The sequence below is a fragment of the Cetorhinus maximus genome, chromosome 34 (assembly GCF_964194155.1).
Source record: "Cetorhinus maximus chromosome 34, sCetMax3.hap1.1, whole genome shotgun sequence".
NCBI lineage: Eukaryota > Metazoa > Chordata > Chondrichthyes > Lamniformes > Cetorhinidae > Cetorhinus > Cetorhinus maximus.
In genome coordinates, this window is record NC_135912.1 from 4,788,472 (window position 1) to 4,854,476 (window position 66,005).

General features: G+C 46.5%; 2 protein-coding genes across 4 annotated transcripts in view; both read right to left on the bottom strand.

Moving 5' to 3' along the window:
• Positions 1 to 1,279: 1,279 nt before the first annotated feature.
• On the bottom strand, positions 1,280 to 29,620 carry LOC144671679 (polyunsaturated fatty acid 5-lipoxygenase-like). Of its 3 annotated transcripts, none has more exons than XM_078533691.1 (12): positions 29,611 to 29,620; positions 28,037 to 28,159; positions 22,160 to 22,266; positions 21,368 to 21,537; positions 14,063 to 14,206; positions 12,999 to 13,202; positions 8,336 to 8,422; positions 8,006 to 8,175; positions 6,607 to 6,728; positions 5,012 to 5,127; positions 3,143 to 3,313; positions 1,280 to 2,194 (listed from the first exon to the last, which is right to left on the bottom strand). In XM_078533691.1, the coding sequence occupies exons 2-12, from the start codon at positions 28,045 to 28,047 to the stop codon at positions 2,018 to 2,020; spliced, it is 1,479 nt and encodes a 492-aa protein (XP_078389817.1). In that variant the 5' UTR covers positions 28,048 to 28,159; positions 29,611 to 29,620; the 3' UTR covers positions 1,280 to 2,017. The 3 variants fall into 3 exon arrangements, with proteins under 3 accessions (XP_078389817.1, XP_078389818.1, XP_078389816.1); XM_078533692.1 differs by lacking the exon at positions 29,611 to 29,620 and adding an exon at positions 28,986 to 29,107 and having other exon boundaries at positions 5,012 to 5,112; XM_078533690.1 differs by lacking the exon at positions 29,611 to 29,620 and adding an exon at positions 28,986 to 29,107.
• A 34,888-nt stretch (positions 29,621 to 64,508) lies between these two features.
• LOC144671695 (chloride channel protein ClC-Kb-like) overlaps positions 64,509 to 66,005 on the bottom strand; it is a 49,693-nt gene continuing 48,196 nt past the window's right edge. The window contains exon 10 of the mRNA XM_078533711.1: positions 64,509 to 64,587. Coding sequence (XP_078389837.1) covers positions 64,509 to 64,587 — 79 coding nt within the window. The remainder of the gene's footprint in view (positions 64,588 to 66,005) is intronic.

The following is a 66,005-nucleotide window of genomic DNA, read 5'->3' on the forward strand; positions in this document are numbered from 1 at the left end:
CTTGTGGTTGGACTTGTTTTAACTTCCTCACTCCCTTTCACCTCTAGGTTTACAAACATTGCTGGAATGTTACTTGTGTCCTGTGTGATGGAACTGTGTGTGTGTGTGTGTGTGTGTGTCACCGCAAACGCAGGAGAGAACCAGTCTCTGATTGGAGGAGTAGAGCCTTGCAGCTCTTTCATTCAACTTACCCGTTGTTTGAAGAATGAGTCCACAGGCCAGATACAGAGGTTTCGGGTGTCGAGTTGTGGCCCACGGGCTAGAGGTTGGGCAAGCCGGCTAAAAAGGCATATTGCAACAGTGAGGTCATCCACGTTGAACTTAAGTTGAATCTGCCTCCACCACTCTCTCAGGCAGTGCATTCTGAATCCTAACCACTCACTGCGTGAAACCTTTTTTCCTCATGTCACCTTTGGTTCCTTTGCCAATCATGTTAAATCGGTGTCCTCTAGGTCTTGACCGTTCCACCATTGGGAACAGTTTCTCCCTATTTAATCGATCCATGTAACTGAATTCCCTGCAGTGTCAGAGGGTCAGCACTGAGGGAGTGCTGCACTGTTGGAGGGTCAGTACTGAGGGAGTGCGGCACTGTCGGAGGGTCAGTACTGAGGGAGTGCTGCACTGTCAGAGGGTCAGTACTGAGGGAGGGCTGCACTGTCGGAGGGTCAGTACTGAGGGAGTGCTGCACTGTCGGAGGATCAGTACTGAGGGAGTGCTTCACTGTCAGAGGGTCAGTACTGAGGGAGTGCTGCACTGTCAGAGGGTCAGTACTGAGGGAGGGCTGCACTGTCAGAGGGTCAGTACTGATGGAGGGCTGCACTGTTGGAAGGTCAGTACTGAGGGAGCGCTGCACTGTTGGAGGGTCAGTACTGAGGGAGGGCTGCACTGTCAGAGGGTCAGTACTGAGGGAGTGCTGCATCGTTGGAGGGTCAGTATTGAGGGAGTGCTGAATCGTTGGAGGGCCAGTACTGAGGGAGTGCTGCACTGTCAAAGGGTCAGTACTGAGGGAGGGCTGCACTGTCAGAGGGTCAGTACTGAGGGAGGGCTGCACTGTTGGAGGTGCCGTCCTTCGGATGAGACATTAAAACGAGGCCCCGGTCACTCTCTCAGGTGGACATAAATGATTCCAGTGGCTACTATTTTGAAGGAGAGGAGAGTAATTCTCCCTGGTGTCCTGGCCAATATTTATCCTCCCATTGACATCACAGTAAGAAGATTGTCATTACTGATAAACTGGAGACAAAGCAAGTCGGTGAAGTATGAAACTGGACACAAATCCTTTTCTTGATAGTTGGTTTATTCACAGGCTGCAGCATTCCATATGTCTGTCCCCTACCTATTCCCTGCAGTCTTCCTTTATAAGTGCTCTAGGTACTTAATGAAACAACACCCTACACCTCTGTATCTTAACATAAAAAATACACCATTAATAGTTAATAGCCCACACATCTAAGATAGTCATTAATAAACCTGATAGAGAATTCAAGAGAAACTTCTTAACTCCAAGCAATGCGAATATGGAACTCACCACCACAGGGAGTGGTTAACGTGAATGGCATAGATTCTTTTAAGGAAAAGTTAGGTAAACAAAAGCGAGAAAGGAATAGGAAGGTATGTTGATGGGGTTAGATGAAGAGGGGCATAAGGAAGGTCAAATGGAGATGGAGACCGACATAGAGCAGTTGGGCCAAATAGCCTTTCTCTGTGTCGTAAATACAAGGTAAGACTATGTTTGTTACCATCCCAGGTTTTCCAGATATACTGGAAGTGAAAATGTAGCTGCAGATTGTCCGACCCAAGCTTGAGGACACACAGAAACTATTATTACAACAGAATTACCCGAACATAGTGATTGAAAACACATTGAGCACTTCCAGCGAAAAAAATACTCAAAACTCCCGCCCCAACCCACCACCTTAGTAAATAATTATCCAATATCTCTAAAAGCCCTCAGGAAATCATCAGGGGCCTGGGAGGGATCCACTACACTTTTCTCAGAGCCAGGCCACTCTGCCCTTTAGATGGTGATGCTGTTCTCGATGTTCTCAGGACAGAGGTACTCGTATTTCAGATCCAGGCCCTTATTACGCTCCTGGATCGTGCGATCGATCGTCTTCAGTTCTTCCTGAAATTTCCGGATGGTTTCCTTCACCGTCTCTTCGGTGAAATATTCCTCGTAATCGCCAAGTTTTTTCTGCAGGGAAATGAATGGTTGGTATTCAATCAGATGTGGGCACGTCCAGTTATAAACTGGGGCATCTTCATGCTGTAGGACCCACACCCAAGGGGAATTGGAAACTCATTCCATTCAGGGTTCTCACATCCAGCAGACTGAGGTTATGTTCATCCCCACAATCTGACTGTTAACCCACTCTACCCGGTCTTGTCCCTGGGAACTGTCTGAACCTGAACCAGATTGTTCTCAAACTCTGCGTCATATCTGACCCACAAGGTGAGCTTCCGGTCACAAATCCGTGCTGTTCCTCCCCCCTTAACGTCGTCCAACTCTGGCCCTGTCTCAGCTCAACTGCTGCGGAAGTCCTCATAACATGCCTTTGTTGCCTCCGGACTCGACTATTCCAACGCACTCCGGGCTGTTCTTTCACATTCCCACCCTCGGTAAACTTGAGGTTGATCCAAAACTCTGCCGCCCATGCAGACTCGCACCAAGTCTTGTTCACCCAACAATCCTGTGTCGCTGACCTACATTGGCTACTGGTTAAATAAGGCCTCGATTTTAAAACTTTAATCCTTATTTTCACATCTCTCCATGGCCTCTGCCCCTCCCTACCTCAGGAATCTCCTCCAGCCCTACAACGCCCTGAGATCTCTGTATTCCTCCAATACTGGCCATCATGAGCATCACCAATTTTAATGGCTGCACTATTGAAGGCCATGTCTTCAGGTCCAAAAATCTGGAATTCCCTCCCTAAACCTCTCCGCCTCCCTCTCCTCCAAGACACTCCTTAAAACCCACCTCTTGGACCAAGCATTTGGTCATCTGCCCTAATAGCTTATTATGTGTCGCTGTGTCAAATGTTGTTTGTTAATTGTTGCTGTAAAGGACCTCGAGGTGTTATATCAATAAAGGCGCTACATAAATGCAGGTTGATGCTTCTGAGTCAATTGGTCAATTCCTTACCATTCCAGGCTGTGGAAGGCTAATGATCCAGGAAAATGCCATCTGAATGCAGGACTGGGTGACATCCAGGAGTGATTCCATGATGTGCTCCATCGTCACCGTCCCCTTGTTGGTTGGGGGAGGCTTCCGCATTGAGATAGGCGAGTTGGGGACCCAGGCACCCCAGTCATACTGGTTAACAAAGGAAGGAAAATCAAATTCAGTCAGGTAGAAAGACAGAAAGAACTTTCATTTACAGACCATCTTTCCCAATCTCAAAGAGCTTTGCAGCTTCTCTGATTGTCCAGGACTCTCTCCGGATTGGATGACTAATCTCCCAGGCACTGCTGCTCACATCACTGCATTTACTACAGGTGTTCAGGGCCTTACTGAGACCACATCTGGAGTAGTGTGTGCAGTTTTGGTCTCCTTATTCGTAGAAGGATATAATTGCGTTAGAAGCAATTTAGAGAAGGTTCACTGGACTCATTCCTGGGGTGAAGGGGTTTTCTAATGAAGAAAGATTGAACAGGTTGGGCCTACATCCATTGGGGTTCAGAAGAATGAGAGGTGATGTTATTGGAACATATAAGATCCTAAAGGGACTAGATATGGTGGATACCCAGAGGATGTTTCCGATTGTTGGGGAGACTAAAACTAGGGGACATGGTTTAAAAATAAGAGATCTCCCTTTTAAGACAGAGATGAGGAGAAGCTTTTTCTCCCAAAGGGTCATTGGTCATTGTGGAATTCTCTTCCCCAGAATGTAGTGGAGGCTGGATCTGTGAATTTATTCGAGGTAGAGTTAGACGGATTTTTGTTAGGCTAAGGGAGTCAAGGGTTATGAGGGGCAGACAGGAAAGTGGAGCTGAGACCACAACCAGATCAGCCATGATCTTGTTGAATGGTGGAGCAGGTTTGAAGGGTCAAATGGCCTCCCCCTCCTCCTGTGTTCCTATGTTCCCAGGGGGAAAGTCCCCCAGCTGCTCTGGTGGGATTTGAACTCATGTCTCCCAATCATTAGACCTGGTCAAAGGTCCCATAGGCTGTATTTGTGCATTTTCACAACTAAGCAGCAGCCCAGGAAGTAACTTGTAGGCCACTGGCAAGCAGTCCCCTTTAAGATAGCAACAAACAAATTCAAAGTACCACACACTGAACTCAAACGGCCGCGCACCTTGAAATTTATTTAGAGGGGACGCTGATCACTAGTCCAGTAACATTATCACTGCAGAGGTCTTGTGGTGCAGTGGGTAGTGTCCCTGCCTCTGAGCCAGAAACTCAGGGTTCATGACCTGCTTCAGGACTGGGCGACCATGGAAGGTGCGTTTATAATGTGGCCAAACAGGTTGATTATCAACCTGTAAATCCTTCCAATACACCAATGGCAGGCGGTAAGAGTGAGAGAGCCTCATGGTCAGTCAGGCAGAATGGGGCCCCTCAAGCCAGAGCCTGTGTTAACAGGCTAGTAACCTGTTCTAGGAAAAATTGGCCATGGAGATGGATGGAAACACGTGTTTTGTCTGACTCATCGACCACTAGGCATGGGAAAAGTTCTCTCAAACCCCATCTCTCTTGCTCTCTCTCTCTCTCTCCATCTCTTGTCCCTGCCTATCTCTCTCTCCATCGACTTGCATGTTGGAATGTTTGCCAGCATTAGTTTCGAGCTCTGTTGAGAGACTCTGCAGCTCAATGGACTGCCAGCACTTCATGTTGAGGCTCACACATGAGGCATGTCTGCTGACTGAGTGAGCTATGAAAGAGTACAGAGGACTGGGGAAATATAATTCACCCAAAAGGAATGATCAGGGCAAGAGAAACGACAGACGTAGAACCCGACAAACCAACAACAAAACTGCACAGAGCACCTGAGCGATCTGAAAGAGTTACCTGTCCATTATTCACGGCTGCATGCTGGGCACTGCAGGTGAAGATTACCATGGTGAGGAATTTGCAGAGTTCCACCCTCGTACTCAATGATGTTGGGAATCCTGAAAGATAGGCATCTTTGGGAAATAAAGCCAACAGGAGACCAAATCGAGGGAGCTTCATTCGGCAGTCGCCTGGGCTGTACGTGCACTGGGATGCTCAGAGGATGGGTGTTCCATTCACCGGGGTCACCATCACGTTTACGAGCACAAAAACAAGTCAAACTTCCCTTAACAACGCGAGAAAGAGCAGCAGTAGGCCACAGGCCTCAAGCCTGTCTCACCACTCAAAATGGCTGATCTACCTAAACTCTATTTGCCCGCCCTATCCCCACATGCCTTCATTCCCTTGGTGCCCAAAAACCTTGAATAAAGTCAATGCCTGTGCATCCACAGTTGTCCAGGTTACAGAATTACAAGAAGTCACAATGCTCTCAGTGAAGGAATTTCTTCTGATCTCAGTCCAAACTGGCTGACCCTCTTTGAAATCCACCCCTAAATCCTCAACAAGCTCAACAGGTTTTACACTGAAAAATGGTCAACACCAAATTAAATGGTAAAGAAACAAATTAATATTTGGGTAAAATACAGAATGAAACTTCCTCCACACTAGCCCATCAAACACTCCCAGGACAGATACAGCATGGGGTTAGATACAGAATAAAGCTCCCTCTACACTGTCCTCTTTAAATGCACCCAGGACAGGTACAGCATGGGGTTAGATACAGAGTAAAGCTCCCTCTACACTGTCCCCATTAAATGCACCCAGGACAGGTACAGCAAGGGGTTAGATACAGAGTAAAGCTCCCTCTACACTGTCCTCATTAAATGCACCCAGGACAGGTACAGCATGGGGTTAGATACAGAGTAAAGCTCCCTCTACACTGTCCTCATTAAATGCACCCAGGACAGGTACAGCATGGGGTTAGATACAGAGTAAAGCTCCCTCTACACTGTCCCCATTAAACGCTCTCACCCGGGGGAAGATCATCCATCATGGCTCCTGATGTGCTCCAATGATAATGGATCATTAAATTATGAGGGTTTCTGATAGAACAAGTAGGGAGAAATTATTTCATCTGGCAAGTGATAACCAGGGGCCAGAGATATAAAATAATTGACAAAATAAGCTGGAGGGAAAATGAGGAGAAATCTCCTCACGCAAAGTTATTAAGATCTTGAGCGCACGACCTGAAATGGCGGTGGAATCAGGAAGATAGGCAGTTGGATAAGTACTTGAAGAGGAAAAATTAGCAGGGTTATGTCATGGAGGCTGGGCTTTGAGGCTAAATCAGATAGCTCTTTCAAAGAGCCAGTACAGACATGATGGGTTGAATGGCCTCCTTCTGTGCTGCAAGATTCTATGGCCGGGATTTTCCGGCCCCATTGTGGCAGGTTGCCATGCGGCGCGGGCAGCGAGCCTTTCAAACCTCTGTTGATTTCGGCAGGACTCCGAGCTCCCACTGGCGGGAGAGGCTGGAAAATCACGCCCTATGATTTCATAGGGAGAAGAATAGATTCATTTTTTGGGTCACGAACCAGTTTTCATTCACTTACCAGAGTTTTTAAGGTCTTGTAATCCAACTGCAGTCAGGTCCTGAATCCAGGCCTGAAGCTCAGGATCGTTCTTTACTTGCTGGTCGTTCTCATAGTAGAAGGTCACAATGTTGGAGACAAACCTGAAGATCATATTAAGATGTGTTAATGATCAGTGATGAGTGCAAAACACGCAATGCATAGTCTTCAGAGTTTTGTTTAATTCCTTTGAGGGATGTGAGTATTCATAGAAAGCCCAGCCACTGGCTTTGGATCCCTAGTTTCCCCAAGAAGGTGGTGGACTGCCTTCTTGAGTCACCATAGAGTGATGGTGCTTTCACAGTGCTGTTAGGGAGTTCCAGGATTTTAATCCAGTGACCATGAATGAACGGCCAATACATGTCCCAATTCGAGATGGTATGCGAATTGGAGGGGGATTTGGAAGTTGCTGTGCATCTGCTGCCCTTGTCCTTCTGGGTGGTAGAGGTCACAGCTTTAGGAGGTCATAACACAGAAGCCTTTGTAAGTTGCTGCAGTGAATCCTGTGGGCAGTGGAGGGGTGGGTGTTTGTGATTCGGGGATGAGGTGCCAATCACTTGGGCTGCTTTGTCTTGGATGGTGAGTGCTGCTGCAGCCTCATCCATCCACGCAAGTGGAAAGTATTCCATCACAGGAATAGGAACATGAGAGCAGGAGGAGGCCATTCAGCCCCTCAAGGGCATTCCACAATTCAATTGGATCATCTTTGATCTGTATTGTGATTCCATTTACCCATCTTGATTCTACAACACATAATATCCTGGTCTAAAAAATGTCCAGCAATCACTGCTTTGAAATTTCCAATTGACCCCCAGTCTCGAGTGCATTTTTGGGGAGGGAGCTCCAGATTTTCACTATCATGTGTTGAGGAGTGCTTCATGATGGTCCTGAATGGCAGAGCTCGAATTTTAACAGTTTTCCCCCTTGTTGTGGACTTCCCATCCCTCCCCCGCCACACGCACTAAAGGAAACAGTGTCTCTCTATCCACCTGATCAAATGCTTTAATCCTTGTGAACACCTAAAATAGATCAGCCTGTACCTTCTATACTCAAGGAAGTGCAAAACAATTCAATGCAAATTATCCAGATAATTTAACCATTTTAGCCCCAGTATCATTCTGACAAATCTATGCTGCACCCACTCCAATATATCCTTCCTGAGGTATGGTGCAGTGCCTGGAATTGAATGCAAATATAGTTTAACCAGAGCTTTATACAGCCATAACCTAACTTCCAACCCTTTGTATGCCAATCCCTTGTGTGGTGAAATTACCATTCCATTCATCCTCTAATTCAGTCAGTGAGTATTGCTTATACACAGGGTCCCGAGAGCTTCAAACTCTCAAACGTCTCACTGGATGAACCCTAATTAATCATTTACCTGTGAATCGCTGACCATACCAACAAGCCATCATCCTTGTAATAGTAGCCCTTTATGCCTTTGACTCCATGGTGCTCCAGACGTTCTGGTAGACACAATGATTGGTAGGTCAAGGCTTGGAACTCTTTCTGAGAGAGCAAAAGGAGACCCTCAGCTCCAATACCAAAAGCCTTTGGAGTAAACGTAAGAGACTTGTTCAGAGATTGGATGGACACTGTACCGTAAGCATTTTAACATCCCAGCATTAATATTTCACACCTTAGCAAGCACAAAATATATTCTAAGTGCAATCAAGAAGACAGGATAGAGATGATGTAAAGCAAGACTCACTTTGGCGATAATTCCGTCTGAACTCATCAGATCCTTTCTGGCATTGGTGTTTACGTGCATCGTATATCTCACATGAGGGGCCAGAAGCTAAAACCCAAACATAGATCATTGAAATTGGAAGCAGGAAAAATGTGACTCATGTTGAAATATTAAACTGGAGATTACGGTGGGGTCTAAGGACACTCAGGATACGAGATGAATTGCTGCCATTTAAACCAATCAATTTTGTGCAGAATCTCAAAAGATCAAACTATTTTCCATTCACATCCCATCTTTCACCAGTTATGACGCTGTTTGAAGAAAAGCACAGCGCAACCCCCCCGTACCCCCCCCCACAAAATGCTGGTGGCAATTGACAATGTTAGAAATGCAGGTCCCTTTAAGAGTAAACCAGGACAAGTTTCAGAGTGAGCTGAGTGCAGGCGATGCTCACTGAAGCCTTTGCTTAAGAGTTGGGGGTTTCCCCAGTAGGGGGCTACTTCTGGAGTAGGATAAGATCCAGAAGGGAAGAGTGGAAACCGGCATTTGTACGGAACTGTAGTTTAACAATATAACAGTTGTGAATCACAGAACATCTTCTGCTGCCTGATTCAGTCAATGGATGCCACCTGTGAAACATGGTAGCAGAGGATTGACCTCGATCTCTTCAGGTGGGAAGATTAAGGAGACAGAGGGCAATCCCTGTTTCTGACAAAAGCAAAGCTCCCAGCGGCTTTTAAGGGGAAAAGGCTAGTCATGCTGTAGGGTCACAAGCTATGATTACCCAACAGTCTTTTCAGAGCTGGAACCATACAAACAATGGAAGACTGAGGTGGAGATGTGGACTTGGGTCACTTGTCTAGCCAAGAGGAAGCAAGGTATGGCTTTGGCCTTGTCTTTACCAGGAAGAAGTAAGATTAGAAATAAAGTATTTTCGGAACTTAAAGTAACTGACTTAGATACCGGAGAGGGATTGCTGTTTCTACTACAATTTGTGGACAGAATTTACAAAAAATAGATGACTTATTAGAAGCCTACGAGGCATGATCAATATTTGATGAATTTAAGAAGATGGACAATCAGTCCACAGAAGAATATGTCATGGATTTTGAGAGGTTATATAAAAGACTAAAGAAATTCGATCTAAAAATCCTGGAGACTGCACTTGCATTCAAATTATTAGGTCGTGCACAAATCTCACACATGGATAGGCTTTTGGTTTTGACGGGTGTTCAGTTTCATGGTGACGATTCTCTTTTTGAACAAATGACTTCTGCTCTCAAAAAAATTTTTGGAAATTCTGCAGTGGTACAGAGAATGGGGGACTCTTATGATTACTGACTCTCGAAATCGACGGGGGCCAAGTTGGAGGCGTTTGTACAAAGAAGGAATTGCTGGAAGGTGTTGTGAGGTGAGTCGCACTTCCAATAGATTTATGGATTGAGGCAAAGTGCAAGACTGAGGTGATAGCTGACAGCGAATGAATCCCAGAAATACACGGTGTTCCTGGTGTAACTCTAATTATCACTATGTAAGGAATTGTCCAAAAATCAGGAATCAAGTATTTGAAGCAACTCATGAAACAGACGGTTCTGATGAAGATGATAAGGATGAGCGGCAAGAAAATATTGTATTAGTGACCGAAAACTTAAAATGGTCCATGAGTATCTTGGTTGCCAATTCATTTAATTGTGCTGTTCTAGGTAGTGGCTGCACCTCAACAGTGTGTGGTGTCAATTGGCTAAACTGTTATTTGGAAACCCTTGACAAAGCAGATAGAGTCAAGGAACATGAAGGCGCTACCTGCTTTCGATTTGGGGACAATAATACATTAACGTCTTTAAAATTGCAGAAATGCGTCATTTCATCAGCACTGATTTGTTTCAGAGTGACATATCATTATTGCTGAGTGAGTCTTTGAAAAAAAGCAAAGATGCGGTTGGACATGGAGAATGACAAAGCATTTGTCTTTGGTTCAGTGGTGAAATTACAGTTCACTGGATCTGGGCATTATTGTATTCCAATGAGGAAACTGGGAGTTTGCCGTCAAGGAGTTCCAGAAGTATTGTTGACCCCTGGAGATAAGAGTCTGGCAAGCAAGAAGAAGAATTACCTGGAAATTGCTTAAACAATTTGCCCATCCTTCATCAAAAGTCAAAGCTACTGCTAAAGGATGCTGTAGTTGTAGATTAAGATATGAATCCCTTGTAGAATAGATCACATCTCCATGTGAAATACGTATTAAATATCAGAAGACACAACCGGGCATGGTGGTAAGTGTCCAATTAGCCTGGGAATTTAACAAAGTGGTAGCCATGGACCTGAAGGTACGGGACAAGGATCAGAGTATTTATCTCTTACATTTTGTAGTTATGGCAACCAGGTTCAGCGTATCTAGGGTAATAAAGAACAAGGACAATAGTGGATAAAGTCATGAAAAAGTTGATCGGCACAGGCCTTGGGTAACCAACAAAATTCCTAACGATAATGGAGGTGAATTTGCGAATGCCGGGTCTAGGGACCTGCGTGAGAACTTAAATATTGTGGTCATACACAGCTGCAGAAAGTCCATTCAGCAATGGCTTGTGCGAAAGAAACCATGGCATAATTGATGGAAATGTTACACAAAGTACTGGCGGTCAGCCAACCTGCAAGTTAGGAACAGCACTGGCATGGGCAGACATGCTTAAAATCCATTCCAGATTCCATACCAATTAGTATACAGCCGGAATCCAAAATTGCCTTCAATACTATATGATGCTCCTCCAGCACTAGAGGGAACGACTATTAGCTCTACTTTCTCCACCCACTTTAATGCGCTTCATACCACCAGAAAATAGTTTATCAAAGCTGAAGCATTAGGAGAGCATTACGACATCATATAAGACCATCTGGGGGAGATTTCTGTTCTGGTGACCTGATTTATTATAAGTGACAAATAGGTCGACAAAAGAGGCGAAACTAAGAGTTACAAAGCTGGAAAGAATTTTGGGTATATTCTGTTGACAATACAGGGCAACCTGCTCTGTCACACAGATGGATCTGTACAGAAAAGGTCCTACCAGCTGGGACCTATAATGCCAAGGCTAGGTTGATAGCCAGAGGTTGAGGAATGTTTGCAGGATAGAGAGATCAGCGTAGACTCTCCCACAATTGGAACGGTGATTTTGAAAATGCTTTGAGCCATGTTAACCACTTGTTCTTGGAAATGTAACTTCATAGATATCAAAGCTGCTTTCCTTCAAGATAACCTGCTCAAAAGGGAAGTATTCTTACAACCTCCGAAGGAAGCACCTGGAATAGAGGGGAAGCCCTGGAAATTGAGTAGATGTGTATATGGATTAAATGATGCCTCTCGGGTGTAGTATTTTTCGGTAAGGGCGGTTCTGTTAAACTTAAGGTGTTCGCAACTGAAGGCAGACCCAGCCATCTTCTACTGGCACTGTAGCGGTAAACATTCAGGCATCTTGGATGCGTGTGGATGATTTTTTGTTGTGGGGAGGGGAGGCACTAGTGATTTGAAGAAAATGTTATTCATCAAATTAGGAAGGAATTTAAAATTGACAGCCAGGCTTCTGGGGCTTTCAAATGTGTGGGTTGGGAGATTAGGCAGTGTAAGTCAGATGTAATTTTACCTCCTCAGTTGTCATGAAAATATAATCATTTTCAAAATAATATTGTGAATTATTGTGAAAGTGGCTTAATAGTGAGGTTTGGATTAGTTTCTGTGTATGTGGGGGTGGGTGGGGAGGGATTTAATTGAATTGGAGACAACTGGTCTGGAGGCTTTTGAGTTATCAAAAAGAACCTAGGTTTGAAATGCTAAATGTGTAAACATGGCTGAAGTTTTAGAATGTGAGACGTGAGGAAAATTTGAATTTATAGATAAATTAGAGTAGGATCCAGAAGGGAAAGAGTGGGAACTGGTACTTGTACCGAACTGTAGTTTAACAATAAAACAGTTATGAATCACAGAACATTCGCTGCTGCCTGATTCGGTTAATGGATATCCGCCTGTCAAACAGTGATAGTCAGATCCAGTTACGAATCTTTGGAATTCTCTTCCCCAGAGGGCTGTGGATGCTCAGTTGTTCAGTCTATTCAAGACTGAGATCAATAGTCTTTGGGGGCAACATGGAAATCAAGAGATGGCTGGAGAAGGCGGGAAAGTGGAGTTGTTGAGGCAGAAGATCAGCATGATTTTATTGAATGGCGGAGCAGGTTCGAGGGGCCACATGACCTTCTCCTGCCTCTTATATTCTTCTAACTGCATTACCATATAAATGTGCTTTGTAATGCGATGATTTTTAATTGTAATTGGTGCATTGATGAAATATAGAAAGAATCATGCACGCAATCTTCCCCTTGCCAGATTCCAGGTGATTACTGCTTCAGCTTGTTCAAAGCTGAAACCATCTAACACCTTTAACCAAAGGAACAAGGGACGATTTTAACCCTGCCGTCCATGGGAACGGGGAACTGGGCAGGCAGTTAAAATTGCTGATGTTCCAGAGGCTGTGATTTTAACCTGTTTCGCCCAGCAGTCGGAACGGGAACCTGCCGGAGAGCGGCGGGGACCCTCCTTGATGTTCACAGGCTGGGATCTGATGAGACATGGCCACGGCTACCGGCTGCAAATGCCCCAAGTTAAAATGGGAGCTACGTTCGGTCTGGTGTTTCGTACCTTGTAAATGGGATGCACGGACGGCAGCTGTCTGAGGGTGGCGACGCTGAATGACTCGGCGATCAGGTGAGTCTTCAGAAGGTGGGAGATCAGCTCAAAGTGCTGGGTATCTGAACTCCGCACCCAGATCTTAGCCAGCAGCCAGTCGAATTCAGAGTCCGAGGGAAGGAAAATGGGATTGTCTTCTCCTGGGGTTTGCTTCAGCTGGAAGGAACATTAATACAGAACATTATGAACCCCCATCTATCATGCAACAACAAGCTGCATTTATATAGCGCCTCCAATGTACTAAAACACCCCAAGGCGTTTCATAGGAGGGTTATCAATCAAAACGTGACGACAAACCATGTAGGGAGACATTAGGCAGATGCCCAAAAGCGGTAGGCTTAAAGGAGGGTCGAAAAAGAGGAGACAAAGGTGGAGAGGTTTAGGGAGGGAATTCCAGAGCTTGGGGGCGTAAGCTATGGTGGAGCAATTAAAATTGGGGTGGTGCATTAAGAGGCCAGAGTTGGAGGACCATAGATATCATAGTGATCTCAAAGGCTAGTAGGGCTGGAGGAGATTACAGAGATAAGGAGGGGCTGAGGCCATAGAGGGATTTGAAAACAAGGATGAGAATTTTGAAGTTGAGACAATGTAGGTCAGTGAGCACGGTGGGGGCGGGGGTGATGAGTGAATGGGGCTTGGATAGAGGTAGCCTGCAACATGCAAAGGAAGCATTCTGCCCTGCTAGGTATTTATTTTATATAAATAGGAAGCAGTTACATTCCTCTGAGGCTACATCGGATACCCTAAATGGAGCAATGTGCTTCTTACCCAACCCCAACTCACAAACTGCTCAAGGAAAATCAGCTTTAAATTGTCACAATGTTTGAGCCAGATATAAATTCACATGGATAGGATATACTACAGAAAGTAGAATCGGGAATGTACAAGAGGATTGAATTGGAGGAGCGCAGAGATCTTGGAGCATTGTAGGGCTGGAGGAAGTAACAGTGATAGGGAGGGGGGTGGCGGGGTGGAAGGACATGAACTAGGAACCAATGTGGGTTTACAGCCCCTACCTGGATAGCAATAGGCATCATCTGGTTCTGTTTGTTAAGGTGGAGCAGACAAATGGGTGCTGCCAGGTACTGCTGGACGCCTTTAATGACATTGGCAGGAATCCCATCCAACATCTCATAATTCACAATGAAGATGTTCCCATCCTGTAACAAACACGGAGAGAGGGAAACAACAGAAATAGTTCAATAGTCAGATATTGTCCGAATACCGTATCATTTATAACCACAGGATTCCAATGGTGTCTCTGTTAGCCTCATCATCTACCCACACAAATTTTGGATCATGATGCTAACCCATATCCTAACACGCATCAAGTCCCATTCACTTATGGTGCTGGGGTTCAGGACCTCTGCTCGGGGCTAGAGAGGAACTTGCAGTAGGAGGCGGAAGGATCCAGTTGTCATGGTCCACCTAGGTACCAATGACATAGGTGGAACTAGGAAAGAGTTTCTTCGTAGAGAGTGTGACGAGCTAGGCACTAAATTGAAAAGCAGGACCTCAAAGACAATAATCCCTGTATATAACCTCAGTTGCATGCAAATCGGCGCAGGGTACATAAAATTAGAGAAATGAATACGTGGCTCAAAGACTGGTGTGAGGGAAGTGGGTTCTGGTTTGTGGGGCACTGGCACCAGCGCTGGAGAAAGTGGGGGCTGTACCATTGAGACGGTCTACACCTGAACCGTGCTGGGATTGGAGTTCTTGCGAACTGCATAACTAGGGAAGTAGAGAGGGTTTTAAACTAAATTGTGGGGGCAAGAGATCAAATGTGGACAGATGTGGTATATCAAAGAGTAGAGACAAGGTAAGAGAGGAAAATAATAATATGAGAAATGAGGGTCAGAGAATGGCAGGAAGGGACAAAGAGAAACTAACCTAAGAATCAAGACTAGATGTCACAAAGATAACAAAGACTAAACTAATTTTCCGGCTGACATGCGGGTAGCGGAGCCCGCACGTCAGCGCTTAAAATGTTCATGTTTTACATGAAGTTTTAATTGCTGAAAGTGTTTAAAAATTGCCTGTGTGATTGTTAGCAGTTCTCATCCATTTCCAAGGGCTTCTTGTGTACTTTGAAACCAGTCTGCAGACAGTAATCTTTCTCGGGCCTGCAGCTTTCCGGAGGCCTCCATTTAGCCTGGGGGTATGGGTTCTGACCTCTCCACTGGAGGCAGCTCCCCTGAGGAAGAAGGGAGGGAGAGAATAAGGAGGAGGCCAGAACAGGACAATCAGCCTCCAGGGGAGCCACCTTTGGGAGGCCCAGACACAAGGGGTGCAGGGCCAAGAGGTTGTCCAAGGTGCAAGGGGCCACAGAAGACACCACTATCCTGCTGCCAGGGTATACAGGCGGCGAAGCAGCTACCTCAATATGACTGAGGCGCAGTGCCGAAGGAGGCTCCGACTCTCAAGGGAGACAGTCAACTATATCTGTCAGATGATTGGCCCTGAGATCTCCCCTAACTGTGTGGGTGGACACCCCATGCCGTGGCTCTGAAGCTCACAGTTGCCCTCCACTTCTATGCCTCTGGCTCCTTCCAGGGCTCGGTGGGTGATCTTTGCGGTGTCTCCCAATCAGCTGTCCACACTTGTGTCAAGCAGGTTACAGACGCTCTGTTCAGACGTGCATTGACCTTCATCCCCTTCCGCTGCGACCAGGCAAGTCAGGCACAGTGAACCAGAGGCTTCACAGCCATTGCTGGCTTCCCCAGCGTCCAGGATGCTATAGACTGTACACATGTGGCCATCAAGGCGCCAGCAGGTGAGCCCGGTGCCTTTGTCAACAGGAAGGGCTTCCACTCCATAAACGTGCAGATAGTGTGTGATCACAGGATGCAGATTTTACAAGTCTGTGCAATGTACCCAGGCAGCTCCCACTACTCCTACATCCTCAGACACTCCCAGGTGCCGGGGCTCTTCAGTGCTCCGGCTCGGCTGGGTGGTTGGCTGCTGGGCGACAAGGGCTATCCCCTCAGAAGTTGGCTCATGACGCCACTACGCTGTCCAAGAACAGAAGCTGAGCAGCGCTACAATAGGAGCCACGGCACCACAAGGGCTGTGGTGGAGAGAGCCATCGGTCTTCTCAAGATGCGCTTCCGTTGCCTGGACCACTCAGCGGGCACATTCCAGTACCCCCCAGATCGTGTCTCTCTGATCATGGTAGTCTGCCCTGCACAATTTTGCGCTGGAAAGGGGGGATGCAGTTGATGATGAAGACCATGACGCCCTGGATGAGGCTGCACATGATGAATCCAGCAGTGCCTCAGAGGATGAGGAAGTACAGGGCGATGATGAGGGGCAGAACACCGACCCGCTACTACACCAAGGAGGCAGGGATACCTGGGACAATTTAATCCAAAGAACCTTCAGGTAGTTCCACACACATGGATCAGCAAGAACAGCATTGCCTGGAACTTCCGCACGTGGCACTTAGGTGCCACATCTTCCACCTGTTCAGCTGCAACTAAGAGCTTAGTACAGAAACATCAATGTCCACTCAAACACTCATGATAAATATGTGAAAAAGAAAAATGCACCACAAACAAAAGACCCTCAGCCATGGTAACAAAAGTGGACTTTATTCTGTCTAAAAGAAAAGCAAACAACACTCCCTGCAATAAGAAAAATTTGGGTCCCTATTCTAAGGGCAACACAAGATCACCAGTGACATACCCGTTGAGTGCCTAAGGTGCCTTGTGCTTACATTTGCGGGCGCTATGTCTAGATGCCGCCCCATCGCTTGGAGTGGCTTGAGAGACAGCCTGCTGACTCTGCTGTGCTATTGGCCTCAATGACCTTGGCGGGCGTCCTCTGGCCGTGGAGCCTGTGATGGCTCCGCCTGGGAGGGAGTGGCCAGTTCCTGAACTGGCACCTCCCCAGTTGTCCCAGCTTCAACGGAAGAAACGTTGACTGGCAGAGGGAAGGAGGAGCTGCTGCCCTCATCTGGAGCATCCTGAGAGGAGCTCGCAGTGACGACAGGCAGCTGCTGCGCCAATGTGAGGTCCAAATCTACCTCCCTGCTCACCGCAGATGCATGGGCACCAAGTGCCGACGCTTGGTGTCCACAACATCTCCCACATTGGGAATGACCACCCGTGGCCAGTACCACCGTGAAGGCTTGCAGATCAGAGCATATCCCAATCATAAAATGTTCCATTCGATTGAAGCCCCTCTCTATGAGAGTCGCCAATCTCTCATTGGAGGAAGCCTGAAGCTGTGCCCTAAGGGCCAAACCTTCACGTGCACTCTGCCTAGACTCCTCCTTTGCAGACAGCAACTGAAGCATTCCCTCATGCAACCCTGCCAGATGCAAACGCACTTCCTGCCGTCTGTCCTGCAGCTGCTGCAATGGGAACAACTCCAGAGGCACATCATCAGTGCCGGACTCAGCATGTGCCTCGTCCCCTACAGCCCTCTGGCTGCTGGCACCATCGGCACTCTCTGCCCCTACCATCTCCTCCAGCGATTATGATGTGCCCTCTCCACTGTGACCCGGGACACTAGCCAACGGTAAAGTCCCCACCGAGGTGTATGTGTCTGCGTTGGTGCCTGGCTGGCTGAAATGATGTGCCGCAAGTTGCACGTGTTGGCCCTCAGGTGTGGAGGGGGGGCTGCGGTGTTGAGGTGTGGGTCACTCTGGTGGTGATGCTGAAATTAACAACAAGGACAGTGCATCAGTTAGCGTACATTCAGTTCAACCTTTCATCCCTTTCCCCACCAGCCTCATAAGTCGCTCACCCTTTACGACCCTAAGGAGATGAACATTGGTGAGGTTAAAAAGAGTCAAGAGGAGCCCCAACCATTAAACGTACATGCGGACAGGCTGGTCAGATGGCCTCAGGAATGCCACATGGCATGTTATGTACCATAGGAGTGGGGAGAGTGCAGAGGTACCTGACCTGGATGCATTCTGGCCTGGATAGTTGTGGGGCTGAGGAAACATCGCAAACAGTTGCGACATTTGCCGTCGATTGAGGAGATTGAGAGGTCACATGATTGGCCTTCATTCTGTTAGGAGGGGCATAGACTGGGTGGGCAGAAGGCAACATTTCCCCTTGGCGCAGGGATGAGTAACGTGGTGGCATTTATCTAAGCTGAGTGCCATGGGGTTCACAGCTGAGGTGCTGAGGACCTTTTGGACAAAGTAATGTGGGCGCACTGGCTGAAAGGGTGCTGGAGGTCCCAAACCCCCTAAGATGGAAGAACTCTTTGGCTGTGCAGCAGCGATCCAATGGCATGTTAGACCATGGTGATAGTGGTCACAAATGGGATAAGGTGACTTTGGAAGGTGGTGGAGATGCAATTCCTCAAGGGGACGAGGGTCCCTTCTGTATGACCCACACGTCAGAATGTCTCAGTCTGTGAATGAGCATTGTTTCAGCATTAACGATTGCAGCAACCATCAGTGGTTTGGATGGTGGGCAGACAGAGTGGATGGGACTGCGGACCTCAAATACCTGCCCGCTGGACCCCAGCCTCGCCGCCCCCGGACACCCTGGCCTCCTGCCTCCTGCCCAGCTTCATGACCTGCTCTTCAAAGGGTGTGAGGCACTGGAGGAGGGCGTGCCCTCTCGTACTTATTTTCTCCTTCTTAATCAATCCCTTGGTCCTCCTTTGCTGAATTCTAAACTGCTTCCAATCCTCAGGTCTGTTGTTTTTTCTGGCCAATTTGTATGACTCTTCGTTTGAATCTAATACTATCTCTAATTTCTCTTAAGCCATGGTTTGGCCACCTTTCCTGTTTTACTTTTGCACCAGACAGGAATAAACAATTGTTGCAGTTCACCCATCTGCTCTTTGAATGTTTGCTATTGACTATCCACTGTCATCTCTTTAAGTAACATTTCCCAATCCATCATAGCCAATTCGCGCCTCATGCCATCGTAGTTTTCTTGATTAAGATTCAGGACCCTAGTCTCAGAATCAACTACATCATACTCCATCTTGATGAAAAATTCTATCATATTATGGTCGCTCATCCCCTAGGGGCCTTGCACAAGTAGATTGCCAATTATTCCTTTCTCATTACACAATACCTAATCTAGGATGGCCTGTTCTCTAGTTAGTTCCTCAACGTATTGGTCCAGAAAACCATCCCGTATACACTCCAGGAATTCCTCCTCTACGGTATTGTTACTAATTTGATTTGCCCAATCTATATGCAGATTAAAGTCACCCATAATTACAGATGTTCCTTTATTGCATGCATCTCTAATTTCCTGTTTAATGCCATTCCCAACATCACCCCTACAATTTGGGGGTCTATATACAACGCCCACTAACGTTTTTTGCCCCTTAGTGTTTCTCAGCTTTACCCATACAGATCCCACATCATCAGAGCTAATATTTTTCCTCACAATTGCATTAATTTCCTCTTTAACCAGCAATGCAACTCCACCGCCTTTTCCTTTTTGCCTGTCCTTCCTAAATAGTGAATACCCCTGGATGGGGTATATATGACCGTTTAATAGCTATAAAACAGGAGGTGGAGGGGAGAGAGGAAATTGGTGAATACAATCACTGGGGAGCAGTACTGAGCAAACTGATGGAGCTGCGGGCTGATAAGTCTTTGGCCCCAGATGGACTTCATCCTAGGTTCTTAAAACAGGTGGCTAATGAGGTCATAGATGCATTAGTGTTAATTTTCGAAAACTCCCTATATTCTGGAAAGGTTCCATCAGACTGGAAAGTACCAAATATAACCCTTCTATTCAAGAAGGGACGGGGGCAGAAAACAGGAAACTATAGGCCAGTTAACTTGACTTGGGGAAGGTGTTAGAGTCGATCATTAAAGAGGTTATAGCTGGGCAGTTAGAAAAGCTCAAGGTAATCAGGAAGAGTCAACATAGTTTCATGAAAGAAAAATCACGTTTAACCAATTTATTGGAATTTTTCGAAGGAATAACATGTGCGGTGCAGAGGGGACCCTGTAGACATACTGTACCTTGGATTTCCAGAGGCATTTGATAAGTGCTACATCAAAGGTTATTGAGGAAAATAAAAACTCATAGTGTAGGGGGTAGCATGTTAACCTGGATAGAAGATTGGTTGGCTGGCTGGCAGAAAACAAAGAGTATGCATAAATGGGTCTTTGTCTGATTGGCAGGATGTGACAAGTGGAGTCCCGCAGGGGTCTGTGCTGGGGCCTCAACTTTTTACAATTTACATCAATGACTTAGATGAGGGGAGTCAAGGCATGGTAGCTAAATTTGCAGACGACAAAAAGATAGGTAGGAAAGTATGTTGTGAAGAAGACATAAGGAGGTTGCAGATGGATATAGATTAAGTTGAGCGCGTGGGCAAAAATCTGTCATATGGAGTATAATGTAAGAAAATGTGAAGTTCACTTTGACAGGAAGTATAAAAAAGCAGAGTATTACTTAAATGGAGAACAACTGCAGAATTCTGAGGTGAGGGGGGATCTAGGTGTCCTTGTGCATGAGTCACAAAAAGTTAGTATGCAGGTACAGCATGTAATCAAGAAGGTTAATGGAATGCTATCCTTTATTATGAGAGAAATTGAACATAAAAGTAAGGATGTTATGCTTCAGTGATACAGGGCATTGGTGAGACCGCATCTCGAATACTGTGTTTTGGTCTCCTTATCTAAGGAAGGGTGTAAATGAGTTGGAGACAGTTCAAAGGAGGCTGACTAGATTGATACCTGGAAAGAACAGGTTGTCTTGTGAGGATAGGTTGGACAGGTTGGGGGCTTGTTTATACTGGAATTTTAATAAGTGAGGGATGACTTGATTAAAGTATATCAGACCCTGAACAGTCTTGACAAGGTGGATGTGGAAAGGATGTTTCCTCTAGTGGGTGAGTCCAGAATTAGGAGGCACTGTGTTAAAATTAGGGGTCGCCCTTTTAGGACAGAGATGAGGAGAATTTTTTTTTCTCTTTGAGGGTTGTGCGACTTTGGAACTCTCTGCCTCAGAAGGTGGTGGAGGCGGGGTCACTGAATATTTTTAAGGCGGAGGCAGATAGATTCTTGTTAGGCAAGGGAATCAAAGGTTATTGGGGATAGATGGGAATCTGGAACTCAAAACACAAACAGATCAGCCATGATCTTATTGAATGGTGGAGCAGGCTCAAGGGGTCGGATGGCCTACATCCACTCCTATTTTGTTTGTTTGTTTGTGTGTACAATGGCTACTGATTTCGCAACGCCTCCTTTTTAAAAATACCAACACCAATATCCTTCACTGAAACAAATTCCCCAGAAACTGCACAGAAGGACCCTGGGATTGCCCATGTCCCAGTTTGACCTCTGGCTCGCAGGGTGAAAGGTTAAATTTCAACTGGACCTTCATTTCCTGTTCCAGGGTGGAGCAGCCAAGAGAATTCCTGACCATGGCATCTGTCACGGGAAAATTCATTGGCATTTTGCCACATTTCCGTATCAGGACTGGGTTGAAGCCATTCAGGAACTGGTATCCGAAAAACCAGTCCTCCATCCAGTGTTCCTTGACATATACTGGGAGAGAAAAAAAAAATGGAAAAATTAGCATTTGGAATCACCTAGATCAGGTTAACTTAAAGCCAATTTGGAGTAACATCACAGAGCCGGGTAATCCCCGCACAGGAGAATTTCCCCATGGCCCTTAGAAGAGCAGGAAAGAAAAGTAAGGTGGTGGGGCGAGGCGGGAGGGGGTGGGAGATGGTGCGGGCAAAGACATCTGGATTAAACGCTGTCTCAGTTATTAAATTGAGGCCCCAGCTGCCCTCTCAGGTGGATGTGGAAGGACACTATTTGAAGAAGAAGATGGGGTTTGTCGCTGGTGTTCTGGGCCAACACATGTACCCCTCAAGCAACATCAATAAAAAATTATCTTGTCACTCTCACATTGTTGTTGGTGGGATCTTGCTATGCGCAGGTTAGCTGCTGTGTTTCCTGCACCACAACAGTGATGATACTTCAAAAGTACTTCAATGGCTGCAAAGAGCTTTGGGGTGTACCAAGCTATACAAATGTTTACAATGAATCTTTCCCTCTAGTTGGTCTCCCCAGGGTGATAAATGTTGTGTTGTTGATATTTTCGTGGGGCTGTATTCGATTAGGAACCCAATCACCCCCTTCCTAATTGTTGACTTATTACCTGCAATGGGATTTTTGACTTTCCAAAAAATGTTATCAAAGTTCTCAATGGTGGTCCACGATTCTCCAAACATGTTCACAAACCTCTTCACTTGCAAGACTCCAAAGCTAAAGTAATAAACACACAAAGGGAGGGCCATTATACAAAGACTGTGGCCTTTCTCACTCTCTGGACAGTGAGTGAATCCTCAGACTATTAATGCTGACCCCCCTAGCTTTGAATATTGCCGAGAAGTGACATGTTGCTGAAGCTTTTCATCTTGCACTCATCAGGACAAACGCAAAGAATGCCAAATTTCAAACAATCACAACAATTTATACCGCAGGAGGAAACTGTTGCCAAGTCAAATCTGATTGGCTGAGCTGTTAGCATGGCGGAAGCAGCAGGGTCCCCAAGCTCCCAGGTAATTCAAAAAAGGGGCAAGGCTTGAACATATTCCCTGGGCAGGATTTTACATCCCGCGGGCTGGCGCGTGCCTGACCCGATGGGGCGTAAAATAGCGCGCAATGGCGTCGGGCGAGCATCCCAACATCATCGCGCACTCGCACAATATTTCGTTCAGCAGGAACAAGCGGGTGCCAGAGCCGCGCCCGCCATTAACTAACAGGCCACTTGAGGCCATTAACTGTCCAATTGATTTTGCGCTCATCAATTGGGCAAAACCGGAAAGCGACCAGCCGACATTTTCAAAAACCTCACCCAAGGGTGGGATAAAAAGGGTCAGCAGCATTGCCAGTGTGAGTGGTGAGGAGTTTGGTAGATAGTTTGCTGCTGGTGACTTATTGGTACTTGGCAGCTTCATCCCTGTTCAGGGCTTCATTCTTTGCATTTCCAGGTTTTATTTCAGGACTCCTTGGTATCCGTATGGCCCCCGGAGGACTCAGACTGTGTGGACCGTTCCAGGTATCAGACAGCCTTCTGTTACCCTGGTAATGAGGATTGTGGTCTCCGCTGGTGGCACCTCCACTGAGGAGAAAGAGAGGCCGGGTGTCCCAATGCAGCTTCCAAGGGAGGGACCTGTGGGAGGAGAGGCGCAGGCACATGGACTGCAGGGCCAGTAGGAAGACCAAGGCAGAAGGGGCCACAGAAGATGCCTGCTGCCAGGGTTTACAGGCGGCGATGCAGCTACCTCAATGTGTCTGAGGTGCAATGCTGAAGGAGGCTCCGCGTCTCAAGGGGACCGTGACCTCCATTTGTCAGATGATTGGGCCTGAGATCAGCTCCGAATATGTGAGTGGACACCTCATGCTAGTGGTTCTGAAGGTCACAATGGCTCTCGACATCTATGCCTCCGGCTCTTTCCAGGGGTCAGTGAGGGGTCTGTGTGTAGACTCAGCAATCAGCTGTCCACAGTTGCATCAAGTTGGTGACAGAAGCTCTGTTCAGGCAGGTACTGACCTTTATTCTTTACTGTACAGACGAGGCCAGTCAGGCTGAGTGAGCCAGAGGCTTTGCAGTGATTGCTGGGCTTCCCCGCGTCCAGGGTACAATTGACAGCACACATGTGGCTATCAAGGCGCCAGCGGGTCAGCTGAGTGCCTTCGTCAACAGGAAGGGATTCCACTCCATGAACGTGCAGATAGTGTGTGACCACAGGATGCAGATCCTGCAAATCTGTGCAAGGTACCCTGGCAGCTCCCGTGATGCTTACATCCTGAGACACTCCCAGGTGCCGGGGCTCTTCAGTGCTCCAGCCCGACTGGATGGATGGCTGCTGGATGACGAGGGCTATGATGCCTCTCCGCCACCCAAGAAAAGAGGCAGAGAAGTGTTACAATATGAGTCATGGCTCCAAAAGGGGACCATAGGTCTTCTCAAGATGTGCTTCCAATGCCTGGACCATTTAGTGGGTGTACTACAATACCCCCAGAGTGGGTGTCATTGATAGTGGTTGCATGCTGCGCTCTCCAAAATCTGGTACTGGCAAGGGGGGTGCCCTCTGAAGGAATAGGGTCATGACACAGCTGCACAGGCCACAGATGATGAGTCCAGTAGTGAGTCAGAAGAGGAGTATGGTGAGGAGAATGCTGAGGGCATGGAGGGAGACCTCGGTAACCTCTAGGGAAGCAAGGACACCAGGGACGCTTCGAATCAACGGTCCTTCAGCTAGGCTACCAAAGATCAGCTTCAACTGCATGCCAGGGCTGCCACCTCCATCCTGGATGTCTGAAAGAAGCCTTTCATTTGAACACTAAGAACACTCAGTGCCTGTGCAATGAAATTCAAAGCCACTTACATCCAGCATTACATACTGGTGTACCCTGCATCCATAAAATAAAAAAGTGAAGCACACTCAGGCCATGAAGACAAAAACAAAATCTATCTCATTTTGACAATTCCAAACTATTTACATAAACTTCTCTGGTCTTCATTCCCAGCCCAGTATAGATAAACATAAATGAACATAAAATCACCCGTGACCTGTCCCTCTTGTGCTCATGATGCCTCTAACTTACGTTTGTGAGTGCTACCACTTGGTGCCCCCCTCACTGGCACTGGCATTGGAGGCAGCCTGCTGACTCTGCTGTCTTGTTGGCCTTGATGACCTTGGCGATCGTCCTTTGGCTAGTGGAGCCTACGCTGGCCCTGCCCGGGACGGAGCGGCCAGTGCCATGGCTGGCATCTCCCCAGTCATCGCAGCCTCATCAGATGCCACGGTCACTGGCAGAGGGGCGGAGGGGCTGCTGCCATCATCTAAAGTGCCCTAATAGGAGCCCGCAGAGACAACAAGCAGCTTGTGCGCCAACGTGAGGTCGATCTGAACCTCCCTGCTCAGTATTGATGGAAGGGCACTTAGCTGGGATACTGGGTGCCTCATCCATCTCCCACACTGGCACTGACCACCTGAGGTCATTGCATGTGTGAGGGTTTGCAGGTCCGAGCGCAACCCCAGAAACCCCTGATTCTGTCCCTGGAGCTGTCTCTCCTTGAGAGACGCCACTCTCTCAATGGAGGGGGCAGTGCGCTCGGCCATGAGGGTCAACGCAGTGCTCACGCTCCACATGGACTCCTCCATCATGGAGACCATGGCACGCATACCCTCATGGATCTCCGCCAGATCCTCCCACACATCTTGCTGGACATCCAGCACCTGCCGCCTAATGGACGACTCCAGAGGCCCATCATCTGCCTTCGACTGAGCATCGTCCTGGTCTCCGGCAGCCCTCTGACTGCCGGCGCCCTGGCCACTCTCTGCCTCCGCCTGCACCTCAAGCAAGTGTAAAGCCCTCACCAATGTGCACCAAGATACTAGCCGCCGATCTAATGCCCATCGATGTACTGGTATCTGTGCTGATGCCTGCTTCAGAGAGCAGGTGTGAAGCAGGTGTAACAGAAGCTCAGTGGTCCTCCAGTGTCAGGGGTGACCCTTCAGGGCCCGCAGAGCAAACACTTGCTGGCGAACCTAAAAGAGACAACAAGGGCATGTCATTAGTTAAAGTCATCACACTGTCGCTGTGCATACCGGGCACCCTGGTGAGACAATGGAGATCTACATTATGGTGCCATCGTCTTCCAATGATCAATGGAGACTCCAGGTTTCAGGGTCACATCAATGAAGACACTACACTAGAATGATTGCACAATCTAAAACTCTCACCTCTGTGCACTGCACTCTTACCTTCGTCTGGCACTCCCACGTTGCACGGAGAGTGTGCCGGCTCTCAAGTTCCAGGGCTTCTTGCTCAAACCTGCTGAGCAGCAGGAGGTTGAGCTGCCCTCCGTCTGGTTATGGCTTGTCTTCTCCTGAAAGAAAAGAGCAGCATTGATTGGTCCACTCTCTACCTGCAGCGCCTTTGCAGCGCCATTGCAACATGGCCAACCCCAGCTGAGGAACACCTCCCAGAGCACATCTGAGTTGCGGCCCTCGAGCTGCAAGGTGCTCAGTCCAAGCAGCAAGGGCTCACCCCCTTGGCCAGCTCCGGCGTCATTGACAGTTGGCACTCAGACTCTTAACGCCCCTGAGGTCCACAAGGGGATGGCCACACCTTAACACTGACCCATGCCAACACGGTACTCACCCTTCCTGAGCGCAGCAGGTCATTGAAGCACTTCCATCACTGCACCCATGTGCGCCGCACCACGTCATGTCTGCTCATCTGGGCTGCCACATCCTTCCATACCTCTTGGTGAGGTGAGGTGACCTCTTCCTCCCATCTCTGGGGACAAGAGACCACCTCCTCCAGGAGGACGGTGAAGCACTCGTTGGAAAAGCCGGGGGCCGAGTGCCCACTCGACCTGCCCTCCCGCCTGCCATGTCCAGCCACACTCAACACCATAACTTCAGTTTGGGGATGCAGAGGAGACATCCTTCCATGGCAGCCTTCCAGGGGCAGCCTGGGCCGCTTTTAAACCAGCCGCCAGGTCGCCATTGCACCTAGTGGCTGACAGGACCCCGCCCCCACTCGGCCCTTCCCGACCAGTGTGGAGCCACATTCCACGCTGGGTGGGCCTTAATTGGCCTGTCAGTGTGAAATCGCGGTCAGAGGCCAATCACGGGTGATGGACCATTTCCAGACCGCTCCCGGGCCCACCCGCTGCGCCCGCCCAATGACCTCAAAATCCTGCCCCCTTTGTTTGTAGAATATAGGTTCCTGAGCATGAATGCATGTCACTTCCAGCAAGAATAAATGAGCCAGGTTATGAGCTCGACTGATAATCTTAAATTCTTTTGTTAATGTTATGATGCAGCAGGTGATGTGTGCCAGGTGGATCAGATCCATGAGGGAAACTCAATCCCGCTATCACAACGGTTTTGCAATTTGTATTTATTTGATGCATGCCCTTAATTCAGTAGTAACAAGTCCACCACGACTCTTGAGATGAACATTTTTTAACAAAAGAAAAGATTTCAAGCACATACATAGGTCTACAAATTACTACTATAATAAATCCTAAAACCCTTAATTAATCTGGCTTCCAGTTACACACCCATTAAGGAAATAGTAAACAAAAAAGGTTTTAAATAGATTCCAGCCAGTTAACACAATATCCTGGGCAGTAGAATTTAAAGTGGCTTTCCCCAGCTTCTGTTTCTGTAGACAGCAGCTTAATGCACAAATACTGAAGGCTTTTCACACTTCTGATAGATTTTACGATGCCTTCCCTCTCTGACACAAAGCCTCTTCTCCCTTATACATGTTTCTCCCTTTTATTGCAAATTGTATTGTTCCAATATGTCTTTGGAACTTTACCTTCCTCATCATATAAATGTTTGCATGGTGCTAACATTATCAGTAACCTTTGGGAAAAATAAACACACTGCTTGGCCTAGCTTCTCTGGCTAGGTGTAGCATCCTACCATCTCTTTGAAATTCAAACTACCCTGATTTATCTAAAAATGCAAATTCTCCTCTCCTCACATTCAAAAACTTCAGCCATGTTTACATATTTAGCATTTCAAACCTAGCTTCTTTTGATGAGTCAAAGCCTCCAGACCAGCTGCCCCAACTCAATTAACTCTCACAGACACACACACACAGAAACTATCCAAACCCCACTATTAACTTACTTTTACGATAAATCACAATAATATTATGAGAATTATTATACTTTTATGACAGTTAGTGTAGCTATTAGCGCACTCAGGATTGTGATCATGTGAAAGTTGGCATTCTTGCCTTTGTCCTGTGCCCACCAACTACACAGAACAACGGTCAGGACTAATTAATGTTGATTCCATAGCTAAGTTCAACACAGTAGACCAGTCACAGTCTAGGACTAGGGGGCACAGTCTAAAAATTAGTGCCGGAGCTTTTGGGGGGGTTGGAATAACTTTGGAACTCTATTCTGCAAACAGCAATTGCTGATTTTAAATCTGAGATTGATTGATAGATCTTTGTTCAAATGGCATCTCACAGCTATCAATGTGATACGTACGCTGTTGCCATGGACCATTTGAAATTTCGTTCTTTCTTGGAACTAAACCTCAAATCCACAAGGAGGTCATCCACTGACTCAGCATCAATACACCTTGGCAGATTGGGGGCCCAGATCTTCCACCTAGAATACAAAGACAGGCCCCTGTTAGATCGCGAGAGAAAGACAAGTCTGGGTGAAAGTTAAAATCTTTCAATTGGATTTGGTTGTGCCTATGAAGATTTAAAATTGAATTGAAATACACTGTGGGATTCGCAGGGAACTGGAATCACTGAGGGGACATTCCGGACATTGTTTCTTCAACGTAAGGTCGGAGCTCTCAAGCTCTGATTTCTGCTGACATCAGCCACCCAACAAAGTCACATCCCACCCAGTCCCTCCATTCCTCTCTCTGCAGTTACACATTCTACACCCTGAACACCTCTGACAACAAAGCTCCCACGGCCGTTCAGCCATTAAGCTTGCAATGTGTTTGCCTGTATTTAAGACGTCCTTCTCTCTTTCCCTTGGGTCACTTTCTTCCTGGGAGCCATTGGGTGCTGGTCACTGGGCCAGAGACCGCCCTTCTCAGGAAAGAGCTTCAGAGAACATGGCTTATGACAAGAGATCCTTATATGAATGCACTTCACCAAATTTAAATGAATACACTCACAAGATTGGTTTAATATTGAGTTAAGACTGAGAGTGTAGGACACCTCCAAGGTTGGAAACAGAAAATAGCAGGTAGAATAAATGAATGAGAGGGTTAACCTGACGTTTAACCTGGGACACTTTTCTCTAGAAAAGAGAAGATTGAGGGGTGACCTGATAAAGGTCTTTAAGATAATAAAAGGGTTTGATAGCTAGGGCAGAGGTTGTTTTCACCCATAGAGGAGACCATAACTAGAGGCCCACAAACATAAGACAGTCATGATAAATCCAAGCGAGGAACCAAGAGATACTTGCTCACCCAGAGAGTGGAGTCACTAAGGTCGTTTCATTACATTAGAGGCGCTATATTAACATAAGTTGTTGTTGAACAGTTGAGGTGAATTGCCTGGATGCATTTAAGGGGAGGGTTGGACAAACACACGAGAGAGAAAGGAATAAAAGGATATGTTGATGGGGTTAAATGGTGGGCGAGAGGAGATTTGCATGAAGCATCATCAGCAGGAACCAGTTAGGCCGGTTTCTGTGCCGCGAATCTCATGTGATACTTGGCAGTTTTTCAAAGGAATAATTAGGGGTGAAAATGTTGATTAACTTTTGGAGAATCTGGAAAGAACTGCGATACATCACAGCAAAGCAGGTCACTGTCACTGGCAGACATCACTGAAATGAAAGGGTACAGAATAAACTTTTTGCGTGTTGAATGTCTTTTGCAACTTGTCTGTTTGTTAACTGTGAAAAGTGATTTTTCCTTTAGTCTGGATGAAGAGAGGTGCATGTGGTGCACTCACAGTCCCCTTGGGACATTCATGTTCCACGGCTTCATCAGGTAGACACTCGGTCAGAATATTAGCTAACCATCTCACTGACAGTAGCTGTGTGACCCAGAGCCTCTCCATACAGAAAGCTGAGATATCTGGGATTACCTGTAGAGCTGCTGTCTCTCCCGCAGTTCATCCTGGCGATGGGACTGAAATATGGGCAACTGGTCATCACAGGATCTCCTAGCTGCAACAAAACATTCCAGAGTTAAGTAGAGGATATGAGTTGCAGGCTAGAATCCAACATCGAGGTTTTACTCGTTCATGTATGGAAAAGAATGGATGCCCAGCTTTCAAGTTACAGACTGAAATCTAATGAATAGTTTATCTATACAATATTAGGTAGCAGAAGTGAACACTGTCTGAACCTAATCACCGGTTCAGACGGGTTTTATAAAAAATCAGCAGTGTGTACCACCTATGAGATACATGCAGCAACCATGGCTCCTTCGACAGCACCTTGCCAGCCTGTAACCTCTACCATCTAGAAGGACAAGGGCAGAAGATACATCGGAACACCACCACCTGGAAGTTCCCCTCCAATTCACTCACCATCCTGACTTGGAAATATATCGCTGTTCCTTCACTGTCGCTGGGTTAAAACCCTGGAACTCCCTCCCTAACAGCACTGTGGATGTGCCTATACCACAGGGACTGCAGCAGTTCAAGAAGGCAGCTCAGCACCACCTTCTCAAGGGCAATTAGGGATGGGCAACAAATGCTGGCATTGCCAGTGACACCCACACCCCATGAATGTCTCGAAATCAGAGTATTTTTATTCTATGAAGAACTATTTAACTAAAGTTGCTGGCACACCTGTGCACTATCTGATGCAATGGACAGCACAGAATTTTGATCAACAAGAGCAATACCTTATTTTTAACAGATTTAGGGTACAGGGGCTTAACCCTGACCTGGGGCTCGAAAAATGTCCTGTAATGTGCTCAAAACAGTTTGAAACATGCAATCCTTCGGGTGAAGCCTTAAACTGAGGCCCTCCAGGGGACTATTCCAAAGAAGTACAGCGGAGTTCCCCCCGGTGTCCTGGCCAAACATTTATCCCTCATCCAACAACACCAAGAGCAATATTCTGGTCATTAATTCACTGCTGTTAGTGGGATCTTGCTGTGCATAAATTGGCTGCCTGCGGTTCCTACAATCCAAAAGTACTTTGATTGTAAAGCACCTACGGGAGCTCCTGAGGCTGAGAATGGTCTCGCTCAATCAAAGTTATTTCAATGGGTGTTATTTCACCAAACCTCCTTGGGCTTTACCTTCTCACCTGTCCCTTCCCAGAGGTGTACGGTGCAATTGTCCAGCCACTTGTAGCAGGGGAAATGGAAGGTCATTCCCGAGGGGGTCTCCACCATCACCGAGCAGCAGAACCAGTAATCTTGCCCCAGCAACAAGAAATCTGCGAGTTGGAATCTATTCACTTCCAGCTGAACAAACCAAATGGCGCCAAGGTCCTGGTCGCTGGTGATTTCATACCGATCCACCTGGAAGTTACATTAAGCTGAGGGGTTACAATACAACATGAAAATCATGCACAGGATGATGCAGTGCATGACTGCACTGCTCAGTGGTGCTCGAGACCAGTAGGTGAGGTTTAAAACCTCTGCTGAGGTAGTGTTATTAAATTGCCACCTCCCCACTATAAGCCTTTCCCTCCAGATCACAAGGTAGTGGTGCCACACTGGAAATTGTGCCTGCCAATGTCGTACAAGAACAGCATTAGACTGCGCAATGATGCCTTCCATTGCCAAATAGGCCACCAACAACAGCGACTCGCATTTATGTAGTGCCTTTAGCATAGTGAAATGTCCTAAAGTGCTTCACAGGAGTGTTTGGAGCAACTGACCTTGAACCACATAAGGTGATATGCGGACAGTTGACCAGAAGCTCGGTCAGAGAGGTAGGTTTTAAAGGACATCTTTAAGGGAGAGTCACGGAAAGGTTTAGGGAGGGAATTCCAGAGTTTGGGGGCCGAAGGTCATTAACGGTTGGGCGTTTGGGGGATGTGCAAGAGGCCAGAGTTGGCGGAGTGCAGAGATCTCGGAGGGTCGTAGGGCTGGAGGAGGTAACAGAAATGGGGTGGGGCAGAGGGTAGGGGCTGTGAGACCATGGAGGGATTTGGACACAAGCATGAGGAATTTAAAAAAAAACAACCTTTCAAAAAAAAAAAGTTTAGGCATCAACCAATGATCTGCTCCCCCTTTGGATTTATCCAGTTCTATGGAAGGATTGACCCACTGCACTTCCCATTCAGACTGGAGGCTCACCTACAAAATATCATCATGCCTTTTCTGCTCACAGTTGTCAATAAGACCCGCTATCTATTGTCAACAAGCTTCTGCTTTTATTTCAGACTTCCAACACTGGCGTTTTGCTTTCTCATTCCACAGGAATGATAAAAGTGCCTAACGTTGTCCACAGGGCAAATGTCTGCTTCCTGCTATAAAAGCAAAGAACTGCGGATGCTGGAAATCCAAAACAAAAACAGAAATAGAAATGCCCTGCAAAAAAAAAATCAGCAGGTCTGGCAGCATCGGTGGAGAAGAAAAGAGTTGACGTTTCAAGTTCCACTTTACTTAGTTCTGTTGAAGGGTCATGAGGAACTCGAAACGTCAACTCTTTTCTTCTCCACCGATGCTGCCAGACCTGCTGAGTTTTTTTCCCCCAGGGTATTTCTGTTTCTGTTTTTGTTTTTGTTTTGGCTGCTTCTCGTTCTGCACATTCACTTACAGCTCCCCGTTCCAGGTCGTCTTGCAGCCAATCGTCCACACTGGTTCTCTGACTCTCCCCACATTCGCCGATCAGCGTGCAGTACACCGAACTGTCGGTCCCCGCATACTCCACCGTCCCAGTCCTGAAAGTGACTTTGTACGTGACCATTTCCACCAGTTGGAGACGACAGCTCGATCTCAAGCTGTGTCAATGGCCAGGGCTGTCCTCCACACCGAGCACATTTTATAAAAGGAATGAGGGAGTGGCCTTTCCTGGCCTCGACCAGCATTTATTCCCCATCTCTAATTACCTGTTTGTACCATGTGGTGTAGGAACACTGCAGCGCTGTCAGACAGGGAGTTCCAGAATTTTAAGATAAAAACAAAAAGCTAAAAGCTACTGCGGATGCTGGAAATCCAAAACAAAAACAGAATTACCTGGAAACACTCAGCAGGTCTGGCAGCATCGGCGGAGAAGAAATCAGTTAACGTTTCGAGCCTTCATGGCCCTTCGGCAGAACTGGAGCATAGTTAGAAGAAGGGAGAAATATAAATTGGTTTAAGGTGGGTGGGTGGTGGGGGGTGGTGGGGGGGTGGAGAGACACATTGAGGGTGTGGTGTGGTGATTGTGGAGATGAGCAGATAATCAAAAGATGTCACAGACAAAAGGGTCAAAGAGGTGTTGAAGGTGGTGGTATTACAAATACCACCGAGGTTAAGGAGGTGGTGGGCGGGCGACTCCTCGTAGCAGACGTAATGTACAAGAACGCTCCACTCCGGTTAATTAACGTGTATGGCCCGGCACAAGGGGCTGAGCGGCTGGAGGTTTTTCAGCAACTCCCACTGCTGCTGGTGACCTCCAGGCCGGTCATTCTGGGCGGTGACTTCAACTGCATCATCGATGCGGCTGGACGATCCAGCAGGGCCGGCAGCAGATTGGACGCTACATCCAGATCCCTGATGGAAACAGTTAAGGATGCCAAGCTGCACGACGTCTTCAGCAACCCTGCAGACGGAGCGCAGCGTAGATACACCTGGTCGCGGCCAGACGGGTCCATTCGTTCCAGGATAGACTTCCTGTTTGTGTCCCATGCATTCACAGTCAGATCCACCGAGGTCAAGCCGGTGTTCTTCTCTGACCACTGCCTCCTACTGGCGGACTGCCACTTGGAGAAGGACCTGAGGGTGGGCAGGGGGGCATGGAAGCTAAATGTGCAACTGCTGACCCCAGAGAACATTGAGGAGCTCAAGAGGGATTACAAAGGTTGGAGAACCGTGAAACCCCTCTTTGAGTCCCTGACACACTGGTGGGAAGCGATCAAGGGAAGCATCAAGAGGTTTTTCATCCTCAAAGGCACCCAGAAAGCTAGAAAGGAACAGAGGGAAATGTCCCGACTCCAGAAAAAGATGCAGAATCTGCTCCGGCTGCAGTCGATGGGGGTCGATGTCAAGGAGGAGCTCCAAGAGGTGAAGGGCCAGCAAGCCTCGCACTTTGCCTCGGAGGCCTCCAAGATCATCTTCCGTTCCAGAGTCCGCTCCGTGGAGCAGGATGAGACGTGCTCACGTTTCTTCTTCCAAAAGGTACACAGAGAGCGCTCTGTGATCAGCAGCCTGAAGGAAGAAGACGGCTCAGTAAAGTCATCACGGTCCGACATTCTGAGGATCAGCAAATCCTTTTATGCCGGATTGTATGACGTGAAGCCCACGGACAGCACGGCCTCCCAGTCCTTCCTGTCCTCTATCACGGAGGTCTTAGACCACAGTACGCGGGAGAGCCTGGACAAACCGCTAACTCCTGATGAACTGACTAAGGCCCTCGAGTCCTTCGAGAAGAGTAAAACTCCCGGAAGCGACGGCTTGCCGGCGGAGTTGTATTCGGCTCTGTGGGACTTGATCGGCCCAGACCTGCTAGGAGTGTACGAGAGTATGCTCCTGGCCGGTAGTATGTCAGAATCCATGAGGAAAGGCATCATCACCCTCATCTACAAGCACAAGGGGGAAAGGGAGGAAATTAGAAATTGGCGACCCATTTCACTGTTGAATGTGGACTATAAGATTCTGTCCAAGGTCATCGCCAATCGGGTCAAATCCGCTCTGGAATTGGTGATTCACCCTGACCAGACCTGCTCTGTGCCAGGCAGGAAGATCTCTGACAGCCTGGCACTGCTCAGGGATACGATTGCCTATGTACAGGACAGGGGTGTGGATACCTGCCTCATCAGCTTGGATCAGGAGAAGGCCTTTGACAGAATATCGCACACCTACATGGGGGATGTGCTCTCCAAAATGGGGTTTGGGGAGGGAATTCGAAATTGGATCCAACTGCTCTACACTAACATCAGTAGCGCAGTCTCAATCAATGGGTGGGAAACAGATAGCTTTCCGATTAAATCTGGAGTCAGGCAGGGCTGTCCTCTCTCGCCTGTCCTTTTCGTGTGTTGCATAGAACCCTTTGCTGAGTCCATCAGGAAGGATCCGGGCATAAGAGGAGTGATGATCCCAGGCAGTGGAGGCACTCAGGTAAAAGCCTCCCTGTACATGGACGACGTCGCCGTCTTCTGCTCGGATCCGCTGTCGGTGCGCAGACTGATGCACATCTGTGACCAGTTCGAACTGGCCTCGGGAGCCAAGGTAAATCGTGGGAAGAGCGAGGCCATGTTCTTTGGGAACTGGGCTGACCGATCCTTTGTCCCCTTCACTGTCAGGGCTGACGGCCTGAAGGTGCTGGGGATATGGTTCGGAGGGATCGGGGCATGCGTTAGAAACTGGAAGGAGCGAGTGGCTATGGTGAAAAGGAAACTGGGCATGTGGGAGCGACGCTCCCTCTCCATTGCGGGTAAGAACCTGGTCATCAGGTGTGAGGTACTCTCGCTGTTGTTGTACGTGGCGCAGGTCTGGCCCATTCCACACTCCTGCGCGATGGCGATCACTCGAGCCATCTTCCGCTTTATCTGGAGGTCGAAAATGGATCGTGTCCGCAGGGACGCGATGTACAAGCCTCTAGATAAAGGGGGAAAAAACGTGCCCAACATCGCCCTCATACTGATGGCCACCTTTGTGTGTGGCTGCATCAAGCGGTGCGTAGACCCTCAGTACGCAAACACCAAGTGTCACTACGTGCTGAGGTTCTACCTGTCCCCGGTGTTGCGAAGGACGGGTCTGGCCACGCTGCCGCGGAACGCTCCAAGTAGTTGGACCGTGCCGTACCACCTGTCCCTGGTGGAAAAATTTATGCAGAAAAACACCTTTGACCACAAGTCCATCAGGCAGTGGTCAGCACGTAACGTCCTAGAGGCCCTGAGGGAAAAGGAGAGGGTGGACCCTGTGGGATGGTTCCCCGAGCAGACTGTCAAAGTCATTTGGCAGAATGCCTCATCGCCAGAACTTTCCAACAAGCACCAAGACGTAGCTTGGCTGGTGGTGAGAAAGGCCCTCCCCGTCAGATCCTTCCTACACGCCAGGAGGCTCACCCCCTCTGCACGTTGCCCTCGAGGTGGCTGTGGTGGGGAAGAGACCGTTGTTCACCTCCTTGTGGATTGTGCCTTTGCAAAGAAAGTCTGGAGAGAGATGCAGTGGTTGCTGTCGAGGTTCATCCCGAGCAGTTCTGTGACACAGGACTCTGTGCTCTACGGGCTGTTCCCAGGGACACACACCGAGACAAACATCAACTGCAGCTGGAGGATCATCAACTCGGTGAAAGACGCGCTTTGGTCTGCCCGAAACTTGTTGGTCTTCCAGCACAAAGAGTTGTCCCCGACCGATTGTTGCGGACTGGCACAATCCAAAGTCCAGGACTACGTGCTGAGGGACGCACTAAAGCTTGGGGCAGCTGCCGCAAAGGCGCAATGGGGAAGGGTCGCTGTCTAAGACCTTTCTACCACAGCGCACCGAGAGACTGGGAACTGTTTAGAGCCCCTCGGGCTGTACAGATCAAAATGAAAGGCTGTAAATGATTGTAATATTGTTTGTACTGATGCACCTGGTGATACATTTTGTAAAAGTTTAACCTGGATTGTACCCTTGTAATGTTGTTTTTGAAATGGTTTGGAATGTGATTGAAGATATTTTATGAATAAAGTATATTTTTACAAAAAAAAAGCAAACTGTACAATGGATCAGGAGAAGGCCTTTGACAGAATATCGCACACCTACATGGTGGATGTGCTCTCCAGAATGGGGTTTGGGGAGGGAATTCGCAATTGGATCCAACTACTCTACACTAACATCAGTAGCGCAGTCTCAATCAATGGGTGGGAATCAGATAGCTTTCCTATTAAATCTGGAGTCAGGCAGGGCTGCCCTCTCTCCCCTGTCCTGTTTGTGTGTTGCATAGAACCCTTTGCTGAGTCCATCAGGAAGGATCCGGGCATAAGAGGAGTGACGATCCCAGGCAGTGGAGGCACTCAGGTAAAAGCCTCCCTGTACATGGACGACGTCGCCGTCTTCTGCTCGGATCCGCTGTCGGTGCGCAGACTGATCCACATCTGCGACCAGTTCGAACTGGCCTCGGGAGCCAAGGTAAATCGTGGGAAGAGCGAGGCCATGTTCTTTGGGAACTGGGCTGACCGATCCTTTGTCCCCTTCACCGTCAGGGCTAACGGCCCGAAGATGCTGGGGATATGGTTCGGAGGGACCAGGGCATGCGTTAGAAACTGGAAGGAGCGAGTGTCTATGGTGAAAAGGATACTGGGCATGTGGGAGTGACGCTCCCTCTCCATTGCGGGTAAGAACCTGGTCATCAGATGTGAGGCACTCTCGCTGTTGCTGTACGTGGCGCAGGTCTGGCCCATTCCAGACTCCTGCGCGATGGCGATCACTCGAGCCATTTTCCGCTTTATCTGGAGGTCGAAAATGGATCGTGTCTGCAGGGACGCAATGTACAAGCCTCTAGATAAAGGGGGAGAAAACGTGCCCAACATCGCCCTCATACTGATGGCCACCTTTGTGTGTGGCTGCATCAAGCGGTGCGTAGACCCTCAGTACGCAAACACCAAGTGTCACTACGTGCTGAGGTTCTACCTGTCCCCGGTGTTGCGAAGGATGGGTCTGGCCACGCTGCCGCGGAACGCTCCAAGTAGTTGGACCGTGCCGTACCACCTGTCCCTGGTGGAAAAATTTATGCAGAGAAACACCTTTGACCGCAAGTCCATCAGGCAGTGGTCGGCACGTAACGTCTTAGAGGCCCTGCGGGAAAAGGAGAGGGTGGATCCTGTGGGATGGTTCCCCGAGCAGACTGTCAAAGTTATTTGGCAGAATGCCTCATCGCCAGAACTTTCCAACAAGCACCAAGACAGATCTTGGCTGGTGGTGAGAAAGGCCCTCCCCGTCAGATCCTTCCAACACGCCAGGAGTCTCACCCCCTCTGCACATTGCCCTTGAGGTGGCTGTGGTGGGGACGAGACCGTTGTTCACCTCCTTGTAGGTTGTGCCTTTGCAAAGAAGGTCGGGAGAGAGATGCAGTGGTTTCTGTCAAGGTTCACCCCGAGCAGTTTTGTGACACAGGACTCTGTGCTCTACGGGCTGTTCCCAGGGACACACACCGACCAAACATCAACTGCAGCTGGAGGATCAGCAACTCGGTGAAAGTCGCCCTTTGGTCTGCCCAAAACTTGTTGGTCTTCCAGTGCAAAGAGTTGTCCCCGACCGAGTGTTGCAGACGGGCACATTCCAAGGTCCAGGACTATGTGCTGAGGGACGCACTAAAGCTTGGGGCAGCTGCTGCAAAGGCGCAATGGGGAAGGGTCGCTGTCTAAGACCTTTCTGCCACAGTGCACCGAGGGGCTGGGAACTGTTGAGAGCCCCTCGGGCTGTACAACTCAAAATGAATGTCTGCAAATGATTGTAATATTCATTTATTGTATTGATGCACCTCGTTGTAAAAGTTGAACCTGATTGTACCTTTGTGATGGTGATTTTGAAATGGTTTGGAATGTTCTTCCAGATATTTTATGAATAAAGTATATTTTTCCAAAAAGAAAATTCAGCCAGCCAATCAGAAAATGAGCCATTTATGCCTACTCTCTGCTTCCTGTTAGCTGGCCAATCTTCTATCCATGCTCTGATTCAATCATGGGATGTGGGATTCACTGGTTGGGCCACCATTTATTGCCCATCCCTAATTGTCCTTGAGAAGGTGGTGGTGACAACTGAGTGGCTTGCTAAGCTATTTCAGAGGGCATTTAAGAGTCAACCACATTGCTGTGGGTCACATGTAGGCCAGGCCAGGTAAGGATGGCGATTTCCTTTCCTAAATGACATTAGTGAACCAGATGGGTTTTTATGACAATAGTTTCATGGTCATCATTAGACTTTTAATTCCAGATTTTTTTTTTATGTTGAATTTAAATTCCATCATCTGCTGTGGTGGGATTTGAACCCAGGTCACCAGAGGTTAACATGCAGATAGAGCAAGCAAGTAGGAAAGCAAATGGTCTGTTAGCCTTCATTACAAAGGGAATGGAATACAAGGGTAAAGAAGTCTTACTGCAATTATACTGGCCTTGTTGAGACCACATCTAGGGCACTGTGTATAGTTTTGGTCTCCTTACCTAAACAAGGGTATAAATGTCTTAGAGGGAATTTAGTGAAAGTTGACTACATTGATTCCTGGGATGAGGGAATTGTCCTTCTTTTCTCATTTACGGGATGTGGGCTTCACTGGCTGGGCCAGCATTTATTGCCCATCCTTAATTGCTCTTGAGAAGGTGGTGGTGAGCTGCCTTCTTGAGCGGCAGTAGTCCATGTGGTGTACGTACACCCACAGTGCTGTTAGGAAGGAGTTCCAATTTTGACCCAGTGACAGTGAAGGAACAGCCGATATATTTCCAAGTCAGGATAGTGTGTGACTTGGAAGGGAACTTCCAGGTGGTGGTGTTCCCATGTGTCTGCTGCCCTTGTCCTTCTAGATGGTAGAGGTCATGAGTTTGGAAGGTGCTGTCTAAGGAGCCTTGGTGAGTTGCTGCAGTGCATCTTGTAGATGGGACACACTGCTGCTACTGTGCGTCGGTGGTGGAGGAAGTGGATGTTTGTGGATGGGGTGCCAATGAAGCGGGCTGCTTTATGTGGAGCTGCACTCATTCGAGGAATTGGGGAGTATTCCATCACATTCCTTACTTGTGCCTTGTAGATGGTGGACAGGCTTTGGGGAGTTAGGAGGTGAGTCAGACACTGCAGGGTTCCCAGCCTCTGACCTGCTCTTGCAGTCACAGTATTTATATGGCTAGTCCAGTTCAGTTTCTGGCCACTGTCATAATCACACACAAGCGCGTGCTCACCAACAATTTAAAATCAACACAAAAACTGCTTTACCAAGTTGTCCTTAAGCTTTCCAGATGCTCGGAAATATTTATCACAATTTATTGTTTCTTGTGCGTTAGAGCTTATGTGATGTTAGGAGGATTTTCAATGTTACTTTTGGCCTTTCGCCAACACATTTAATTATCTCCAATTATCCTCAGTAAGCACGCAGTAATTACTCTCTTCAGGACATTCAGCCAGGTTTTGCTCTTCTATGGCCTGACATAACTTGTCTTGTTTTTACACAGAATGAAACTCTGATTAATATATGCTTGTGTACAAGGAGGTTGCAAGAACAACATTGCACCCAGGGCACTGTTTCTACATGCACACACACACACTCACCTGTCCAGGTACATCATCCTGCCCCCCTCTCCCCGTCACTCATTCTGTGAATCAGCTGCTGTCAATAATAACTTTCAAGTGGAAATTGGATCAATACCTAAAGAGAAAGAACATTTAGGGAGAAAAAGAAAAAGATCAGTTCAGGAGCTGATTTGGCATTGGGCCTGAAAAAACCTAAAAGTCATTTCAGACGCAGCTGGGGCTGCTGCAATCGGATAATTTTTTGTCTGGAGGTGAGTGAATTAAAGTCAAAGCGTCTCTTCCTCAAACCTGTTTCTCTGTCTTGTGATTAAAGTGATTCACCGCCACCCTCTGCTGGCGAATGGACGCTACTGCACCAACAGTGGGGAAACCATCAGTAATTCAATAAAGAGGGAGTGAGCATCACACAGCATTTATCCAAAATGACAGGAACATCAACACAGACACGCGTTCAGCATGGAGAGAGAGAGAGAGGTGTTCAGTGTTTAACGGAAATCTGAGAAAACTTGGATAAAGATAGAAGCTATTTTAAAAATGTTGTCAATATATGGCAAAGTGAGGTAAAATCGTTTTTCAAAAGGATATTTCTTATCTCAATTCAGGTAAAGTGTCGGATGATAAAAGGGTGAATGCACCACCCGGGCTCCCGCTACAAACTTCAATCCCTTACAATATTGTTCAATATTCACACTTCATCAATCTGTCTCCAGATGCAGCCATCCAGTTACTGAACTTCTGAGACTCAAAAACCAGCGCCTGTAGTAGCTGTGAGCCGCCAGCAGAGGGTGGGGTTGTATCACTTTAATCACAAGAAAGTGAAACAGGTTTGGGGAGGAGAGAGGCTTTGAACCTCTGTTAATTCATTAATTCACCCAGACACAAAAGATCACCTATTGCAGCCCTTGCTGCTTCTGACGAGGTCTGAAAGACAGCACCTTCGAATAGTGCTACACTCCCTCAATACTTGGAAGTATTAGTCTGGATTATGTGCTCAAGTCTCTGGTGTGGGAGACCCACTGAGCCACAGCTGACTAGAGGCATTAGCCTCCACACACTCACTGTACTACTTCAGAAATTCATAAACAGAAGGAGGTTGTTTCCACAGCACACAGCTAACAGGTGAACAGTGAGGGGAAGTGCAGAACACGGAGAATGAAGGGGGAAAGAAGGGTCATTAAAATATGAATATGGATCAAGCACCTGCTGGCCTTACACTGTAGAGGGAGCTTTACTCTGTAAATATTCCGTTTCTGGGGTAATGTATATATTTTCTTTTATTCATTCATGGGATGTTGGTGACACTGGCCAGGCCAGCATTTATTGCCCATCCTTAATTGCCCTTGAGAAGGTGGTGGTGAGCTGCCTTCTTGAGCCGCTGCAGTCCCAGTGGTGTAGGTACACCCACAGTGCTGTTAGGGAGGGAGTTCCAGGATTTTGACCCAGCGACAGTGAAGGAACGGCCGATATATTTCCAAGTCAGGATGGTGAGTGGCTTGGAGGGGAACTTCCAGGTGGTGGTGTTCCCATTTGTCTGCTGCCCTTGTCCTTCCAGATTGTAGTGGTCATGGGTTTGGAAAGTGCTGACTATGAGCTTTGTTGAGTTTGTGCAGTGCATCTTGTAGATGGCATACACTGCTGTCAATGTGCGTCAATGGTGGAGGGAGTGAATGTTTGTGGGTGGGTGTTTGGATGGGGATAAGTGTGTGTGTCCGTGCATATGTCCGTGTGTGTGTCTGTGTGTGTGTCTGTCTGTGTGTGTCCCTACTACAAAGGAAGGTACAGCAAGGGTTTAGATACAGAGTCAAGTTTCATCTATGATATTTCAATCAAACATTCCCAGGACAGGTACAGCACGGGGTTAAATATAGCATAAAGGTCCCTCTACACTGTCCCCACCAAACACTCTGAGGGCAGCTGCTGCATGGGCTGAGCTTACAGTAATGTTCCCTCTAAACTGTCTCCATCAATCACTCACAGGACAGACATACCTCAAGGTGAGATACAGAATAAAGCTCCATCTACACTCCCATGACAGATACAGCATGAGTCCATTACACGGTAAAGTTTGCTTTCCAAATTCCCCATCAAACACTCCCAGGGCAGGGATGCTACACTGCTACCATCAAACACTCGCACTGGATTAAATACAGGGTAAAGCTCCCTCTACACTGTCCCATCAATCACTCACAGATAAGGTATAACATGGGGTTGTATACAGAGTAAAGCTCCCTCTACACTGTCCCCATCAAACACTGCCAGGGCAGGTACAGCACAGGATTAGATACAGACTAAAGCTCCCTCTACACTGTTCCCATCAAACACTCACAAGTCAGGTACAGCACAGGATTAGATACAGGGTAAACCTCCATCCACATGGGAGAGAGGAACTTAAAACAATTCCAATCATCGGGGAAAGGGCACTGAGAAAATTATTCAAACATAAAGCTGACGAGTCTCAAGACCTGATGCACTTCACCCAAGAGTCTTAAAAGAAGTGGGTGCTAAGATAATAGATGCGAGGTTGGAATTTTCTAAACTTCCCTAGATTCTGGAAAGGTCCCATCAGATTGGAAAATAGCCAATGTGGCTCCTCTGTTCAAGAAAGGAGGGAGATGGAAAGCAGGAGACAACAGGCCATTTAGCTTAACATCTACCAGAGGGAAATTGTTGGAAACTATTATTAAGGATGTTATAATGGGGCACTTAGGAAATCTTAATGTAATCAGGCAGAGTCAACATGGTTTTCTGAAAGGGAAATCATGTTTGATTAATTTATTAGAGATCTTTACAGAACTATGTACATAGAGTCTCACCTTCAAATATCTTTCTGCTGGATACTGTCACTATCACACACACACACGCACACACAGACACTTCCAAGTCAGGATGGTGTGTGGCTTGGAGGGGAACTTACAGGTGTGTCATTCCCATGTGTCTGCTACCCTTGTCCTTCAAGATGGTAGCAGTCATGAGTTTGGAATGTGCTGTCTAAGGAACCTTATCGAGTTCGTGCAGTGCATCTTATAGATGGAACACACTGCTGCTACTGTGCGTCGGTGATGGAGGGAGTGAATATTTGTGCCTGAGCTGCCAATCAAGTGGGCTGCCTTTCTTGGACGGTGTCGAGCTTCTTGAGTGCGGTTGGAGTGGCACTCATCCAGGTAAGTAGGGAGTATTCAGTCACACAGGATTTGCTCTCTTTACTTAAGGATACCTCAGAGGGAGTGTAATGAGGGTTCACTAGACAGATTCCTGGGATGATAAAATTATCCTATGTTGCGAGATTGTTTAGAATGGGCCAATATTCCTTGGGAAGTTAACATGGGGGTCACAGTCTCAGGATAAGAGGTCATTGAAAAATTTTGGATACTGGGAAAATCAGGGATAAGGGTACAGTTCAAGGAAGTAGAGTTAAGGTAGAAAATCAGCCCTGATCTTATTGAATGACAGACAGGCTCGAAGGGCCGAATTAGCTGCTCGTGCTCCCATTGATGTCATTCATTACTCCCCCTGCAGGCGGCAATCCAGTTGGTAATAGCTCAATGGCGACTGTATTCCCCACAATCCACCGCGGCTGAGAAAGACCAGTGATACGGCCCGCGCTGCACTCTGGGATGGGAAATACTCCGCACATGCGCAGCTCCATTGGCCGCTCCACCCGCAGCTGATTTTTTTATTTTTCTCATTATTATTCACCTCCTCGTCGGTCAGACGTTCAATTCCCTCTCGATTCTGAAGAGTCGCTTCTTCCATTCGCCATTGGATTGTAAAAAATAAAGGCGGTGGCTATGACGTCAGGAAAACATGGCGGCCGCCCATGGCAACATTTCATCAAAGAGCAGCAGCCGGGGGATGAGCAAGAGGAGGGTTTGGGGAGGACCAGAGGGAGAGGAGGCCCTGAGGAGAGTTAGAGCTTCCCCCTAGCGGACAGGAGGGGAAACAGCAGCAGGAACAGTCTCTTCCCAAAGGCCAGTTCAGTTGTTAGAGGCTCTGGAAACCTCTTCAAATATAAACTTCAGCTTCTAAATTCACCAACAACAAGAACTATTCACTCTACAGAGCAGTTTCACTCTCATCCCGCCTGTATTCCACCTTTTTAACATCAACTGTGGTGTGAGACACTTCACACCATTATTTACACTCCCAGGGTAGGTACAGCACGGGGTTAGATACAGAGTAAAGCTTCCTCTAAATTGTCCCCATCAAACACTTCCTTGCTCCTGTTCTCCAAATCTTTGGCAATAAAGACATCCAGTCCATTTGCCTTCCTAGTGGTTGGCTGCATTATCGTGTGAGAGTGAGTATCTGTGTGAGAGCGTGCTTCTTTGTGTCTGTTTTTCTGTGTGTGTGCTCTCACTATCTGATATAATTTTCCCCTTTTTGCCTTCTCCTCTCCTGTCTGCTCCTCAACATCCAAGGGGCTGTAGATTTTGGAGGCTCCCCCCTCATCACCGCAATGCTGCCCTCCCAAAGCCTCCATTTAAAAACCTTTAATTGTTAAATCTGGAAAATCACTGAGAGAGACTGAACTCTATTCCCATGCCTGTCAGTGCAAGAATAGTAAAATGTGCAGATAATTCACAGCTAGATTCAGACAATACAAACACCGAGGGATAGTATATTTTGAAATGTTGTTACACTAAGTACACGGGGAACTTTAATGTTGCAATAATAGGGGAAAAATCTATTCTGGTTGTCTGATTGATTCCTGGTGCTTATCCTCCACATGAGAAATTGTCCTAATCCCATGTGCCTGTCCTGCTCCCAAACACGGCATCAGATAGCAATAAGGCAAGTGTTACAGGAGCGTCTGAATGACTGCAGAAGGTGAGTCTTGATCCAGATGCAGCCATCCAGTTTACTGAACTTCTTTGAGACTCAAAGACCAGTGCCTGTAGGGGCTATGAGCGGCCAGCAGAGGGTGGGGCTGTATCATTTTAATCACAAGGTCGTGAAACAGGTTTAGGGAGCAGGGATGCTTTGACCCTTTTTAATTCAGTCATTCAGCCAGACACAAAAGATCACCCATTGAAGCCCATGCTGCTTCCAATGAGTTCTGTAAAACAGCAGCTTCAAATAGTGCAACACCCCCTCAGTACTTGGAAGTATTAGTCTGGATTATGTGTTCAAGTCTCTGGGAGGAGAGTGCTACCCACTGAACCACAGCTGATAAGAGGCATTAGCCTCCACACACTCACTGCACTGTTTAAGAAACTCATAAACAGAAGGAGGTTCTTCCCATAGCACACAGCTGACTGGTGAATAGTGAGGGGGAGAGCAGAACACAAAGAAAGAAGGAAAGAAGGGTCATGAAAACCTGGATGTGGATCAAGCACCTGCTGGCCATCCATTGTAGAGTGAACTTTACTCTGTATCTAACCCATCCTGTAACTGCCCTGAGAGTGTTTAATGGAGCACTGTAGAGGGAGCTCTTCTCTGCATCGAACCCCATGCTGTAGCAGCCCTGTGAGTATTTGAGGGGACAGAGGGATATTTTCTCTGCATTTTACCCTGGGCTGTGTCTGTCCTCGGAAAATTTGTTGGGGATGGTATATGGGAAGATTTACTCGGTAATTATCCCAGTACTGTATTGATGGGGATTTTGGAAAGTGAACTTTACAGTGTAACAGTCCCAGTGCTGTTTGGTGGGCAGAGTTCAGAGGGAACCTAATTCTACATCTCACACTCCGGTGAGTCTGTTCTGTGCATGATTGATGGAGACAATGTAGAGGGAGATTTACTCTATATCGAAGCCCGTGCAGAAGCTGCCTTGGGAGTGTTTGATTAGGGCAGTGCAGAAGGGGCTTTACTCTGTATTTATCCCCTTGTTCTCAGGTAATGTAAATAATTTTTTTATTCATTCACAGGGTATCGGCATCGCTGGCTGGGCCAGCATTTGTAGCCAATCCCTAATTGCCCTTGAAAAGGTGGTGGTGAGATGCCTTCTTGAACCGCTGCCATCCATGTTATTTAGGTACACCCACCTTGTTCTTCAGAAGGGAGTTCCAGGTTTTGACCCAGTGACAGTGAAGGAACAGCAATATATTTCCAAGCCAGGATGGTGTGTGGTTTGGTGGGAACTTCATGGTGGTGGTGTTCCCATCTATCTGCTGCTGTTGTTCTTCTAGATGGTAGTGGTCATGGGTTTGGACGCTGCTGTCTAAGAAGCCTTGGTGAGTTTGTGCAATGCATCTTGTAAATGGAACACACTGCTACCAATGTGCTTCGGTAATGGAGGGGGTGCCAATCACGAGGGTACGTTTCCTGGATGCTGTTGAGCTTCATGAGTGTTGTTGGAGCTTCACTCATCCAAGTAAATGGAGAGTATTCCATCACACAGGATTTGCTCCCTTTCCTAAGGCGTTGGCCATTCAGGACTGAGCTGAGGAGAAAATTCTTCACTCAAAGGGTGGTGAATCTTTGAAATTCCCTGCTGTGAATGCTCAGTCATTGACTATGTGAAAAACTGAGATCGATTGATTTTGGATGCTGAAGGAACTAGGGACATGTGTAAAGTTCAGGAAAGTGTAGTTGAGGTAGAAGATCAGCCATAATATTATTGAATGACAGACAGGCTGGAAGGGCCGAATGATCTACTCAAACTCCCATTTATATCATTCATGATTCCCCTGAATGCTGCAATCTAGTTGACCAGTTGGTGATGGAGCAATGGCGGCCAATGTCCCCACAAAACCCCGTGGCTGGGAAAGGCCTCTATCAGTGACACGGGCCGCGCTGCACTCTGGGATGGGGAAACCTCTGCCCACGCGCAGCTCCACCACCCGCAACTGCTTTTTATTGATTTTATTATTATTTATCTGCTCGCCGGTGAAACTTTCAGTTCACTCCCGATTCTGAAGAGTCGCTTCTTCCTTTCGACATTCGATTTAAAATGAAAGGAAGGAGGTGGCAGACGTCATGAAAACATGGCGGCCACCCAGCGGCCGGTGAGCGACAAAGAGACCTGGTCGGGCGTGGGCAAGAAGTGACTTTGGGAGGACCAGGGGGAGAGGAGGATCTAAGGAGAGTTAGTGCGGCCCCTAGCGGACAGAAGGGGAAACAGCAGCAGGAACAGTCTCTTCCCAAAGGGCAGTTCAGTTGTTAAAGGCTCTGGGAACCTCTTCAAATATAAACTTCAGCTTCTAAATTCACCAACAACAAGAACCATTCACTCTGCAGAGCAGCTTCACTCTCATTCCCAGTCTGTATTCCCCCTTTGTCACAACAACTGTGGTGTGAGGTACTTTGCACAATTGTATATTAAAATAAAACAAATTTAATATTTGATTTGGGGTCAGAGAGCAGTTAAATCATCAGTTGCACTTCGACTCTGTGCTATAGTGACACTATCTAATTTCAGAATGAAACCCACAGAAACTTTCCACTTTGCTTTTGTTATTCTTCGAATATACTCCCTGGTTGACTGGAGTGAGATTGAGATTATAAAGCAGCAACACATTTCACCTTTGGAACAGATTCACTTTAATTACCTTGTGTGCTCTGGATGTTAACACTTCCAAAAATAATTGAAGTGTGATGTAGATATCTGAAAGTTTGACTATTTGTGTATGCTGTTTGATACTGACAGAATTCCACAGAAAGAAATTCAAAGCTGAGACCGTGTATATACTTCTTCAAAGAACTCTAATAAATTAGTCAAACATAGTTTCCCTTTCACAGAACCATATTGACACTGCCTGATTGCATGAATATTTTCTAAGTGACCTCCTTAATAATTGATTCCTGCAATTTCCCTCTGGTGGATGCTAAGCTAACTGGCCTGTAGTTTCCTGCTTTCTGCCTCAGTCCCTTCTTGAATAGAGGAGTCACATTCGCTATTTTCCAATGTGATGGGACTTTTCCAGAATCTAGGGAATTTTGGAAAATCACAACCAATGCACTTACTATCTCAGCAACCACTTGTTTTGAGACTCTTGGATGAAGTTCATCGGGTCTTGGACACTTGGCATCTTTATGTTCAAATAATTTTCTCAGTACCCTTTCCCCAATGATTGGAATTGTTTTAAGTTCCTCCCTCCCGTGTAGATAGAGCTTTACTCTGTACCTAACCCTTGCAATACCTGTCCTAGGTGTGTTAGATGGGGATAGTGTAGAGGAAACCAGACTCTGCATATAACCTTATGTTGTAAGTGACCTGTCAGTGTTCGACGGGGAGAGTTTAGAGGGATCTTTATTTTTTATCTATTCCATTCCTGTATCTTTCTTGGGAGTGTTTGATGAGGATTTTGGAAAGTGCACTTTACTGTGTAACGGACCCATGCTTATCTCCCCTGAGGGTGTTTGATGGGGACAGTGTATAGAGAGCTTTACTCTATATCTAACCCCATGCAGTAGCTGCCTTGCGTCTGTTTCATGTGGACTTCTTAAACGAAACTTGACCCTTTATCTAAACCCTTGCCATACCTGCCCTTGGGGTAGACACATACAGGGATACACAGACGCGCACATACACATGTACACACACACACACACACACAGCCATACAGAGTAACCAAGGGACTGAGAGTAACTGAAGAATATTTGGATTTCCAAATATGAAAGTTTAGTTTAAATTGTCCCTGAAGAGTTGGATTAGCCCGGGTCACTCACACAGCTGGGTCAGGATCAAGACCCAGTTTCCGCAGTCTCTCAGACACTCCCGTATCACATGCCTTATTGTAATCAGATGCCGTGTTTGGGAGCAAGACAGGCACACAGTTTTAGGACAATGCTTATGTGGAGGATAAGCGCCAGGAATCTATCAGAGAATCAGAACAGACCAGAGAGAATCAAACAAGGAAACGCGTGTTGAATTTGTGAGCCTTGTTTTGTGGAATGCTTTAGTATTCGTTGGGAATCTTGACCCAGTGAAATTTTGCCCCATTATCAGAATAGATATTATAGCACCTTCTTGCAACATTAAGGTTCCCTGTGTACTGAGTGTAGCAACATTTGCAGCTTTCCAAAATATACTATTCCTTGGTGTTTGTATTGTCTGAATCCAGCTGTGAATTATCTGCAAACGTTGCTAATTTTGCACTGACAAGCCCACGAATGGAGTTCAGTCGCTCTGTCATTTACCAGTTTTAAGAATTCAAGGTTTGAAATGGAGGCAGTTATCATGATAATAGTTGATTGTGGTAGTGGACTCCAGTATTAGATACTATACAGTCCTCTGTATGGGATAGGGGGTCACCTGACCTGGGAGTTGAAGGTCAGATAGCACATATTGGACCCTGTCTGGATAGAATTCAGTTATTGCAGAGATATGTGCTTATGTTAGGAAAATGTGTCCTCAATAAAGTTAGTTCAGCTACAATGTCGCCCTGTGTGCGTCATTGAAACAAAAAACAAGACATGGTGTCAGAAGTAAACTAAACGCAACAATGGAGGCTCTGAAACCACTGACAGAGCTCAGTTTGGAGGGAAATCTGCCCAGAAACTGGAGGAGGTTCTGGCAGCGATTCGAGCTGTACCTCATAGCGACGGGCAGTGATAAACAAAACCCTCAGGTACAGTCTTCCATCTTTCTTCACGTAACAGGGGAAACAGCCCTAGAAGTCTGTAACACATTCACGTTTGAAAGTGATGAGAAACGAAATGACTTGAAAGAAATAATGGAAAAATTTGAAGCCTACTACAGCCCTAAAAAAAATTCATGTATGAAACATACCCATTTTTTACGTGGATGCAAGGCAGTGACGACATTAGTCAGTACGTAACTGAGCTGAGAAAACAAGCTAAATCGTGTGAATTTGGAGAGATTGAAGAAACACTCATTCAAGATAGAATAATTTGCGGAATTGCAAATGACACTCTGAGAGAACGGCTTTTGAGGGAAGCTGATCTCATGCTGGAGAAAGCAATAAATATCGGCAGGGTGGCAGAGACAATGAAATATCAGATTAAACAGATGACAGAATATGATAAGCTGCACACAGTCAAGCAGTTTGATACAATTAAACAGAAACAGCCCAGGGAAAGAAGAAATAGACATTCTGAATGCAAAAAGAACAAAACTGCTATTAAAACATGTAAATGCAGCTGATGCTGAACAGACCATTTACCACTTAGTTGTCCAGCCTGTGGAAAGCAGTGAGAGAACGGTGGTAAACTAAATCACTTCGCTAGGATGTGTAAATTGAAGAAAGTGCATACGATTGACAAAAACACTAAACTGAACTTTTCATTGGTGCAGTAGCAACAAATTCTAAAGAAGATGAATTGCAGGTTGATTTAGAAATTGCCAATATGATGGTTAATTTGAAGCTTGACACAGGTTCACAAGCAAATGTCATTCCCATAAGCCTGTATTGTAAGATAAGCAAAGAAAAACAGCTAACTAAAACAAAAGTGAAGCTGTCTACTTACACAGGTGAAAAAATTGTTGTTGAAGGCACATGCACACTTAAAGTGAACTACAAAAAACAGTCTCAAGCACTTCCGTTCTCAGTGGCGAAATCTGATGCAAAACCCACTCTTGGAATCAAAGCTTGTGAAAATCTAAAGCTAATCAAGAGAATAATGACTGTCACCACTGATGATATCCTGAGCGGGTTCCAGGGGATTGGCTGCCTAAAAGGAGAACACACCATCGAGATTGACGAAACTGTGACATCCAAAATACACCCGCCCAGGAAAATACCAGTAATGCTGAGAGAGCGACTGAAAGCAGAGTTGGACAGAATGGAGAAGCTTCACATCATCAAGAAAATTGAAGAACCAACAAAGTGGCTTAATCCAATTGTACTTGTAGAAAAATCAGATGGGAATCTCCAGGTCTATCTGGATCCCAGACACCTAAACCAGTCAGTACAAAGAGAGCATTACCAGCTGCCCACAGTAGAAGAGGTCACGTGTAAGCTAGCTAATGCTAAATATTATTCAGTCTTGGATGCGAGTTCAGGTTTCTAGCAGGTTAAGCTGGATGAACGCAGCTCCTATCTCTGTACCTTCAACACACCATATGGGCGATACAGGTTTTTACGCTTACCTTTTGATATTAATTCAGCTCCGGAGGTGTTCCACAGAACAGTGAAGCAGCTGTTTGAAGGGTTAGAGGGCGTGGAAACCGATATCGACAACGTGCTGGTCTCGAGAGCCACATGAGAAGAACACGCCCACAGACTGAGGCAGGTGCTGGCCAGAGCTGGAGAAAGGAATGTCAAGTTGAAGAAGGAAAAGTGCAAAATGAAATCAAGTACTTGGGACATGTGCTAACAAGTGAGGGACTGAAGCCGGACCCGAGTATAGTCGAAGCAGTTCGTGAGCATCCCACCCCACCCCTGGGAGAGGTTTTTGGGAATTGTGACCTATCTTGGGAAATTCATTCTGAAGTCAGACCTGACAGTGCCTCTCAGAGAACTTCTACAGAATGATGTGGAATGGCACTGGGAACAAAGTCACCAGGAATCATTGACCAGTCTGAAGAGAACACTGACCCAAGCACCAGTGTTAAAGTATTACGATGTCAGTCAGCCAGTCAAGATCTCAGTGGACACTTCAAAAACTGGCCTGGGAGCGGTCCTCTTACAAAATGAGGCACCAGTGACACATGCTTCAAAGGCAAAGACTAAAACACAGCAGTGATATGCCCAAATAAAGAAAGAAACGCAAGCAATTGTGTTTGGCCTAGAACATTTCCACCAGTTTTTCTATGGCAAAGATGTGGAGGTAGATTCTGATCATAAACCTTTGGAATCTATACTTAAAAAACCCCTGAATTGTGTCCCACCAAGAATCCAAAGATGACTAATGTGTCTGCAGAAGTACCAGGTCAGAGTTAAATACAAACCGGGCAAGGGAATGTACATCGCAGACACTCTGTCACGTGCATACCTACCCATCACGGAGGAAGAGGATAAAGAAACGGAAGCAAAGGTTCACATGATGACAAAGAACTTTCCTGTGGCTGTAACCAAACTGGCTGAGATCAGGGAAGTGACCAAGAATGACCTCACCCTGAGAAAACTGCAACAGATTGTGCAAACTGACCGGACCACACATCGGAGTGGAGCCCCTTCTGCTGTACAAGAGGACTGGAACTTTCATGAGGAACTTCATGTAGCAGAAGGAATACTTCTCAAGGGAGAAAAGATCATAATACCTGCAACACTGAGGAAAGAAATGCTGCAGCGCATACATGAAAGTCACCTCGACATAGAAACATGCAGGAGAAGAGCTCGAGATGGAATGTATTGGCCTGGAATGGGAGCACAAATCGGGGAAATGGTGAATGCGTGTGCCGTGTGCCAAAAGTACAGTAAATCACAACAAAAAGAACCACTTCAATCACACAGTGTCCCAGAGAGGCCCTGGCAGAAAATTGGAGTGGACTTGTTCACATTTGAGAACAGTGAGTACCTACGAGCAGGAGATTATTACTCGGTTTTTTGAGTCTGTGCTGCTGAGAAATGATAGGAAGAGCATCACTGCAATAAATCATTTACAATCAATGTTTGCTCACCACGGCTTACCTGAAGTGCACACCTCAGATAACGGCCCACAATTCTCAGGCACTGAGTTTCACAAATTTGCACAGGACTGGGAGTTTTGCCACATTATGTCAAGTCCCAAATATCCACAATCCAATGGGAATGGTGGAACGCACCATGCAGACCTTAAAACTCCTGTTGAAGAAGGGCAAAGGTGGACAGAAGAGACCCCTACCTGGCTCTGCTGGATTTCAGGAGTACCCCATTAGAGGGCATTGGATCATCTCCAGCACAGCTCCTGATGGGGAGAAGACTAAGAACTAAGCTTCCAGCTGTGCCCCAACTGTTATTTCCACAGCCAGTGAGCTACAGCGCACAGGACCTGCTCAAACTGAGACAGCAGAAGCAGAAACAATACTTTGATCGAGGCACCCAACCTCTGCCTGACCTGAACATGGGAGAGACAGTGAGGATTCAGCATGAAGGGATCTGGGATCCTGCTGTTGTCACGGGAATCACAGGAGAACCAAAGGTCTTACATAGTGCAGACTCCGAACGGACAACAGTACAGGAGAAACCAGAAATTCTGTCACCATTCAGAACATCCAGTGGAAGTATTGTGAAAAAACCACAGAGATACAGAGATGAGTAAAAGACAAAACAGACTGATCAAAACAGAGTGAGAAAGAATAGATAAGAGACTTTGCGCACTCGAATTGTATAAAAGTTTTTTTTAAAAGAAAGGGAAATGTCATGATAATAGCTGATTGGGGTAGTGGACTCCAGTATTAAATACTATACGGTACTCTGTACTAGATAGTCACCTGACCTGGGAGTTGAAGTTCAGATTGCACATGTTGGATCCTATCTTGATAGAATTCAGTTACTGCAGATTTATGTTTCTGTTAGGAAAATGTGTTATCAATGAAGTCAGCTCAGCTCCAATGTCGACAACCTGTGTGCATCATTGAAACAAAAAACAAGGCAGTCGTGGCTGGTGGGGGGGAGTGGTTGGGGGCGAACCCCTCCCAAATCTATTTACTCCTTGGATGTCAAGGAGCATACAGGATAGGAGAAGGCAAAAAAGGGAAGCTTCTGCCAGATACTGAGAGCTCACATGCACAAAGGAAAACAGAGACACAAAACACGCCCTAACATACGCATACTCACTCTCACACAATGGTGCAGGCAACCGTTAGAAAGGTAAATGGTGTGAGTGGCTTTATTGCCAAAGAATTGGACTGGAAGAGTAAGCAGGTGTTTGATGGGGCAGTATAGAGGGAACTTTATTCTGTATCTGATCCTGAGCTGTACCTGCCCTGTGAGTGTTTGATGGGGGCAGTGTAGAGGGAACTTTATTCTGTATCTGATCCTGAGCTGTACTTGCCCTGTGAGTGTTTGACGGGGGCAGTGTAGAGGGCTCTTTACTCTGTATCTACCCATCTGCTGTATCTGTCCCGGGTGTGTTTGTGTGCATGTCTGTGTGTGCGTGTGTGTGTCCCTGTTGCTCTCTCCAAACCTCTAAGATCCACATACATCGTTTCGCCATTTTAAATTGGTTCATGGTGGCCATTTTCACACCAAAGTCCTGTTTCATCACAGCAAGACTTCCTTAAAGTTGTACATCAAATTATGGGACAGTGTAGAGGGAACTTGAGCCTCTAAGGAACCCTGTGTTGTTCCCACCTGCAAGTGTCCGATGGGACAGTAAAGAGGAAGCTTTACTCTGTTTCTTACATGTGTTGCACCTGTCCTGGATGTGTTTGATGGAAGATTGTAGAGTGACTTATCCTCTGTACTGTTCCCGTCCTGAGAGTGTTTGAGGGGAGATTGTAAAAGGATCTTTACTCTGTAACTAACCCTGTGCTGTACATGCCCTGGGAGTTTGATTTGGACAGTGTAGAGGGGGCTTTACTCTGCATCATTTCTAATGAAATGTTGTACCTGAACTGAAAGGGTTTGATGGGCAGAGTGTAGAGGGAGATTTAGTCTGCATCTAACCCATTGATTTATCTTTCCTGGGACTGTTTGAGGGAGAAAGTATAGAGGGAGGTTTACCCTGTACCCTCCCTGTGCTGTACCTGTCCTGGGATTGTTTGGTGAAACTATTTAGAGGGAGTTTTACTCACACAGCTGGGTCAGGCTCAAGACTCACCTTCTGCAGTCACTCAGACGTTCCTGTATCACTTGCCTTATTGCTACCAGATGAATTGTTTGAGAGCAGGACAAGCTCACAGGATTAGGACAACTGTTCATGTGAAGCGCAAGCACCAGGAATCTGTCCAGGAATCAGACAGACAAGGGAGGATCAAACAAGGAAACCCGTGTTCAATTGTGACTTATCTGCCAATTTTGCTATTTTTGCACTGACAGGCACGTGAATAGAGTTCAGTCTCTCAGTGATTTTCCAAATTTAAGAATTCAATTCACCTCACACTCACTCACCCACCCTCATCCTCAAACTCACTCACCCACCCTTGCCCTCACGCTCACTCACCCACCAACCCTCACACTCACCCACCCACCCTCACACTTACTCATACACCACTCTTCCCATCAAACACATACAGGCAGTGACAGCATGGGGTTAGATCCAGAGTAAAGCTCACTCTACACTGTCCCCATCAAACTCTCCCAGGGCAGGTAGTGTACAGGGTTAGATAGAGAGTGTTATGGCACGACAGATGGTAAATGCTAGGCTGCTCAAATCCCAGAGGGAAACTTGAAACAGCTGCCAATAGGGTTTTTGCAATTTGTATAGTATGAGGAGCAGTTCTGAAATCAGGAAATGATGTCCCCAACTAGTTGTGATGAATTTTTTATAAAGTAAAGATTTATTAAAAGAATAAAGGAAAAAAACACAATTAAATTTAAACACAAGAATGGCTTCACACAGTAAACAGTACTTTAAGAAAGTTCCACAAATCTTAACTTAACTATCCTCAAAGCTGACCTTCCACTTTTCTGTTCAGCAACTATCCTTATAGATTCTAAAATCCATAGAATTCCAGTAATTTTTACCACAGTGTTTTTTCCTTTGGGGTGTCCTCTGAGGCTGACAGCAGCTGCTTCTTTCAGTCTGGCCTTGTTCACACTGTCTTCTGGGAGATCTGACCAGCTACTCTGCTGTCTTCTGGGAGATCTGACCAGCTACCCTGCTGTCTTCTGGGAGATCTGACCAGCTACCCTGCTGTCTTCTGGGAGATCTGACCAGCTACCCTGCTGTCTTCTGGGAGATCTGACCAGCTACACTGCTGTCTTCTGGGCGATCTGACCAGCTACTCTGCTGTCTTCTGGGAGATCTGACCAGCTACCCTGCTGTCTTCTGGGAGATCTGACCAGCTACCCTGCTGTCTTCTGGGAGATCTGACCAGCTACCTTGCTGTCTTCTGGGAGATCTGACCAGCTACCCTGCTGTCTTCTGGGAGATCTGACCAGCTACCTTGCTGTCTTCTGGGCGATCTAAGCAACTACCCCTCACCTAGGCATCAGTATTTCCTTAAATGCATTCCTTCCCTTTGATCTCTCCATTGTCTCAGCCAGCCTCTTTAAAAATGCTTTATTCCCAGACTTGATTGGAATATTCTTTACTTTAGCTCATAGACCTGTAAAAACAAACTTACCCTATCTTACACCTTTTACAAACTACATATATCCCCAAAACAACTCAATTCAAAAAGACCCCTTTTATTGCTTCATGTAAAACTTTGATTGAAGTTACTCTTGGTTCATTAACATATCAAAATCACTGTTGGTTCTAGCTCTTATCCCAATTACCACATTTACACACCCAACAGCCCACCTTCCCGTATATAATAAATATGACAGGATTATTAACAGAAGAAAAATATTACAATTTCTTTATTTTCTTGACAAGACCAAAACTCCCTCTAAACAATTCCATCAAAGATTCCCAGGACAGGTACAGCACAGGTCAATGCAGGGTAACCCTCCCTCTACACTTTCTCCCTCAATCAATCCCAGGAAAGATACAAAAATGGGTTACATACAGAATAAAGCTCCCTCTACACTCTCCTCATCAGACACTCACAGGTCAGGTATGGCACGGGGTTATATGCAGAGTCTAGTTTGATCTACACTGTCCCCATCAAACACTCCCAGGACAGGTACAGCACGGGGTTAGATACAGAGTAAATCTCCCTCTACACTGTCCTCGTCAAACACTCCCAGGACAGGTACAGCATGGGGTTAGATGCAGAGTAATGCTCCCTCTTCACTGTCCCCATCAAACACTCCCAGGGCAGGTACAGCACGGGGTTAGATACAGGGTAAAGCTCCCTCTACACTGACCCCATCAAACACTCCCAGGGCAGGTACAGCACGGGGTTAGATACAGAATAAAGCTCCATCTACACGGGAGGGAGGAACCTAACACAATTCCAATCATCGGGGAAAGGGTACTGAGAAAATTATTAGAACTAAAAGCTGACAAGTCCCCAAGACCTGATGCACTTCATCCAAGAGTCTTAAAAGAAGTGGCTGCTGAGATAGTAGATGCATTGGTTTTAATCTTTCAAAATTCCCTAGATTCTAGAAAGATCCCATAAGATTGGAAAATAATGAATCTGACTCCTCTATTCAAGAAAGGGCAGAGACAGAAAACAGGAAACCACAGGTCAGTTAGCTTAAAATCTACCAGAGGGAAATTGCTGGAATCCATTATTAAGGAGGTTATAGCGGGGCACTTAGAAAATGTTCATGCAATCAGGCAGTGTCAATATTCTTCTGTGAAAGGGAAATCATGTTTGACTAATATATTAGAGTTCTTTGTGGAAGTATGAAATATCTTTCTGCTGGATACTGTCAGTGTCACACAGACACACACACGCAGTCTCACCTTCATATATCTAAAATATACCTCCGTTATTTTTGGAACTGTTAACATCCACTTGCCTGGATGAGTGCAGCTCCAACAACACTCAAGAAGCTCGACACCATCCAGAACAAAGCAGCCCCGCTTGATTGGCACCACATCCACAAACATTCACTCCCTCCGCCACCGACACACAGTGGCAGCAGTGTGTACAATCTACAATATGCACTGCAGGGACTCACCAAGGCTCTTTTGACAAAACCTTCCAAACACACAGATGGTCCATCCAGAAGGACAAGGGCAGCAGATCAATGGGAACACCAACACCTGCAAGTTCCCCTCCAAGCCACTCACCATCCTGACTTGGAACTATATCATGGTTTCTTCACTGTCACTGGATCAAAATCTTGGAACTCTCTATATAGCAGCACTGTGGGTGTACCACATAAACTGCAACAGTTGAAGAAGGCAAGCTCACCAGCCCCTTCTCAAGGACAATTAGGAATGGGCAATAAATGCTGGCCTAGCCAGCGATCCCCACATCCCATGAATGAATAAAAAAAATTCAGAGCACAGGGTGGGTTGAGTGATTATGTTCCAAAGGTGAAATGTGTTGCTGCTTTATAAAGTCAGTCTAACTCCAGTGAAATAGGGAGTACATGAGAAGAATAACACGAGCAAAGTTGAAAGTCTTGCGAATTTTATTGTGAAATTCAGTGATGTGAATATATCACAATAGACCAGGGTTTAAGTGCAATTAATGGTTTAACTGCTCTCTAACTCTAAAAGAAATATTAAATTTGACATGTTATTAGGTTTGATTTTAATATATAATGGTGTAAAGAATCTCATACCCCAGTTGATGTGAAAAAGGTGGAATACAGACTGGGGATGAGAGTGAATCTGCTCTGCGGAGTGAATGGTTCTTGTTGTTGGTGAATTTAGAAACTGAAGTTTATCTTTGAAGAGGTTCCCAAAGCCTCTAACAACTGAACTGGCCTTTGACAAGAAACTGTTCCTGCTGCTGTTTCCCCTCCTGTCCGCTAGAGGCCGCTCTAACTCTCCTATGGGCCTCTTCTCCATTTGGACCTCCCATTGTTACCTCTTACCTACACCCGGCTCGGCCGCTGCTCTTTGTCGAGCCGCGGCCACTGGCGACCGCCATGTTGGTGTGACGTCACAGACACCCACTTATTTTAAATCGAATGGCGAAAGAAGAAGCGATTCTTCAGAATCGGGAGGGAACAGAAAATCTGACCAATCAGAAGGTGCATAATACTAAAAAAAACAATAAATGGCGGCTGTAGCTGAAGCGGGTATTGGAGTTGCGCATGTGCGGAAGGTTCTTCCCTCCCAGAGTGCAGCGCGGCCCGTGCCGCTGATCGAGGCCTTTCCCATCCGCGGGGTATTGTGGGGAATGGAGCCGCCATTGCTCCATCACCAACTGAGTCAACAGTGTCGTGGAATGAATGACATAAATGGGAGCATAAGTAGGCCATTCGGCCCTTCTAGCCTGTTTGTCATTCAATAAGATCATGGCTGATCTTCTCCCTCAACTTCACTTTCCTGAACAGTACCCATATCCCTGATTCCCTCAGTATCTAAAAATCAATTGATCTCCGTCTTTCATATAGCCAATGACTGAGCATCCACAGCAGGAAATTTCAAAGATTCACCACGCTCTGAGTGAAATTTGTCCTCGGCTCAGTGCTAAATGGCTGACCCCTTATTCTGAAACTGTGACCCTGTGTTAACTTTCCAACCCAGAACCAACCCTGTCAAGCACATTAAGAATTTTAAATATTTCAATTCAATCACCTCTCATTCTTCTTAACTGTAAGGAATATCGGTCTATTCTCTTCAATCTCCCATCATAAGACAATTCCCCCATCCCTGGAATCAGTCCAGTGAACCTTCGTTACACCTCCTCTAAGGCATTTATCCACTTCCTTAGGCAAGGAGGCCACAGCTATATACAGTACCCTAGATACAGGGATAGATACAGAGTAAAGCTGCTTCTACAGTGTCTTGATCATTCACTCCTTGGACAGGCACACTATAATGTAAGATACAGAGTAAATCACCTTCTACACACTATCCATCAAACAGATATGTACAGCACACGGACAGTTACATGGTAATGCTTGGTTTCCAAAGTTCTGCATAAGCGTTTCCAGGATGGATACAGCACTGGAGTTGACACAGAGTAAAGCTCCCTCTGCACTGTCCCCACCCAACACTTCCAGGGCAAGCACAGCACATGGTTCAATATAGATTAAAGCTCCCGCTGCACTGTCTCCTCAAACACCCCCAGGACTGATGTAGTGCTGGATTAGTTACAGTGTAAAGCTTCCTCTACAGAGTCACCATCAACCAGTCCCAGGGGAGCTAGAGATTATCTACAGAGTAAAACTCCCCCTACACTGTCCTACCAAACACTTCCATGGCAGTCACATCACAGGATTGGATACAGAGCCAAATTCCCTTTGCATTGTCCCCATCAAACACTCCCAGGGCAGGTACAGCAGAGGAGTTAGATCCAGAGTAAAATTCCCTCTACACAGTGTTATAAGTTTAAAAAGTCGGTGTTTTGTAGACTGTTCCAATTTAGTTGTACATGGCCTCATACTAGAATGCAAGTTGCCCTTTTAAACTGTGTGAATTCAACAGAGATGTAACCATCAGGCAAAGATTCAGACATCACATCAGTAAATGGTATCAAAGTTTATTGATTATAAACAAGTTTTAGAAACTCATCAACTAACCAACAGAGGAAGAATATCATAAAAGTATACTTATCAATGAAACTCTACCAACTCCATGCTTTCAAATTGGTGATCAATCCAAAAGAAGTGGACAACAACTTGAAGTCCTCGCGCTGACAGAGAAACCCCCATTGCCTCCGAGAAGCACTATACCTTCCTGGGATTTTGACTGGCAGGGAATCCATCACTGAACCAGTCTAAGTACTAACCACACTCAATACTCATCTGCCCCTGAAGTTTATTGGACACGACCTTCACGCTGATAGGAGGACACTCACCTAGCCCGAAGATCAAAACTGGTTCTTCCACACTTGATATACACAAAGATGGTTCCCAAAACCCCTTTTCCCATACTCAATAGATGCTGTAAGTGCACCTCAGCCAAATTGTTGGAAATAGTTAACTGGTCTGTAATTTGTCATTGATGTGATAAGAGTTAACTCCATTGATTCTAGCTAATTATGCACATTGTCTTAAACTTAGGACAATGCCTTCCTTTAAGCTATATTTCTTATCTTGATGTCTTTACAGGAGTCCAATTCATTAAGACAGACTCAACCATCAAGGGCAGTGTGTGTTCCTGATAGGGAGGAAGTCCAAGGCTTATCCCATTTCTTTCCCAGCTGTTCCAGCACTTCAATTTTCTCATAAGAAAAAAAAATAAAGTAACTTATAATTAACTCCTGATTATTAATTACTAATCCTTCAATTGCCAGCATAACTGAGGTACTCCCTTCTAATTAATTCATCTGTTGCTAGTCAGTGGCTGCTTCATAATTCTGTTTTGGGTTATTTGTTGAAGAAGGTTAACATCATCAAAATGGCTTCTTATCTCAGTGGAACTCAAAATGACGTTTGGACCTCGTTAGCTTATTACAATGAATATAGCATGAAATTAACCTGAAAATGGTTGGGTTACACTAAAATCTAGTACCAAGGCTTACTTGAAACAGTCCCATCAAACACTCCCAGGGCAAGAAGAGCACGGGGTTAAATATGGTGTAAATCTCTCTGCACCATGCCATCAAACAGTCGCAGGACAGGTACAGCACGGGGTTAGATACAGAGTAAAGCTCCCTCTACACCGTCCCCATCAAACACTCCCAGGACAGGTACAGCACGGGGTTAGATACAGAGTAAAGCTCCCTCTACACTGTCCCCATCAAACACTCACTGAACAGGTACAGCACGGGGTGAGATACAAAGTAAATCTCCCTGTACACAGTCCCCATCAAACACTCCCAGGACAGGTACAGCACGGGATTAGATACAGTATAAAACCCCCTCTACACTGTCCCCATCAAACAGTCCCAGGGCAGGTCCAGCATGGTGTTAGATACAGTGTAAAACTCCCTCTAAAATCTCCACATCAAACACTTCCATGATTGGTACAACTAGGGTTAGATACAGAGTAAAGCTCCCTCCACAATGTCAGCAACAAACATTCTCTGTGCAGGTACATCATGGATTAAATATAGGATAAATTCCCTTTACATTGTCCCATCAAAAACTCCCAGGACAGTTACAGTAAAGGGTTAGATACAGTGTAAAGCTCCCTCTAAAATCTCCACATCAAACACTCCCAGAAGAGTTAGAGCAGAGCATTCGATAAGGAATAACTCCCCCTCTAAACTGTCCCCATGAACACTCCTGGGACAAGTACAGCACGGTGTTAGATAGAGAGTAAAGCTCCCTCTATCTACTCTGTCCCATCAAACACTCCCAGGGCAGGCACAGTACAGAGTAAAGCTCCCTCAACAATGTCCCCATGAAACATGCCCAGGACAAGTATAGCACATTTACGAAACAGAGTAAAACTTCCTCTTCACTCTCCCAACAACACTTTCAGGGCAGGTGCCACACAGGGTTATATAGAGGGTAAAGTTCCCTCTATGCTGTCCAGTCAATTGCTGTACAAATTTAGGGAAGTCTTACTGTGATGAAACAAGACTTTGGTGTGAAAATGGCCACCATGAACCAACTTAAAATGGCTAACTGATGTATGTGGACGCTTGAGGGGGTTCGGAGAGCAACAGACACAGACATGCACACACACAAACACACACACACACAAACATTCTCCCAGGGCAGGTTCAGCATGGGGTTAGATAAATAAAGCTCCCTCTACACTGTCCCCATCATATACTCCCAGGACGGATAGAACACAGAGAGAAACACAGAGTAAAGCAGCCTCTATTCTGTCCTCATCAAAGACTCCCTGGACAGGTGTAGCAAGGTTTACTCTGTTTCTAACCCCGTACTGTACCAGCCCTGGGAGTGTTAGTGAAGAAAGAGCTTTACAGTGTATCTAACCACATTCTGGACTTAACCTGGAGTTTTTGATGAGGACATGCTAGAGTGTGCTTTAGTCTGTATCTAACCCAGTGCTGTACCTCCACTGGGACTGTTTCAATGTGAAAGTATAGAGGGACATTTAATCTATAACTAATACCGTGCTGTCTCAGACCTGCGAGCGCTTGAGGGGACAGTGTAAAAGGAGCTATATTCCATATCTAACTCCAGGCTGTACCTGCCCTGGGTGTGTTGATAGGACAGTGTAGAGGGAGCTTTAAACTGTATCTAACCACATGTTGTACCAGTCCTGGGATTGTTGGAAGGGGACAGTGCAGAGGGAGCCTTACACACACATGCACATGCACACACACTCACTCACCTGTCCAGGTACAGCATCCTGCTCCCCTTGCCTCCTCATGGACCTGTCCAGTTACAGGTTCCTGCCCACTCTCCCCCTCACTCACCTGTTCAGGTATATCATCCTGCCCACTCTCCCCCTCACTCAACTGTCCAGGTACATCATCCTGCCCCCTCTCACCCTCACTCACCTGTCCAGGTACATCATCCTGCCCACTCTCCCCCTCACTCACCTGTCCAGGTACATCATCCTGCCCCCTCTCCCCCTCACTCACCTGTCCAGGTACATCATCCTGCCCCCTCTCCCCCTCACTCATTCTGTGAATCAGCTGCTGTCAATATTAACATTCAAGTGAAAATTGGATCAATCTCTCAAGGGAAAAGTCATTTCAAGGAGAAAAAAGGAAAAGATCATTTTAGGAACTGCTTTGGAATTGGGAGTGGAAAAGCCTAAAAATAATTTCAGAGGCAGCAGGGGCTGCTGCAATGGGAGATCTTTTTTCTGGGGGTGAATGAATTTAAAAAGGGCCAAAATGCCTCTTCCTCAAACCTGTTTCTCTGCCTAAAACAAAAACAAAAATACCTGGAAAAACTCAGCAGGTCTGACAGCATCTGCGGAGAGGGACACAGTTAACGTTTCGAGTCTGTATGACTCTTCAACAAAACTAAGGAAAAATAGAAGAGAGGTGAAATATAAGCTGGTTTAAGGGGGGTGGGACAGGTAGAGCTGGATAGAGGGCCAGTGATAGGTAGAGATAACCAAAAGATGTCATAGACAAAAGGACAAAGAGGTGTTGAAGGTGGTGATATTATCTAAGGAATGTGATAATAGGTGACATTAAGGGTAGAAAGCAGGACAAGCAAGGTACAGATAGCCCTGGTGGGGGTGGGGTGGGGGGAAGGGATCGAAATAGACTAAAAGGTAGAGATAAAACAATGGATGGAAATACATTTAAAATAATGGAAATAGGTGGGAAAAGAAAAATCTATATAAATTATTGGAAAAAAGGGGGATCGGAAGAGGGGTGGGGATGGAGGAGAGAGTTCATGATCTAAAATTGTTGAACTCAATATTCAGTCCGGAAGGCTGTAAAGTGCCTAGTCGGAAGATGAGGTGCTGTTCCTCCAGTTTGCGTTGAGCTTCACTGGAACATTGCAGCAGGCCAAGGACGGACATGTGGGCAAGAGAGCAGGGTGGAGTGTTGAAATGGCAAGCGACAGGGAGGTCTGGGTCATGCTTGGGGACAGACCGATGGTGTTCCGCAAAGCGGTCACCCAGTCTGCGTTTGATCTCTCCAATGTAGAGGAGACCACATTGGGAGCAGCGAATTTCTCTGCCTTGTGATTTAAGTGATACACTGCCACCCTCTGCTGGCAAATGGACGCTACTGCACCAGCAGAGGGGAAACGATCAGGATTTCAGTAAGAAGGGAGGGAGCAGCATTTATCCAGGTTAAGCATGGAGAGAGAGAGAGAGAGAGGTGTTCAGCGTTTGACGGAAATCTGAGAAAAACTTTGATAAATACTGAAGCCATTTCAAAAAAAAACTGTCAGTATATGGCAAAGTGCGGTTTTTAAATTGCTGACAAAATTAAAACAGTTTTTCAGAATGATACTTCTTATTTCAAAAATACCTGGAAAAACTCAGCACGTCTGACTGCATCTGCGGAGAGGAACACGAGTCCGTATCCTTAGCTCTATTGAAGAGTCATACGGACTCGAAACGTTAACTGTGTTACTCTCCGCAGATGCTGTCAGACCTGCTGAGTTTTTCCAGGTATTTTTGTTTTTGTTTTGGATTTCCAGCATCCGCAGTTTTTTGCTTTTACTTCTTATTTCAGTTCAGGTAAAGTGTCTGATGATAAAAGGTTGAATGCACCACCCGGGCTCCCGCTACAAACTTCAATTCCCTTACAATATTGTTCAATATTCACACTTCATCAATCTGTCTCCAGATGCAGCCACCCAGTTACTTAGAACTTCTCTGAGACTCCAAGACCAGCGCCTGTAGTAGCTGTGAGCCGCCAGCAGAGGGTGGGATTGTATCACTTTAATCACAAGATAGTGAAACAGGTTTGCGGAGGGGAGAGGCTTTGAACATTTGTTTATCCATTCATTCACCCAGAGACAAAAGATCACCCATTGCAGCCCTTGCTGCTTCTGAGGAGGTCTGAAGGACAGCACCTTCGAATAATGCAACACTCCCTCAATATTAGTATTAGTCTGGATTATGTGCTCAAGTCTCTGGTGTGGGAGACCCACTGAGCCACAGCTGACTAGAGGCATTAGCCTCCACACACTCACTGTACTGCTTAACAAACTCATAAACAGAAGAGGTTGTTTCCACAGCACACAGCTAACAGGTGAACAGTGAGGGGGAGGGCAGAACACAGAGAATGAAACGGGAAAGAAGGATCATTAAAACCTTTTTTTAATTCATTCATGGGATGTGGGCATCGCTGGCTGGGCCAGCATTTATTGCCCATCCCTAATTACCACTGAGAAGGTGGTGGTGAGCTGCCTTCTTGAGCCGCTGCAGTCCATGTGGTGTAGGTACACCCACAGTGCTGTTAGGGAGGGAGTTCCAGGATTTTGACCCAGCGACAGTGAATGAACAGTGATATATTTCCAAGTCAGGATGGCAAGTGACTTGGAGGGGAACTTCCAGGTGGTGGTGTTCCCATGGATCTGCTGCCCTTGTCCTTCTAGATGGTAGAGATTGTGGGTTTGGAAGATGCTGCCTAAGGAGCCTTGCTGAATTTCTGCAGTGCATCTTGTAGATGTTACACATTGCTACTACTGTGCGTCGGTGGTGGAGGGAGTGAATGTTTGTGGATGTGGTGCCAATCAAGTGGGGCTGCTTTGTCCGGGATGGTGTCGAGCTTCTTGAGTGTTGTGGGAGCTGCATTCATCCAGGCAAGTGGGGAATATTCCATCACACTCCTGACTTGTGCCTTGTAGATGGTGGACAGGCTTTGGGGAGTCAGGAGGTGAGTTACTTACTGTTGGATTCCTAGCCTCTGACCTGCTCTTGTAGCCACAGTATCTATATGGCTGGTCCAGTTTAGTTTCTGGTCAATGGTAATCCCCAGGATGTTGATAGTGAGTGATTCAGTGATGGTAATGCAATGAATGTCAAGGGGCGATAGTTGGATTCTCTCTTATTGGAGATGGTCATTGCCTGGCACTTGTGTGGGGCGAACGTTACTTGCCACTTGTCAGGCCAAGCCTGGATATTGGTCTGTGTCACTGGCCCCTGTTCTTGTCCCTGAGGTTTTAGCACAGGGTCTGTGACTGAGGGTCAAAGGGTTAGGACGTTACAAACTGCAGTTTTTTATTTTTCTTGCTGCCTGACATTCCGGACGAGATTTACCCCATCGATCGACATCTCTGAGACAGAATTATCTGGAGATTAACACGTTGCTGTCTGTGGAATCTTGCACAAAATGGCTGCAGCCTTCCCTAC

Excerpts from the sequence above, each read along its gene's own strand:
- LOC144671679 (XM_078533691.1), bottom strand. Across the intron at positions 14,207-21,367 it reads CCCTGGAACAGGAAATGAAG|GATGGGAACATCTTCATTGT; the intron begins GTCCAGTTGAAA and ends TGTTTGTTACAG. Across the intron at positions 8,176-8,335 it reads CAGACGGAATTATCGCCAAA|GCTTTTGGTATTGGAGCTGA; the intron begins GTGAGTCTTGCT and ends TTTACTCCAAAG.